The 72,089-nt window shown below is 38.8% G+C and overlaps 2 protein-coding genes across 2 annotated transcripts in view; one reads left to right on the plus strand and one right to left on the minus strand.

Moving 5' to 3' along the window:
- Positions 1-25,877: 25,877 nt before the first annotated feature.
- On the minus strand, positions 25,878-53,088 carry gabrd (gamma-aminobutyric acid type A receptor subunit delta). The gene is made up of 9 exons (XM_020638152.3): positions 52,702-53,088; positions 36,126-36,241; positions 33,367-33,434; positions 32,011-32,231; positions 31,304-31,386; positions 30,324-30,461; positions 29,701-29,856; positions 27,415-27,626; positions 25,878-26,926 (listed from the first exon to the last, which is right to left on the minus strand). The coding sequence occupies exons 1-9, from the start codon at positions 52,767-52,769 to the stop codon at positions 26,603-26,605; spliced, it is 1,386 nt and encodes a 461-aa protein (XP_020493808.1). The 5' UTR covers positions 52,770-53,088; the 3' UTR covers positions 25,878-26,602.
- Positions 53,089-57,839: 4,751 nt separating this feature from the next.
- The window catches only part of cfap74 (cilia and flagella associated protein 74), a 53,108-nt gene continuing 38,858 nt past the window's right edge, over positions 57,840-72,089 (plus strand). The window contains 15 exon segments of the mRNA XM_065961201.1: positions 57,840-57,922; positions 58,496-58,579; positions 58,694-58,775; positions 58,950-59,108; positions 59,439-59,534; positions 59,634-59,738; positions 60,365-60,538; positions 60,803-60,907; positions 62,354-62,456; positions 63,909-64,066; positions 64,234-64,447; positions 64,533-64,688; positions 66,862-67,026; positions 67,434-67,552; positions 71,911-71,977. Of these exon segments, the coding sequence (XP_065817273.1) occupies positions 58,501-58,579; positions 58,694-58,775; positions 58,950-59,108; positions 59,439-59,534; positions 59,634-59,738; positions 60,365-60,538; positions 60,803-60,907; positions 62,354-62,456; positions 63,909-64,066; positions 64,234-64,447; positions 64,533-64,688; positions 66,862-67,026; positions 67,434-67,552; positions 71,911-71,977 (1,782 nt within the window). The 5' untranslated portion in view covers positions 57,840-57,922; positions 58,496-58,500.

Genomic DNA, 72,089 nt, shown 5'->3' on the forward strand with positions numbered 1-72,089 from the left:
TTCATTTTATCAGTCACATTATCTTTGTCGCATTTCCTGAATATATTGAGTGTTAGTCCTGGTTTGAAAGAGATGTAGACTAGCTATAGGTTATACTGATGATATGGTTTTTGTTGTTTTAAGTTAATCAGAGAGCTACTATCTGGTATGACCACAATAACTCCACAAGTGAAGAAGGAATCTCATTTTCTCACAGCAGAGCGACTCAGGGTAAAATGATGTGCAGAGCTGTCAGTCCATGTAAAATTGAAAGCTGCTCAATTAAGATCAAAGTCAATACAGCCCCTCTTACTCGTTCGATAGCTTCAGTGGGTTGGAGGTTGCAAAAGGGCTTATGGGCTTTCTCGACCCTCCAAGCTCCACCAAGAGACCAGTGACACTCAGACGAGGGCTCCTGTGTTTCTATGGAAATAGATGAGGGTGATGGAGAGATGACACATTCATCATTTACTGTGCATGAACAATCATTTATACTCTCTATGCCATGTCATTAAAAACAGTGTTGGACTGAGGACTCATGCTTACTAAATACAGAAGAATTAATGTACTTTAAACTGTACTTTTTATCCACTTTACATATTCATTGAGAATGATCCACATCCCCAAAACTATTTTTTTTAAACTTTTAATTAATAATTTTCAGAAAACTATCAACTAACTCGACAAAGACACTCATAAATGATGTTAAAGGGAGCGTCGATAGTCTAGCGGTTATTTAGCGCGCCTCACGGTGGCTATAGTCCTCGTCGCAGCGGCTGTGAGTTTAAATCTGACCTCTGCACTTTGCTGCATGTCATCTCCCACTCTCCCAAATATAGTAATCTAAACTGCCAGTCATGCATTAATGGATCAGTTTATAGCTGATAAGCTTATAATATTGTCAGTTTGTTGATTGACTATAGTTTGCCTTATCCATGACACTATGGCAGAGAGTGTCAAATGCACATAAAAAAATGCATTAAAAAAAGTATCATGCTTCTGTGGATGATTAAGAACTGAGTTGTGCGTCACCTTAGTACAGTGCTGTGAGAACCAATATAAAAAAAACATGTCTACAATGACTCACCTGTTATGATGATGATTATAATTTGCATCAAACAAACTTAATTTCTGCTTCAAGGACTCAGACAGCGTTTCAGTTATTTCCACTGTCCAGGAAATAAAACAGAAAGCTAGATTGGTTAATAGCGTTTCATTTTTCCCAGCATGCAGTGCGAGACACCCTAGAGTCCTTAGATATATGTTGTCTAATTAGAGCCGGCCAGCTAATGAGCCACATTTGGGCTTGGAAACTAATAAAGGAAATGTAACGCAGAGGTGATGCCCTGTGGCAATTAGATAAGTTACCGGACAAGCACTTTTTTTTTCCCATGGACTTTCGGAGGCACTTCAACATCAGGAAAACATTGTTAAGTGTCTTCATTACTTGAGATGAATTTGTTAGTGACTGTCCTCAATTGATCAAGATTGATTGTTCTAAAAACACTTAATGCAAATACAGCTAATGTGTCTACCACAACAAGAGCAGCCTTGTTAATCGTTAAAATAATGTTTTAAAGTTCTACAACACTTCTTGTGTTGTTACTTTGCGAAGTTTTCACCTCAGTATTTGTATTCTTCTCCAACCGTCACACTTTGGTTTAACTGTTACAGCCCTACTAGTGATCATCTTCTTACTGAAAGTAGAAGGGGACTCCAGATAAACCTTTAGAGGAACAACATCCTCCTTACACTTTCAACAGCCTTTACACCTAATTAAATTGGAATAACACCTGAAATGTCCAGACCACCGCCGTAGTTCACCACAGTTGAAGCGGATGTAAGTAGTATAACCTCTGACTTTTAATTACTCCGACTTTTATTTGCACTGTCTGTTGCTGCTTAAATCACAGTTACCCTCCAGCAGTTGCCTCTCTTTACAGATCCTGTTCTTTTTATTTACTCCTTGTTGAGATGTTTTATCATATTGGCTTCATGTAAATTATATTACATTTTACATGCAAAAAAGGTTAGTGATGATTCATGGACTTTGTGTCCTTTATAAAACTTGTGATTATGGGAGCAGAGGGTGTTTATTTGTAATGTGAGCAATAATTTAACTTCTGTGGCGGCCTGAATGTAAAGACGTTTTACAACATGCCTTTTTATAAAATGCTTTACCCATCATAGGACAATATTTCACAAACCAAAATGACATACCACAACACACAATATCATTTCAATCAGAAAGACTTAAGTAAGAGTTCACAATTATTGATTGAACAGTTCAGGAAAAGATAGATGTGCAATGTCTTTGGTGATAAGACTTACGTCATCAATTATATTTCAGATTTTATAGGGAGCCGGTGCAGAGAAGCCAATACAGGAGTAATGTGGTCCCTTTTCCTAGTTAGTCAGTACACGAGCTTCAGTATTTTGGACTACCTGAACAGTCTTTGTAGACTCACTAGAACAGCCTGATAAAAGAGAATTACAATAATCCAACTTGAAGGTAATGAATGCAGGAACTAGTGTTGTGCATTGTTTTGCAGCAGAATATGCTTGTATTAGAGATATTACAAAAGCGAAAATAGGCTGTCCTTGAATTTTGTTTTAATGTTGGAGTTGTAGGGCATATTTTGATCAAGTACAACTTCAAAACATCCGACATGTTGAACTAAAAAAGATGTGGGTATTTTTTGTGTCCACTGTTTGTTTTGTTTTTTGGTTTGTGGGGCTTGTTTTGAATATTATTTTCCTCAGTACCGTTCAAGATTGTTCCAATAATCCATAGTTTGTAAAATAACAGTACTTACTTGATGCTTTTCTTTTTATTCCTTCACAAATTAGTCTGCTACTTTTATTGCTCACAGTTCCATAAAGAAGGGGCAAAAGCTGACTGGTCTTTTTCTATAATGACACATGGCAGGTAGTCATTGTAATGCATATTTGATCTTTACTTGGGGGAACTTCACACAGCCCATGTGAGCAGCGCATGATGGCTCGTGAACTTCATTTTCATTTTGGCATTCATGTTAACAGATCAGAGCCTTCACACTGCCAGAGTGAGCAGCATGGCTCAGGCTGGCAAGGCTCTCAGCCAAAATAGACAGTTAAAATGAGGAGAGATAAAATGACTGGTATCATCATCATTAACGCCTAAATCTGTACAATATGTCAGAGCCATGAAAAATAAAACACAGTAACACTTTGAGTGTGCTTTACAGCATTGATAGTAAGAAAAACAAATGAATGTGTGTAAACGTGTCATGCACAGTGTTTCTGGAAACATTATTCATGAAATCCAACCCTCTCTCTTATTGTATGATTTGACATTTAACCACATAGTGTCAGTGCTACCCCCATCACTCGACCTGCTCCAGTTTGCTTACCATTCCAATCGCTGTACTGAGGACACCATATCTAGATCTGAGCCTGGAACATCTGAAGGAGCACAATACTAATGTGCAAATGCTGTTCATGGACTTCAGTTCCAATACAACAATCCCCTAAGACTTGGCAGTCAAACTGGATACAGGACTTTCTTCATGTCCCATGACTGATGTGCAACATCTGATACAAATCACATTATAAAGTATGCATACTTTATCTGAAAAAAAAATTAGACAAGGAGTTGAAACATCTGGTGGACTGGCATCACCTTAACAACCTAGACCTGAATGTCTAAAAACTGAAGGAGATCATTGTGGACTATAGGAGGAAACAGCCCACCCACACTCATAGACGATGCTGTGAAGGTCATCTAGACCACAAGTTCCTGGGGGTACACCTAACCAATGACCCGCTCTGGTCCCTGCACAAATCCTCTCTGTCCGAGAGAGCTCACCAGCAGCTCCACTTCATAATGACCAGCTACATTTCCATCCAGCATGAGAACTGTCATACCATGCAGAGAGTGGGGAAGGCCTCCACAAGGATCACTGATACTCCTCTCCCCCCCATTGAAGGTATCGCCCACATACGCTCCCAAAGCCACTGGGATCATAAAAGAATCCAAACCACAGACTGCTAACCCTTCTACTGAACCATATAAAGAAGAACACCCAGGTTCTGCAAAAGCGTCTTTGGCATTGCTCGCTTGCCAGTGTTTTAGTAGTTAGCATGCCGTAAACAGTATTTTCAAGCTAGCCATAAAACCACTCCATACATTAACTTTAATTTCAATACTTTATTAAAGAAACATAGATTCCTTTGGGCCACTCTTTAAGATGCTGTGTGATGTTGATGTGCTATTGGACAGAAATAAATTATTAGCATGGTTACAAAGGCCATATTGGTTAAAATGGAAAAACAGGACATACTTTTAAATGTGTTTGAGTAAGAAAACCCAATGAGCTGTGCATGGTTACAAAGGATATGACAATTTTAAGTCCTGTGTCCAGCAAACATTCCCTTTTTCCAAAGGCCTGTCGAATTTTTAAAATTGCTATTGGAGCACTGTGTATAACACTTGGCTTCGGAAGAGCTCCTGATTTTTTCTTTTTTTAATTTCCTAAGACTAAAATTACATGGAAATGTGGATAAAACTTTCCAGTTTTCAGTTTTACTTTTTAACAAGCTATTAAATAGAAGTAGAGAAGTGTTAGGCCAAGGCCTGAGTAATTTTCACGATCAACAGACTCCTTGAGGGCAATTTAAATATATTTTATAAAGTAGGTTTTCGTTTTCTGCTTATGTCCTGCCTATAAGGCAGAGCCAGCATCCATTATCCACACCAAAACTAGACTAGCCAATTACAAAGATTGCTTAGCCCACCCACTTTCCTCTCCATTCCTGTTACTACTATTAGGCAATCCTGCTCAGAGGATAAAGGATTGTTAATGAAGGAGGTTGAACAGAATTTGGAAAGTGTAGTTTAAGTAGCAATTAGGGAGTAGCATGAAGGCAAACAGAGACTCACATGATGCAAATTAAGTTATGCTGTGCGGTGAAATTTTCTCTTTTTGTGCATCTGATTGATGAGGAAAGCTGTCCTGCTAATGCAGAAGATGCACTCTCATGCTTAGTGCAATATCATCTACATATAGATGATGAGCTGAGATAGATAGGGGTAGCTCTTTTTGTGGTTGTGAAGTCCAGAGATGACTGATTTGATACTATTTTCTGTACAAAGCCCTTTTCTGACTGATTTTTTTGTAAAAGTGCCGTAACTAAACTCAGCTGTCATCAAGTCATTGTACATTCATATTGATTCTGCGATGGCGTAACATTGGTGTCTCAGTCTATGAATTCATCAGGGCACAGGGTGGGAGCTCCTCAAAAACACATAGTCAAACATTAACGCACACATAGTGTTGCACAAACATCACAAGGGTATAAACCCTATCTGCAATTGGGTCCCACTCTTTGTTTTCCATTACTTGACAGAATGAACTGAGCAAAATGGACCCAGTAGATTTTTATGACTTTGAGTCCAACAAATCTTCCTGGATTTGGACTCGACTTTCCTTTTTTTCTGGTTCCCGTGGCAGAAGACGACATGGTCCCCAGGGCAAACATTAAAGGACCAATATGTAAAATATCTACTGCATGAAATCATTAAATTACCTTACTATATCATAAGACATTAAGGAAACATGCTGTTGAAGTGCTGGGTTCTCTCACAACAATGCAGCAGCCATTATGTCCTCCTTTTAACTTTAATCTGGTGCAGAATGTTTTTTGTTTTGTTTTGACTGGAGAATGCGGTTTTAAGGCACCCAACACGACCGTTTTCAACGGACCATGGTTTGCTAGGCAAAAGGCAAACCAACAGGTGTAACAGCAATGGAAGCGGGCAAGAGAACTGGTTCAGATATAACTGATTCTACCCGACCTCAAAGGCTCTATGTGCAGAAATGTGGCGAAACTAGGATAAATATCGGAGAAGCATTTGAAAAATGAAGAAAGAAAAGAACACAGAAAGGTTTCAAGTCCAATGCAGAGCTGGTTAAACGCGGAAGTGTCCCTGTCCTATTGGCAACCTGTGTGCAGAGGAGGGGGCGGGGGGAGACAGAGCTCTTCAATGCTTTGAAGTTTGACTGCAGTACAGATTTTAAACACTAGGTGTCATAGTTACATATTGCTCCTTTAAAGTGATGGGCAGGATATTTGATAATGAGCTAGAAGTCATTATTTATCTGTGTATAGCCAAAGGAAACTGACAATTTGCCTGTATGTCAGTTCCTCACAGCAAATGACCCATTTGTTTCATTTTTAATTGATGTTTTTAAATATTGTATAACAACCGTATTACATTATCTCAGTATTCAACTTTGTATTAATTGGAGTGATCCCCAAGGGCAACTTTATCCCACATTCTTTACGATGTATTTTTTCTTGAGAATAATCTTTGACCCACTTTTAATAAGTTTGGTAAAAAATGGAAAAAACATGAAAACTCACATGAAGGCAACTCCACCACTACAGGGCTGTAGCTTCCATTTCTTTTTAATTCTCCTCGTTCGAGCAGGCATCTGGTGTGCAACAAAGTCAAGGCCAGGGGCCTGTCTTTAACTGTGTAGCAGTCCTGTCACTCACTTTTTGCATCTGTGTGGTTCTCCTTCTTCCATTAGGCTATATAAATGAGGTGCCAATCACACAGTTGGGGGTTGGCTCCATACAGGGCACAAGGAGTGCTTCTGTGTGCTCTCTGGTTATGGTGAAATTGTGTTGTTGGCAGGTAGGGGGGAATTCACTTGACACCTAACACAATGTGGGGAAAACAAACACAGGGACTCAGTTGTCACAGGCAAGGGGTTTGGTGTCTCTGGTTATTTTCCAAGGTGAAAGGGCAAGGGAGGAGGATACAAATGAGAACAGGGAGAGACAATGGTAGTGAAAGCAAAAACCACAGCTTGTACATTTGTTACACAATGCAATCTCCCTCTGCGCAAATAAGTGTACTTGTTTAGTTTTTTCTTTCATCCCTTTAATTATCTATTAATCCAACTTAAGTCTTCTGATTTCAACCAACACATCAATAAACCAATCCATCAATTTGTCAAATAATATCATTAACTAGACGTTTTGATATTTAGGCAATTTATTCAAGCTACAGCATACCACACAGCATCTGGCGTCATGTCATTTCAGAAGCAGCAGTTTACAACTAAGACAATGTGACAGAAGTAGCCTACTTTACGTAGTTTCATTCTTTGCAGATGTCATCCTTAACCCTTCAGTTTAATATACATACACTTAAAAATCACTGACTTGCCCCTGTTTGCATCCACCTGTGAACCTTTGTCCTGTATTATATTAAAATGTCCAGCAAAGTCCCTGCATGTACAATAATAGCTTATATCCTGAGCATTTAAAATGGGGAATTTTAGAAAATTGACGTCAGGCTGCGAGGAACACTTGATAGCAAGGTGACTTTGGGGAAATTCTCTGCAGTTGAAGATCTACTCGCCTGTTGCCATGCTTGAGTCTTAATTCGTGAAAAGCTTCACTGAGCTTTTTCCTTCTGCAAGTGGCTGAGGGGGCTTATGAAGCAAACAAGCAACAATGATTGATGTGGTCATAAAACCAGTCAGCCAATGTTTAAGTGTTACACTAGATCATCCACTGAGGAAGCCCCACCATGTGCACTGGAGTGAAACAAAAGTGGGAGCTGTGACAAGTGCATAGCGAACAAATCTTTCTGCAAAATGTGATGAACCTGGGCATGGCAAAGCCTAAATATTTCTGTCTTCTTACCAAGCTCTGAAAATGTTCATCACCTTTAAAGTGTCTTATTGATGACATTTTTTGCAGTCACTCTACTCTGTAACTGCACTTACTGGTTGGCATAATTGTGTGAACTGGCATTATCATTTTAAAGGAGTGCTAATTTCACTGTCACCTAAAAGAAGAAAGGCATAAAATATAAGTTGTAGATATTTATGATTGTGCATCACTCACTCAAAAATTCTCAGTGGTACTTAACTAAGGGCTGAAATATGTTTATTCAAAAGTCACTTTCTAGCACTGGAGCAGAATTTCTACTCTCAAGAGACGCTTTCTTTTCTTGATTTTAAATGCACAAACTGTCGAAGTGACTTGTTGAACTGATTGATTGTTAAACTTTTAATGTCCACTAGAGGAATGATGTTGGATGTCAGCCATATGTATGTATCTGACAGCTCTGAAACTATAAACATTTCCTGCACTTGACCCTTGCAATTAAGTGAATCAACACATAAATCCAAACTGAATGAAATACAGCAACAACAGGTGATAGTTGCAGCTGGTCATGATATTATCATTAGCTGATGCTGAAGTTCTATTCATAAACATAAGCCTCTGGTAGCAGTAGCAGGCAAACATAGAGAGGGGTGAGGCAGCTGTGTGCAAAGGGACAGGATTATGTGTATGTGTGTAAGTTGCTAAATATGAAGCTTTATGGATTCATCAACTCAGTCCCCTAGGTTTTTATAAGAAGATACAGATTTGACCACATCAACCTGAAACCAAATAGATTGAGTTGCCTTTTCTTTAAGTTTGTAAACAGTTTGCATTCAAGTTACATTTTAACAGACAAAAAGTGTCTTTGACAGTCAAAAGTTTTTTACGTATATAAGTAACGTATATTTACTATGACTTTTTTCACTCTCATTCTGATGAAAAACTGTCTTCACAGCATCCTTGATGACACACATACTCTACCTTTTGCCTGTGATTTCATTTGACAGAGAAATTGCTGAATCATTGGACTATAATTATTTTCAGGGTTTACACCAAGCCTTCTCCTGCTGTCATCATAAAAAGGAAGCCAATTTGCAGTTTCACACTGTAGCAGTCTGCTATCTATTTTTTCAATATTCAAGGATCTGACATAGACGACACAAATTGACAGTCAGGTGAAGAAGGCGATGCAGCACATTTATCCTCTCCAACAGCTGAGGAAGTTCAAATTAATTTTTGTGTATAAGTTAGTAAAAAAGTGGAAAGTGGGAGCGCACAATGGTGTGCTCTTGTTTTGGTACGTCAAGTATGTGTTTCTGTAAATGACCTGGTGTCAAAGTTTTTCTCCAGTGAGATCCAGTTCAAGAATGCAACTCAGATTGATTATATCTCTGTTATCATTTCTAGTCTGGTTTTTGAAATGCAAGTCAGCATCAACATGCCTACCTTTCTGCCTTTGTTGTAAACAAACACTGCTGTCACTGAATGATATATTTCACTTCCACCCCCGCCCCCTTTTATTCTCCCCATCTCTCACATCTCTGACTATTACTTTTTATCTCTTTTTTTTTCAATATCGACCTAAATCATGTACTGCAAACAATATCCTTATTTCCTATTGTTCTCCAAATTAAGCTGCAGAGCTCAGTGGTATATTCTTTTCCTGCAATCAACAAACAGAAGGAGAGTGCTGAAGGGTCTTCAGACATTAGCAGTTAAAGAGAGGAGCAGACATGCTTCGGGGCAGCTGTGGTTCAGGGATAGAGTTGGCCATCTCTCAGTTTGAAGTTTGGGGGTTCATTGCAGTTCCTGCAGCCACATGTCTATGTGTCCTTGGGCACGACACTTAATCCCAAATTTCTCCCACTGCTTCAATAAAGGTATAAAAGTTTATACTGACGGACACTTTACATAGCAGCCTCTGCCACCAGAAGAATGATGCCCAAACTAGGAAGAAACTATCAGACCAAGTGTTCAAACTGGTATTAACCCTAAAAACAAATAGCATGAAGCACTCCTGTCAATTGGAAAGACATTTTTAACTGACTGGGCCAAATTCGACCAGTGTCTATCGATGTAGGTGTTTACATCAAGTATTCTTATTCTGATAAGGCTATCAATCTAATTATAAGTGGTCCATGTAACATAGCAACTTGGGTTGAAGCTAAGCACTGGTCCAACATCTGTGCTATGGCCGCTTCAGCTCAGCCAGGATGGAATGTGAACTCCACAGTCCGTCTAAATACAAGGAGGTCCTTCCTTGTTTACGCTAACCTCACAGTTATGTTTATTGTTGGTCTTTAATATAGAAAAAAATAAAATAAAATAACAACATAAAATACGGAAAATCACACCAACTATGCAACTACAAGGACATGCTGCCACATGGCGCATGCACATTCACCAACCTGTAGACAACAACACAATTTAATTGTGTTGTTTTCAAGCACAACTTAACATGTTTCTTAATCTCAATTACATATAACTATTATAGAGTTATGATTTGTATATGGATAACACACTGGCAATAACCACTGGATGGCAGCATGGCTACATGGTATGTATAGCATTATAAATGTCACTGGAATAATCAGTCATACAGTATCATACAGAGATTTTGGTTTCATCAACTTATTGAGAAACACACAAGCTCACAGGCGATAACTTTGAGATTTGATTCACACGTTTCTCTGTTGACACATGGATAAGAAAAGCAGTCCTCAAGACAACTCTCCTGCATGAGTTATCTGTGTGTGTGTGTGTGTGTGTGTGTGTGTGTGTGTGTGTGTGTGTGTGTGTGTGTGTGTGTGTGTGTGTGTGTGTGTGTGTGTGTGTGTGTGTGTGTGTGTGTGTGTGTGTGTGTGTGTGCGTGTGTGTGTGTGTGTGTGTGTGCGTGTGCATGTGCATGAGAGTGAGTGTGTCAGTGAGATAGAAAAGAGAAAGAGAAGGAGGAGTCCTCAGTCCTTTGCTGTTGTCTACAAGAACTGACCCAGGTTACCATCTGTTTATGCATCCTGCTGTTAATTCTCTCATTGTTGTGCATATGAGAAAAGGGCTTTTAAGGATCTTAAATTGATCTAAGGAGTTCCCTGCTCCGTCTTTTGTCCTTACCAACCAATATTCTAGCATAGTGGTTCTCAACTGGTGGGTCGGGACCCAGAGGTGGGTCGCGGAGCCATTTTCAGTGGGTCGCAAATGTGTGCCTGGAAAAAAACTTGTGTAAAAAAAAGCGTGAAGCGCTTTTTAAACATGTTTAAAGTTAAGTTTCTTACTTCTGTCACATTATTTGTATCAACTGACAAAACTGCACAATTTTCTGAAATAAATAAATCTGATTGGTTGAAAACTATCAGAAATTTGGGTCGCAATATTTCACGGAGGAGTTGGTGGTAGGTCCTGAGGCTAAACCAGTTGAGAAACACTGATCTAACAGACGCATCAGTTCAAAACTCCTGACATTTAATTAAGAAAGACGACTCTACCAGTGCCTGAAGTGAATAAAACATGTTGAAGGTGTTTAACTGCAAGACTGAACTGTTTTATGAAATAGCTCATTCAATAGATTAGCAAAAAATAAAACATGACTAAAAGCTTACAACAATGGATTCTATTTTTCAAGACAAAAAAAACCAACTAAATGTTAGAAACCAATGAATAAAAGTTAGATATATAATTTTATGATTTTCATAAAATCAACCATAAAACTCTGGCCTTACTATTTCCCTAATTAATGCCATTTTATAAAATAGATTCATTTTTTTATACACTTGCTGCAATAATATGCAGGGGCACATGAGCAGTGGAACCTTGACAAGGAAAGTGGTCCAGAACATTAGTGAGTTGGCTTGATATAAATTAAAAAACATCTCTGAAGTATAAAGGGCCAAGGTCATTAAAGCCCTTTTCATATGTTAGGTACACTTCCCTCAGCAGTGAAGAAATGCTTGATTCATTTTCTTTCAGTTTCTATTGTGGATGTGAAATTTCTTATTAGTTGAAGTTAGTAGTCGTTTTAAGTGATTCAGTAAAAAGGGATTTCACAGTAGTCCGTTGAGCCAGTAACAGTGTGAGTGGGCATTCCTGCATAGTTCAGAATTTAAAAAATATTTGTGTCTCAGCCATTTTCCTAAAACTAAATGAAGATGACCTTGATCAAAGGAGAAGTGAGAATTTGAGTCTGAATCAGTAGTTTATACTGGCTGTTTGGGCCCAAAAGAAATGTCCATTTTTAAATTTGTTTCCAGAAGTTTGAACCCATGAATTCATTAGTACTTTTTAGATACATCATGGTACAAAAAAAGTGCACTGAGGTTATTTGGTGTGACAGACATGACCAATTTAGTATGATATTAGAATATTGTTAAATGTTAGATATCTGAGTCTCGGCTGTCAAAATGTCAAAATACCTATGAAAATGATCTGAGAAATAAGCAACATGTTTTTATAAAGTATTCATCCAGATTTATCCAGTTTCCAACCTTTGCCCTGCTTGTGCTAAACCTATGAGTTTATAACTGATCGAATATAAACAATTGGGTCATCTTTAGCTGGTGCAAAAGAGCCAAAGCTCAAATATTTCAGTGTTAATCATAGAAACTGCCTTAATGACTGACTTTTAGAAAAGTAGAAAAAAAATAATTTCCTAATCTTTTATTGACAGAGTTAAGGGGTATTTTATGGGGCTGTCATGGATCGTGGATTATTTCGTCAAAACAAACATAGCTCTGAATAAACCTTGTGATAACTATATTACAGGAGTAAACATACATTAGTCAATGTAATACTTTTTTACAGACTGAGATGTGGCTGATATGATTGATCTAACTATCTGCAGACTAGAGACACCAGAGGCTGCATGGTGCAATAACAAATATCCTAATTTGTGAAATACGTGTTTATTCTCCAAATCTAGCCTCTTCCCTCAACACTAACCCACTTCCTGAAATAGATCTGCTCCATTCACTCTCTGAAGTGTTCCAAAGAGAGAAAGCGCTTCTGGCTGCCCATGTCCTACATAATGTAATTATATAAACCAAAACCAAGAGAAAGAACCCCGGACCACACAACCCACCAAGCAATCAGATGCAGATAATCATGGGGAGAAAGTTTGTTGCAATGAATATGGGGATTTATAGAAGACCATGAGGACTTGTCCCGGCAGCAAAAGCCAGGCTCTCGAGTAGACAGAACTCCCCCAACCTTCAGCGAGGTGATCCGGCACTACTACCATCTGACGTCCAAGACACCTAGATACTACCATCGGACTGTCCCGTCCCAACCACCACCCGACGCTCAGCCACCACCATCGTCCTCATTCATGAAAGGCCTGCCCCGACCTTCACCTCAGCAGCGAGGAAGTGTGGACAACAGGAATGCGAGGAATACAAAGGAGAAATCCTTCCTGCGTATTATCCCATGTGCTTTGTTTTATAGTGTCTCCAGTCCTTGTTGTGAATTGGCGCTATACAGATAATGATTGATTGATTGATTGATTGATTGATTGATTGATTGATTGATTGATTGATTGATATGTCTCCACTGATTCTCCATTTATCTGAGGCCAGGTACTAGAGGTGTCACAAACATGTTGTATAGAAAACATTTTATTTATATAACTATTTAAAAATGGTCTAATTGTGGAAAAGGGATGTGTGAAGCTTAGATACATAAAGAAAAGAAAAGAAGTAAAAATGCTGGAGATGAAGGCTTTCATGTCTTATCTATACTACAGCATGTCTTCAACACAGCTCATTGATCCAGGCATTAAAAAGAACACGCTCTCCATTGACTTTATTGACTTAATTGGGCACATTTGTGCCATTAAAGCGTTGTTCAGTGGTACAACACTCATTTGCCTTCTCTCTCTCGCTCTCCCTTTTGAGAAGTGCTAAGAAACACACACTTGCTACATGAGCTGTGCACACTACAATCTCCAGCTCATAGCCTTGATGCCATCTAAGCTAGGGGCAATACCCTCATGCCTGTCAGGTCAAAAAAGACTCCCATCAAGTTAAGGGAAAGCATTTCCTCACTACTGAGCCCTCCTTTTGACACATTACATGTCACATCACAGATCATGAAGGAGCTTCGCATCCTTTAGAGACACATAATGTGACTGCTTTTTACGCTGATCCACAGTTCCTCTAATGGCTTCTTTTAATTGAGTCCAAGAAAAAGTAACGCATTTAAGTCCTAAATAAAACTGTTTATGGTGACAATCAATAGTAAACAGTCTCAATAAAATCAGTACTGTTGATGAAAGTCTCTTCACTGATTGGTCACATGAGATTAAAGGTCATTTCTGCATCAATATTTAGGTTAGTTTGTACGTTACGCTCTACGAGTTAAGATGAACCTCTTTGCTGACGTTACAAGCTTTCTAGTTTTTTAAAAGTTTTGGTTGGAGGCCTCACTATGGGACATGCTCCTTCCCTGACTCACCTAATCACTTATGCCGAGAGGCTAATTAATTGGACATTTAACAAAAGCAAATCAATTTATTAGACCTGGTGTTACAGATGAACCTTGTCAATAAAATCTCCTTCTCCTTCAGTGCTGCAACAGGGGAAGATGCTTATTAACCCTTGTCCCCTTGGTTACCACCAAGAAAGATAGATATTTTCCCAATAAGACAAACAAGCTAGCAGTGTTAACCAGGCACCAGAGGGAATATCAGGAATGTAGCATTATATTGTTTATGGAGACATGAACAAGCTAACATCAGACACAAACATTGGACTGGTTTGGTTTTAGCTGATGTGAGCAGACAGGACAAAGAAGAGAAGTAAGAGAAAAGGAGAAGGTGTTTGCGACTGATAGACTATGTAACCCTGGTTACATCACTATTAAAGAAAAACTCTGCATTGGCTTGTGATGCCCTCCACTCACTCACAAACAGGCTGCAGGCATAGCACCCGCAAGCCCTTGTCCTTAAGAAGTTAACCATGCCTCTCCTTCTTCCACTCTACCTATTTCACACATCATGTCACCTGCCTCATTAGAGACTCAATCAAATACTGGACTGGCTCTTTGTGTGGCGCAAAGAGGTTGGATATAGGTTTTTTTAGGGGGTTAAACTCAGTTAAACCAATCCTTGTGTCAGCTCTCAGTCTCTTTTAGTAGATTGCACATGCAATTGGCATTTGGCTGGTTTAATGACAGAATCTGTCAACTGGCAAAATGAAAGCATCCCAGCCCGGAGAAAAAAGATCTGTTCGTCCATGAGATCTAGGCGCTCAAACAGGCTATTACAGGAGCTGAAAGGAACCTACCAAAGCTCTTGGAGGTGAAGCAGTCATGGGAGAAAACTAGCCATAAGTTTTTCCTTGTCTTCTGGCATCACCAGAACAGTGACAAAATGCTGAAATAGGTACAAAGATGTCAGGAGACGCTCTTTGCAGTCTGAAAAGATTAGGTGGAACCAGGAGGGAGACCACTGAGCCAGAACACTAATGACGTGATCTCCAATGTGGACATCACTGTCTGAACTCTGTTCTGAGATCATAGATGGATTTGGGGGGCCAGAGGTGGACATACATCAGGGAGTAAGAAGCCAGGATCTAGAGAGGAGGAAGCAACAGAAGTGCTAACGAACAGCATTGCCGGTGTTCATGAAAGAGCTGGGTCTTTAGCTTTTTCTTAAAGGTGGAAAGGAACTTTGCAGCACACTGAAATGAATAGAAGTATAGATATTAACTGTTAGTTGAATCTACTTTCTGGCAGTGTGGAGCTGGCAGAGCTGAGTATACAAGATGGTACACAGCTGGTTCTCCTGCCCCAGCCCTGTGCATCTGCTACTCGTAAAGAAAGGTTCTTTTAATTGTTGGATAAAATCACATACAGTGCATGACATACATACATACATACAGGTATAATGCAGTGTAGGTGGAATATGTTTGAGATTGCTATTGTAAATATAGTGCAAATGCAAGTTTAACGCAATCTAGTGCAAAGTTAGGGGTAGCCAATAGGCTTTTAGTGGTGTGCAGTATGACACTATTGGAATTTCATAAGGCGTATTGCAATAACACAATGATTAAATATAATTTAAAACTATGTTTTCAAGTGATCTCAACTGTCCCAATTATGTCATCCGGTCAGACATTGAACTGTATTGTTCCTCATTAGAGCTGGTGTTTTGAAAATTGAAAATTGATGAAGTGGCAGCTCTCCCAGCTCTGAGAAACTGGTGGATGGCTAAGATGCCAGCCAATTCATATTTCAATGATAAACCCTCTGTTGTCTGCGCTTGTCTTACTAAACTGATAGCTGTTGGAGCAGTTATCTTAAAAAAAAAAAAAAAAAAAAAAAGCAATGTGGATAGGAATTCAGAATGCTTTACTAAGGAATGGATATCAATTGCTTACTTTTGAATTCTGCATGATATTGGTTAAAAAGTAATTAACATACATGAAAAAAATATATATGTACATATACATATATATATATATATATATATATATACTCTATGCATAGGAGTAAACAGGTAAGCATTCCACAAATTTGGTTTTGTTTTTTAAATCAGGAGTTACCTGGAAGTTAAAATCTACAAATTACTCTGACTCTGACTAAACCCTAACATCTGGACAGACATAAATGTATCTCATCAAATATAACTTTTGGCAATAAGCCACCCAGAAACAATGTAATACCATCAGTTTCTTTTGGCTTTCTGTCATAATGCCCTGAAGGCAAAATTCTCCCCCACATTTAGGAAAACTTTGCCTGCAAGCTCCCCCAATAAGCATGAAGACAACACAGTGCAAGTCCTTCTGATGAACTCTAGCTTACAGTTACCCATATTATTTTTTTATGATGTGGCTGTAAGATTCTGGCATCCATGAGGATTCAGTTCCAAGGTTAAAAATAAAAAAGTTAAGCTACATTTAAAGATTTATAAATGTTGCTATATGAGTTAAGAAATGAATAGAATTCAATGAACTGCCTGGTTACACTTTGTACTGATACATCATGTGCAAAACTTCGCTTTAAAGAATTGATCTTATCTGAGGAGGAAGGCAGCACTATTCTCCTAACAGAGATGTTTATCTGAGGGCTTATGTGGCTACATCCATGTGCACTTGAGTTGCAGGATTTTAGTTTGATAGCTCCCTTCGTTTTCTCTATCGACTGTATGTAGGGCAGCCTTTGGATCAGCTGACATCCCCTTCCTCCCACATGCCCACACAATCTTGTTAAAGGATGCATTTAATATGAAGAAGAAGAAAAGGACTCCTTTCACAAACATGCCTCTCTTTCAACACCCTTTTGTATTCGATTGCCCACCACATGTTGTCAGACGAAAAATTGGATTCTCCAAAAATCCAGGTGCAAAGAAGACCATGACGCTCATGTACAGTACTGTAGGCTCTGCATGGTGTCAGTTGTCTGGGAGTGACAGTTGTTGAAGAATTCAAATCTAAATGCAGACCTCTCTTGTTTGATTTAAAAGTTTGCTAAACCATCAATAATGTTGACAAAAGTTCTGCAGCAAAGATGGCACATAGGAAACAAAGTATAGTGTGCTCCATGAAATCCTCTGGAGGTGGTCTCCATTTGTTGTTTCAGGATGTTTGGCTTTGTTATATTTGCACTTTTATAATAAAACACTTAAAAAAGAGGGAGAGAAAAATCCCAAATGCTTTCTCTCTGTCTACCTTGGCTTTGTCTGCTTATCTTTAAACAAGATCTGCTTATCTTTCAGACATAAACGGAAGCACAAAAAAAAAAAAAAAGCCACTCACTGACATTGCTGCTCTTCATTTTCAGCTTCCAGCAGAGGGACATGGACTGAGAGAATCATCCATAGATGAGGAGGGCTGCAGCCCAGTTTGTCTCTCACAGGGGATGTACTATTTGTTACCAGGAGGGAGGGAGGGGTGCTGCAGTGTGTTTTTATCCCTGCCTAAAAACCTTAGACCCTGGGTGCCTGGTGAAACAATCACCTGTCTCTGTAGACTTTCAATGAGTCTTTTCATTTTTGAGGGGCTCTGTAAGAATATCTCACAAACGCATTCCTTCTCTTAAAAAAGGAGAACAGGAAAGCAAATCATGTTAAACCTTAAAACTCCCACATAATAACAAGTGTCCTTATTCAGACAATAAAATGGTTAATTGCGCTCCAGAGGAAAGTGAACATAATGACATGAAGCAAACAGTTCATATATGATGAGGCTCATTCTTTCATTAGCCATACACTCAGTCTGTCAAACATATCAGAAATTTAAGAATTAAACATTTCATACTTTGACGGTGCGTCTGTGTTTTCGTCTGCTCTTTCCTCTGTTTCAAGTTAACACTGTATTCTTGTGGAGCTTTGGCAACACTGCCATCCTATGGTGATCGTCTTAGAGACAGGCACTATGTTTTCTGAAGCATCTTTAAAAAATAAAAACGTGTGTGCATGTTTGTGGGCGTGTGAAGGCATATGTTACGGTTCAATACATGTACTCTGTATTATTTCTTTACCTCTCCTGTGCTACTTCACCATCATAATGAGCACTACCTGATTTTCAAAACTGAAATTCTTTATATCCTACCTTTCCCTCCTACTGTGCTGCTATTGCTAAATCTTTTGTATTTTATCTTTTTTATGATCAGTATTAGCACTGTTCCTGCTTGATTTTATCTACTCCTATTTGATCTGGATTTTTTTAATATTTTAGCCTATTCATGTAGTCTTCCCTGTGTAAAGCACATTGAGATAATGTGCTAAATAAATAAAGTTGCCATGCCTTGCATTTATTGATTGAAATGACAAAATATTGCTCTTTATTAAAGAACACATCATTATCTTTTATAAAACGTTACATGCACAAGATAATGAATTCATATCACTGTATGCTGTTGCTCATTAAAACAAATGGGTTTGTCAGGTAAGTACAAAGCTATGTTTATTTGGTTTTCGCAAAGAGATTGACAGTTTGTGTTAAACTTGTTGAGCAGATGAACCTGAAACCACACTGAAACCTTTATCAAAGGGACTAGAATAAATTAATCTTTGATTTTCTCATTGGGGATTTAGTCTTGGTTCTCTGGAGGTTCAGTGACTAAAAATAGTCCACAACAGAGGAGGATGTCTCTGAAGGAAGGGCTGAGATGCAAGAGATGGTAGGTTCAACTTTGCTCTTGGTGCGTGAACGCCAACCCCAACCAAAGGGCCAAAGTCATGCCTCGCAGCATTCTGAGACTGTCTATCCCTGGACATCTTTTTGATCTCCCTCCCTCTCAGTCCCCCTTCTTGTTCCAGAATTAAAACTTTGCTCGCCTCCATACACCTCTCTACCAGTATCAGAGCTTGGTTTGCCAGCCGCACCAATAAGGATGGAAAAGCACTGTACAGGATCATAAGGGCAGCCGAGAAGATGGAACTGGGACCCATTGCTGCCGGCAATTGAGGACATCTATACCAGGCTCGCTGCCAGAGCCGTGCCTTTAACATTGTCAGTCACCCTGGCCACCACCTCCTCCAACTACTCCCCTCTGGCAGGTGATGCAGGACAGCAGAACTTACATAACACAACACTGAATAACAGCTTTTCCCCCGCAGCTGTCAAACACCTGAACATGAGAAATCAATACGTTTCTCTAGCAAGATTCATATCTGGAATTCATCCAAATTATTCTTTTACAAATTTCCTAAAACTGGCAGTTCAACCATCCCCCTTCTTCGATCTAAATCAAACAGAACTTTGCTGGTTTAATGTGGCTTCATGTCGGTTGCGGCAGGGAGGGAAGTTGTGAAATGGGATCCCTACTGCTGTGATGGGATGTGAGCCAGCAAATGAAGCTCAAGGCATGAAGAATTGTTGACAGGGAGTCTGGACTGCAGCAGGCTCAGCTCCAGAAACCAAATGGACGTGATGACAAGTACCCAGGTAGAGAAAAATCATGGGAGAGAACCTAAAAGAGGACAGTATAGAGAAGGGGTGGGGGGGGGGTATTTTTAGTGAAATTTTTTTTTGCCAACCACTAAAGAAGAAAGGGATCCCTTTTTTCCGAAAGTAGAAATACAATTCAGACAGGCAATTATACCCATCATATATGCAAATCCCTCTTGACAGTGCAAAGCCCTCTCCAAGAGGAGTAAACTTCAAAGTGAGACTCGGTGAGAAAGAGAACGGCCTAAGGAAAGCTTGTGGCTGAAAAATGTTCACTGCATATGTGCTCGACAACTTCAGCTTACGAATGGTGTTGAACAAGGAATGACGCTAAATGATCTTTTTTGAGAACTTGCAATAAATGTTGATATCAGCTTGTTGTTGTTTTTTTTCTCCAGCCATAAAAAAGGTATAGCTAGTCAAAAAACACTTCAACAGACATTTTCTCCCTGACTGAGAAGAAGAGGCAGATGTGACTGAGGTCTCAGAGCATAGGCTGGGAGAGACGGAGCAACAATAAAGCACAGGAATAGACTTGCTTTTGATAGACACTGAAAGAAAGATATAGCTGCAGAGAATATAAGAAAATTTAGTGGCAGTGATTTTTACAGGCCTTTATGCAAAGATGCCTATAATCCCCTCCAGGCAGATGGGTTAGAAAGTGTTAAAACATTTCCAAGTTCAGAAGTTATTTACTTAACTTCATTACTACATCAGTTGGTTTGATATGCAAATTGAGCTGACAAACACATTTTTATTGGTCATAGCTGAGGCAGCCTTTCGCATGAACACAATATGGTGCTATCACCATAAAAAGGCTTCTCAACTACATTACACAGCAACAATGGTTTTACTGGTTGTAGTTGTTGGTGAATCAATCACTGCCACAGTGACGGTCTCTGTTAGGTGGGGGATGTTTCTATAGTAGATGTTCAATGATGAAATCGTGAAACAGACTGTGGATCATCTTAGGATTTATTAAGCTGTGGTCAGACAACACAGAAACAGAACACACACATGGCTGACAAATCACTGACCCATTTGACCAAGTCTTCATCTTCACATTGTTGCTTATATTTTGCTAGAAAGTTCTGCCTACAAATTACTTTCCAATTTGGGTTCATCACTATAAGGCAATAAAGATGGCATGACCATGATTTGTAATAGACAGTAATGTAATAGACAGATGTAATAGACACACACTCCAGTCTAGCAAACAGTTGTTTCCTGTCTGGTTCACAACATACACTTGGCTCCAATCCAAATATATCTCTGCTGCTGTGAGGTGTCTTACACATATGTATTACAGCTTCACAAAAATAAAAGAAGAATTACCCTTAGATGGTTGAGAAAAGTAAATGAGATATCCACAAAATTATCAAGATGAATGAGTACATGAAAATATGTACTAACAGTCTTTGAATGTCAAGCTTCTAGCAGCAGTGGATGTGCCTCAGTGGTAGTGTTTGTCGTCTCTCAACCTGAAGGACAGGGGTTCGATCCCCAGCTCCTGCAGTCAAATATCAAAGTGTCCAAGGGCAAGACACTGAACCCCAAAATGCTTCTGAGCTGTACAGCCAGCAGTGTGTGAATGTGTATGCATGATTAGTTAATACTGATGGGCACTAATAGCAGCCTCTGGCATCAGTGTGTCAATGCGCTGTGGTAAAAAAAGCAGCTTCGGGTATAAGTCAAGAAGACAATTAAACCGCTATCCAAGCTAATTTACCTTTTACAGACAGTGCTGCTTCAGCTGGCAGGGCTAATTTAAGCTCTTATGTCAGTTCATTAACAGAGCTACAGGAAGGTTAGACACCTGTCTTATGATGTGGCAGGCAGTGTACAGTGTGTGGTTTGTAAACCTGCCGAGGAACTGCAGATGTAAACTAACTCTGTTACAATGCATGAAATCGCAACACGTATTTTTTATATCACACATGGTCCCCTTTACGAATAAAAAAGTGAATAAATAAAATATTTGAGTGACATCATTGCATTACACTGTCTGGTTTTTCTTCAATGCTCTTTTCATAGTCTGGTGAATTTACTGTCATGTGCGTGTGCAGAGCTCTATTCGTATTTAGGTAAAGTTGTTATATGTGTATGTTCATATTTTGATGAAATTTCTTTAAAATGCGCTGTGGCAAAGCAACCCTCTTTTCATGTTCTAGTCATGAAATTTCGAAATGCTCTATGGCTTTTTGCAGTGCTTATGTGTCACATTTTTGTAGTTATTATTGTGTCATCTTTTGGTGAGGCAATTTTTTTATGAAGTGCACCTTAATTCCAAGCTTATGATGAAGCATATTCTGGAGCAATTAGCTGTATTTGATTGTCTTCAATTGTTCATACAAAGTTACCTCCATGTCAGAAACTGGATCCCTCTTCATAGAGCATCCCTGCTCTGTTTCAAACCATTTCTACCTTGATCTGCTCTCGCTGATAACAGCCTTGCACCCTGAACTCTGCACACACAAAAACATGGAGGAACAAGAGGGAATAGAGATGCTAATGGCCTCCTGAGCAACCACAACAAGCTGTCTTTCACAGGTATCCAGCTATTATAGTATCAGAACGAGGACACTGCAATGGCAGATGCTTTTCAGGGACAAGGTGAAATAAGGACAGGTGACTGACAAGGGTTCTATGATGTGAGTTACTTGTACAGGTTGGTTAGTCATGTGATCATATTTTTAACTCCATACCGGTAAAGCCTTAAACCTGCATGTACTTTTTTTGTTTTATTTTAGCTACCTTGAGCTGCAGAAACAAGCTTCAAATGCATAGAAAATTACTCATCCAGTAGACACGGAGCAACATTTGCATATATTTGACAAGTATTCTTGTTAAGCTGATGAATAGAAGTCCAATTTTCATTATCATTTAAGCCGAGCTTTATTCTTTGCCTTGAAGCCCCTTGGGAAAGTATCTGGCCTTTCAAGTATGACATTATCTGTCAGCTGTCATGGTTTGTGTCTGATATTCTAGTGAAACAGTGGTCATCTTCAGGCCAGATTTCCTCTATTTCTTATGATAAGAATATTCAGTGTTATATCCTCAAGATTTCTAATTGGGTGCTTAAGCAGTGATGCCAACGAACATTGGACTTCTGTAAATATTGTGGCGAAAAAATTATTAGTGCAGGTTGGGTCGATGAACAAGCATTATGTGCAACATGCAGGTAACAAGGGTTTGTGAAGCATTGAGTATTTGTCATACTTTACTTCTTAATGAAATTGATATTTGAGAGTACAAGAATTTGAAGCTATTTATTTGCAGATATTCTGTTCATTACCAATACCTATCATTAACTTTAGAGTGGTTTTGTGGAATAAATTACCCACTGACCTGAGGTCTGTAGAAACTTTAAGTTCTTTTAAGAGTGGCCTTAAAACATTGCTTTTCTCTCATGCCTTTGGTTGCTAGTTTATCTTTGTGTGTGTGTGTGTGTGTGTGTGTGTGTGTGTGTGTGTGTGTGTGTGTGTGTGTGTGTGTGTGTGTGTGTGTGTGTGTGTGTGTGTGTGTGTGTGTGTGTGTGTGTTGTATGGGATGGTAAATGCTCCTTTTACAAATATGTTTTTGTTTAAAGTGAGCTCTTGAATCCACTTGTTCATTTATTATTATTATAATTTTTATATATATTTTTTGTATTGTGTTTGTTTATGTCTTCTGTAAAGCACATTGAGTTATTTAGATGTATTTATCTTGTTTAAGTTCTCATTCTTCCCTGGTGTTGTTTCCCTTGTGTGTTTTCTAGTTTAGTCTTTAGTGTTTCATGTGTTATTTTGTAACCTCGTATCCTAGTGTTTCTTTATGTTCTAGTGTGTTTTGTTACATTCTTGAGTTCTGTGTGTCTTTAGTGTTTCATGATTTAGTTTGTTGTTCTCCTCAGTGTTTCATGTGTTTATTCCTGCCTCTGTGTGTTTCCCTGCAGTGTTGATTGCCCTGATTGTCTTCACCTGTGTCATTAGTCTCACCTGTGTTTAGATTACCCCTGTGTCTATTTAGTCTCTGTGTTTCTTCCCTTCTGTGTCAGAATATTGTCCAATCTTAAGTGTCAGTCTATGTTGGATGTTGGATGTTGGATGTTGGATGTTGGATGTTGGATGTTGGATGTTGGATGTTGGATGTTGGATGTTGGATGTTGGATGTTGGATGTTGGATGTTGGATGTCAGTCTTTGTCAGTTTGTCCCCCGGAGTCAGATCTTCCCTGTGGATTGTGGGTTTTTTTCAGTTTGGACTTTTTGTTAAGACAGTAAGTTTTTGTTTAGAAATAAATAGTTTCTCTGGAGTTCTGCACTTGGGTCCACCTTCTTTGTATTTTCAATGTACCGTGACAGGTGATTGATATAGGCTTGAACAAAATATATGCTGATAAAATGTTACAATTTTATAATTGGACACTGAACTTATTATGGCCTTCGTGTGGATACTCTTCTATTGGCCAAATTGTTTCTAAATGACCTTAGATGCATGTTTGGCATTTCTCTTTGGCCTCTTTTATAATCTGCTGATAAGTCTGACTCCTGACATCCATTCTTGACCATTAATTATCCAAATGGTATAAATACTAATATAGTGTTAATCCCTGATTTTTATTTTCTATTGTCCAACTTTCAGGATATAAAACAAGTGAAAATCAATACAGACTCTTTATAAATTCCTTTAGAACCTTGCTCATGTGAGTCATTATCTTATTACGCTCTCTCCATGCCAACATCATACCATAGATTGCCCATCCAAAACACCTAATTAATATATATTATGCATGTAAATGAGTTTGCTGATTAATAGATCCTTAGAACGCAAACTGACAGAATATTATTCCAATAAAACAGCTTTTGAATGGAAAGTAAACATTAGATATGATTAATAGGTCTTATATGTCATTATGTCATATGTATTATAATGGTAAATGCTAATCTTAGCTGCTCGACTCTGTAATTATCATTATCAGTCCTCCCTATATTATCACCATTATAGTTGTTAATGCTAATATTTGACCAATGACTTAAACTGTTACAATCATTATTATCAGTCCTTTATCTTTACCTTACTCTTAAACACATACTTTGATATTCTGGGTGGCTGTGGCTCAGTGGTAGAGTCAATCGTCTTTCAATCGGAAGAACAGGGATGCCATCCCCAGCTCCTGCAGCCTCATGTCTTCAGTGTCCTTGGGAAAGACAATGGACTCTATAATTGCTTCAACTGCATAGCTGCGAGCATGTGGATGTCTTTGAATGGAATATCAGTGATGAATAGTTGGGCTTTTTACGTAGCAGCCTCTGCAATCAGTGTGTGAGTGTTGTGTGAATGGGTGACATGTGACATGAAGCGCTTTGAGAAGTCAGACAACTTGATAGTCTCAAAATGTGTTCAACCATTTGTTATCTCCTGTTGTTGCTCTGTTTGTCCCTCTCTCTCTCTTTCTCAGCCCAGGACAGTCTTGGCAGGCAGATGTTCATCATGAGCCTGGCTCAGCTCAGGAATTCCTGTGAAAAGATAGTTCTTTTCTTGTCACTGTATAGTGCTGCTCCCAAACGTATGTGTGCACATCTCTTTTAAATACAGGAAATGAGTTTCAGGAAAACTCGAGCAGACCTGGCTCAGGCAGGGCCAATCACAGCCCTTTGAATTATAGGGGTTTGATATGATAACAGGCATTTTTAAGAAACAAAAAAGATGACTGCCATTGATGTGAATTATTCTGCTGAGGCTATTATGGCATGAATAGTCAACAAACTGGACGGTAGTGGGTTTATCCAATTGGGTGCACAGCTGCAACCCTTGAAAACAACACAACTGGAGAGCACTACCTTGTATAGGTGTAATTATTTCCAGTCCTTCATAGAACTGTATCTGTATTACTTGAAGGTTTTCATTATTCAAATTCTCTGTCTCTCTTTCTCTATCTTGTTTTTCTTGAGATCGTTCATCAGCTCACTGTAGTGGTGTTTTTTCTCGCTTTTGGTTAACCCATTTTCCCACAAACTCAGTTAGCACATAATTTCATAACTGTTCAATTTGAAACTGTTCCTCTCTGCTGTTGTCATTTCAGCAAAGTGAGAGAATCCCCACTCACCCCCTGTCTTCCTGTCATTCAGCGCCTGGGGGTCCTTCATCCTTTTCCAGATTTTCACCCATGCTCTCGACCCCCCTCAGCACAACTGCCAGTGTCTAGACTCCATCAGGGGGATTTTCAGCCTTTCTTGTTGATATCATACTGCCTGCAGCTAATCGTTTAGCTTCAGGAGCTCATGCATTGACAAAGTTGCATCTGTCAAAGAGGATTCTAATTTACTTTTATTTCATTCATGAAATAATAAGCCAGGCAAGAGACACTTACAGGTAGTGGAAGAAGTCTTTTAATGGTGAGGAAACAGGCAGAACTAGCAGACAGAGATAAAACACTCCAGGTGTGAGTACTTAACAAAAAAATAAATTGAAAGAAAACAGATGGAGGACAGACAGACAGAGAGAAAGAGATAAGTTGCAATGGCAGGGGAAGCAGACGAGATTTGAGCCATGCTAGTGGCTCTTCATGCTAATGAGTAGTTAGTACACCTCATCATGTTCTCCTCTAGTCTGGCTTGGTGCTTTGGGATACAGGTAATAGAGATAATAACACTGTTTCACTCCAGACTTTTTTTTTTTTTAAGTGAGTTCAGCAACTACATGAACTCGTGATCGTCTTTTGAAGATGTCAGCTTGTGGGCGGAACTTTAGGCAGGATTATTTGCCGTATACGTCCATTGTAAAGCTTCTATAACTTCACTGTATATGTGAACTTTTAACAGGCAACATAGTTCTGTGACTTCATACAAAACGTTTCTGTATCTGTATTTAAATAAATGAAGTCCTTTTTACACTTTGTATACTCATTACTCCTTCCATTAATCATAGATATCCATATTCAAAGGCTTAACACTTCTTCTTACATTTTGATTTCTAACTGAGGCCTAGAGTTTACTTCAGCTGCATCATTCTGCCCGCTTTGTAGCTGCACAGCTCCAGCAGTGTCTTATATACAGCTCGAGATGGCAGCCATTCTCACAGCCCGGCTGCCTCTTCTTCACATGGTGTAAGCCACCCAGTAGATCACATTCACCACAGCGAAAGTGAAGGGGAAAACGGCCCTGGCATAGATGTCGATCGTGTCGGCATCAATGGGCTTGCAGACGCACTTGGAACAGCACTTCTTTTCCTCCTTTGTCTCCTCTGCCTGCTTGGACCTTCTCCTCCTCGGCTCAGTCTCCTCGCTGCCGCCCTCTCCGGGGATTTCACTGCTCGAGCGCTGGGCCCGCCCATGGCGGTTAGCAATCATCACGCTCTGGTTCATGCCGGTAACCGAGAGGGAAAACAGAACCATAGCCTGTTTTCCATTCTTCACAATTGACTGTAGGGAGGCACAGAGAAGAATGTAAAAAAGAATGTTTAATCTCTCAGCATTGAGTAGCATATTTGACCGGCAGTAAGCCCTTCTGCTGCCTTCTAAATATCTAAAGTAGAGAAAAGGGGAACATAATAGCTTTGCATGCTTTGGGATGCAAAAGGCACACTTTTCCCTGTTTCCCATTTCATATGCATGAGATATTTCTATAATGCCAGATTTCAGTCATGATCTGCAGAGAGCTTTACATGTAGTTTTCAAGTCTTGATATTTTAAGAAACACCAAAAGCATAACGCTTTTTTTCTCTTGTATTTTGTATTTTATCTTGTAGTTCATATTTCTCGAAGTCAGTAAAATGTTAATGCTTTGGTTTGAATGCCTTGGCCATGGTCTTTATTTAAGAGGCATGATAACGTTTTACAGTCCCCTCACCCCATCCTCAAAATATGTATATATACTGATGTAAGCACATGATGGGGAATGATTTCCTCACCTCCGAGCTGAGCTTGTTGGCCTTCACCTTGGCCTTCTCTTTAAGTCTGTAGTCGGCGTTGTAGTGTGCAAAGGCATACTCAATGAGTGCAGCGAACACAAACACGTAACAGATCCAGAAGTAGACGTCTAATGCCTTAATGGCTGATGCTCGAGGCAGGGAGGAGCGGGCGCTTACCATCAATGTGGTCATAGTGAGAACAGTTGTGATCCCTGTGGTGAGGACACAGACACAAAGTATATATGAGGGTTCAGAGACTTTAAAGACATGCTGGAGGCATCGCCATATAGCCGGCAATGTCAGTCACTTGTCACTTGGCAAAAAGGAGTAACTAGAGGCTTAACGATGGCAGTCCTCTAGTTAACTGTTCATGCTACTTTGGCTATGTACCTAAAAGAACAACTTCAGTAGGGAAAATATAAAGAGGAATGAACTGCATGTTACAATGGACATTTTAATTGTCTGATAGGGAATGTAATTGCTGTGGAGGCTGGGACCAATACAATAAACTTTTGCACACTGAAAAACATTTTCCAATCTCTAAAATCCAATCTATAAAATTTGTATTTTCCTATATATTCATGACATATATATGTTATGTTACCTGCAGCAGGCAAAGTATTCACACTGTAAACGATACAATAATTATTGAATAGAAGAAGACATCAGAGGATGCCCAAATGGAATGTAAACATTATCTTCACTTTCAAATTTAATTTGTTTTCTTAGCTGCTTAATTGATCAAAAACATTATTTAAATCCTCATAATCAAAAAACAAATGGCTCATAACAATCTGATATCAATTTTATGACTTTAATCCTGCCGAAGAGATTCTTTCTGTCTGAATACTACAACAAAAAAATGTAGCCTCCAATCTTTTTGAACTACAACTGGTCTTGTTAAAATGACTTCTAAGATGATCAAGCACTGTTTAATAGTGCAGTTGATGTATTTCATCTGTTGGTCACTAGATGGCGGTCTTGTCAATGGTAGGACCTCCATTTTAGTCTGTGTTTATATCATTCTGATTAGATTGTAAACTATACACAAGTCACATTGGAGAGTTTGTCAAGACAGTATATCCTGGTTAATACTTGCAGGATTACTTACTGATTGGAAAATGAGTGCATCTTGATGTAGACTGTCACTAACGAAACTTGTGTGTGTGTGTGTGTGTGTGTGTGTGTGTGTGTGTGTGTGTGCATGCGTGCATGTGTGTGTGTGAGAAGGAGTGCAAGAGACAGAGAAAGACAGAGATAAATATGCAAGCACTGACCCAGTTGTTAAGTATAAATACTCCTAAGGTTATTGCTTGACATCTTTAAAGGTTAAGAAATATTATAATACATTATAATATTAACATTTGGCTTATGTTGTGTTAATCCTTATCACAACTTTATGCAACTGTCCTGTATGCTTAATGACTCTTTTATAATTTTTACATTTATGTTGAGTAGCTGAGGAGTATGACATTGAAACATAAAAAGCATGTCTTGTTGCTTTAAAGACAATGTAGACAACTGAGCGTCTTAACCCCCATACCCAGTGCCTCGTTATGTCACCCATGGTTGGAGCCGCTGGCAATGTGACCCTTATTTTTTAATTTTGAAGGTAATATGTTGTACACACTACTCTACCATCAGCTTTTCATTTCTTTGTGGATGTTAATTCTTATATGCTCAACATGCAGTGATTCTTTATGTACTGTCTGTAGTTATAAACTACCAAAGCCAAATAATACAAGAGTAATAAGACCCTAGTTTTTCTGTCTCTTCTGTCCTTCTGAGTGAGACTCAATTCTTATTTTATGTACCAAAGGTTACTTTTGACAGGATGATTAACGACAGTATCTTCATTATACCAGATGGGATTTGAACCTGGGCTGCCCGCTTGGACTACTATAGCCTCCATACATGGATCACTGCTCCACCAGCGCATCAAGAAAAGATACCTTTTACATTTTGAACTTTTAATGATCTCTTGCACAGAACTCAGAAAAAAAATGTAACTTCTTAATATTAGTTAAAGCATTCGAACTGCTTATAATATACAAGAAACAGCTGACTTGTCAATGCAGATCACAGACAGACGTCAGGAAATTCAGACTAAAAGTCTGGTTGCTGGCAGTTCAATGTATGACTAAGCAACCTGCAACATCTGACAAAAACAAAAGGTTACACTCGTGCTAAATGGTTAAACATTCTACAGATTCATCAACATTTTCACTAATTAAAGTGACACTTTTTAGATATTATTTTAGAAGGTAAAAAGTAACCAATACTGACCTAAGGATACACGGGCAGGGACTGCTGATTGGCTGATCCAAAAGGATACCCAAGACATGGCAACCAGTAGAATGGAAGGCATATATGACTGTATGATGTAGACGCCTCGGTTACGTCTCAGCTCGAAGCGAAGGCTGAGTCTTGGGAATCTCCCCGCTGGGAAGCAGAGGACAGACACTGAGTTAACACTGCTTCTCTGGAGAAGCTAATTATCAGTTAGAAAAGGTCCAGCTGTTCTACACAGATACTGATACTATAGTCCGACTGACCATGTTTCTTTTCCATGGTAGCAAGGCTTCTACAAGATATAGGAGCATTAAAACTACACTTGCAGTGGCAGCTCCTCTCATCTCCTAAACCTCCTGCCTGGCTCAGCAGTGAGCCTGACTTCATCCATTCCCTCTTTGCATAGAATATAACCACAGAAGTGCTTGATGTTTAAAAATAATAATAATAATAAGCATCAAAAAGAATTTCAGGCTTCACTGTAAGAGGCAAACCAAGTCCAAAATCTCACAACAGTAGATAATGCATGAAAAAAAACAAGAGACATGCTAGGGGCTTTTAAACTGAACAAACTTGACAACTGGAGACAAACAGAAGAAACTGAGATGAACTCTCACCAGATTTAAAGTTCATCATTTCTGTGACAAACCGATAGTCTGTGATGGTAAACTGGGAGAGCTCCAGTTTGTCCAGGCCATGGATGTGTCTCTGACTCTCAGACCAGTGATACACTATGTCCTCTGAGGAGTAACCATCTAGCAGGGGAAAAAGATCAATCCAGATTAGAAAGATGCAGTAGTTATAGGGTTGCTCACCACTTAAGATGTTTTATCATAGCACTGAAGTTCACAGGAAGCTTGTAAATGTGTATTCACAAGCATGTCTCAAATGTTATGTCCAATGTGAATGTGTTAATGTTTCATATTAGATTGCCAACATCTCAGGGTAGGGACTTGGGTTTGGTACGGACCAAATTTTGTAATTTGTCTCGTAGCTGGAGAGGTGCCTGTTCAATTCCTGAGCACTGCAGAGAGGCCCTACAAGGTACCAGCACCAGCACCCCCCCTCCCCCCCAGCTCAGGAGCGCTCGCTGAGGGCAACTCTGACATCTCTCAATTAGTGCATGTCCATAGGATCCTGTTTGTACATGTATGTGTATATTTCAGCCTATGCGTGTGTAGTTTGTTCACATCACAGTGTAAAATTAGATATCCCCTCGATGAATTCTTCTTCTACTATGTTACAAATCCAGGCAAAATAAATAAACTCTTCTCTGAATTAGTAGTTAGGTGTACTAGATGCAAACATTAAATTGATTTGGCAAAATGAGTAAACATCGGCTACTGACATCGGTTCATGTTCCATTATTTGCCAATGTCTGTCAACAGGGACGATATTGGCCGATACCAATGTTGATCAGATGCATCTGTGCATTCCTAATTCTGAGCAAAGCTGATTGAAAGCATGAAATTAAATAAAATGTATAAAACAAAACCAAAACAAAGTAGACTCCTCTAGATGTCCCTTTAATTTAGTAAGGACTGTTGTGTTGTGTTGATTGTGTGTGAAATAAGTCAGTGTGTGAACCCCAACTTACAGCTCTCCAGGTCTAGCATACATTCCTGTTCATCCATGGGATACTTGGTCAGGTCCATATCACATGCCACTGTTGAAGTGATTCTGAAAAAATAAAAATACAATTATGAACACTAAAACAGTTGGCATTTTGCTGTTATTAGTCAGTGGAAACTTGGACAAGAAGACCACTAAGAAGTAGTAGACCCCTGTCGACAGCTACAACACATTCCATGATCAAAACTCATTCATGATTTTTTGGTAACATTTGAAATGTGTAATATGCAACTTTCAAACCTGTAGAAGTCACATTTCAGCACAAGTCTCTGAGATAAAAAAAAAAAACAACCTCAGCGCAGCACCTCCCTCCCTCCTGCTCCCGTCCATTAGTGTGCCAATGGAGTGCAGCTGTTGAAAGACTAATCTCCATACGGACATAAAGCCCAAAGATGATTTGGTTCTTATTACTTCGTATAATAGGAGACCAAAAACTTTTTTTTTTTTTGGTTTGGAAAGTCTGATGGTTCTCCTGCAATTATGTGACCATCCGAGATTATGCGTCTAAAAACACAGTGCACATATTGAATATTGTGATATTGAGGTCCTGGTTGTCTTTGGTGAAAATTTGGCTATAGCATACAAGTTAAACATCAAAGTAATACAAACTGTGGAGGTTAAGAGGTTTAGAACCAGTTTAAATGCTAAAGACAGTATTCTGTGTACTCATACCGGCTGCTGTATAGGATGACTCCATTGGGCTGCAAGCGGATCAACTTGTTCTCCACGGTGACATCGTGGAACCAAGCAGATTTGGCATTAACAATGAAAGTGTCAGGGAGCCACAGCTTGTCCACAAAACGACTATCTAACCCCAATGTCTTGTTGGTGTGATTGTAGGACAGGCGGTCATCGTGCCAGCTCTGCCGCAAGAACACAGTCATTGTATAGTCCTGCCAGGAACAACAAGCACACAGGAATTTACTTGGCATGTGATAAAATATGTTACAATTTGTTACAATGTTACAATTCACTTAGCAGACGCTTTTATCCAAAGCGACGTACACCAGAGAGTAAGTACAACACTAATCCATTCAAACACCGCCAACGAAGCAGCGGGAGCAATGCGTGGTTAAGTGTCTTGCCCAAGGACACGTCGGACATGTTGCTTAGCTGGGGATCGAAGTTTGTGAAGTTTCTTGTTATAAATCCATTCCGATCCTGTATTTCATCATGCCTATAAATCTCTCTATTTCAGCCCTGCTCAGAACAGGCTGTTTCTGTGTCTGTAGCTTTAAATATGTAAATGAGCTGTGTCTGACCACGCCCCCTCTCTGGAAGGGCTCGGGTGGCTTTCCTACACCAGGCTGGATTTTTTACTGTGAGTAGGCAGACTAATAGGGCAGAACAAACGCCTAGCTGTGGGGGAGTCACCCACCTGGGGGAGGTCTTACTGCCCTTTGTGATGTCACAAAGGGAACATCTCTAAATGGCCTGCTTGAGCACACATTTTCTGAAAAGTGGAGCAGGCAAAAGACAGAGAGAATGGACTTTTTTCATAGGGGATTTGTAGACAGACTAGTGAAACATATAAGTGTTAGAAAAACATGGTAAAGTGTATTTTGTATCGTATGTAACCTTTAATTGACCAATGTCTACCAATCTTTCAAAGTAGACCCAAATTGTTGCCCAATTATACATATTTTTAGATAAATATTTTGTCATTATATCTCAAGGCGAATCAGAAAACAAACAGGATGTTCCAAGGGACTTTAACCATGCAACTTATTCAAACTTTTTCTGTTGAAGCAAGGGAAATAAGTCTTTGTAAAATAATCAGGGCTGCGTTCACAATGAGAGCTACTCAGTAGATTTCATTCTAACCATACCATATCCATGGAAGTATCAAATTATCTTTAAACTCAAAGCCAATGTGTCAAACATGTTCACACTGAGTACTTACAAACACTCCAGGATAAATCAGGATTATGCAAATAGCAAATATTTGATCTTTGCCGCTATAGTGAAGTTGAGGGAAGACAGAGAATGTCACTGTAGAAGGGTTGAGAAAGGGAATGTATACTTTACCATGTTGGCTTCAGAAATGTGGTCAATGCTGGCCACTTCGATAGCCATGGCCACATTCACTGGTGGACCTGCGGAGGGAGAAGTGAGAAAAAGAAAACACACCTAACCCCTTCATGATTGAACACACACCCACACGGAGCTTCCCTGCTCATTTTGGATCCATCAGTATCTCTCATCCTCACTCCAAGAGCCATCTGTTTCCCTCCCACCCACCATCCTCCCACGTCTCCTACACTCCTACAGTGCATAGAGATGAAGCATTATTCAGCTTAACCAAGCTAAGTGGCACATCAAACTGTGGGCATTCAAAACTGCACTGAGCTTTTACAGACTGGCACAGTGTGAGCTCCTGCCAACACTGACACGCTCACACACACACACACACACACACACACATGCACACACTGATGTATTTTTTTAATTCAACAGTTTGTCATATAATTAGAATGGACTGTGTCTTCTGTTATTGGATGCGAGAGGGCAGAGACTACAGGGGAGTTCACTTATGCAGAATGAAAGGCTATTTATACTGAACATTAAGGAATCATATATCAGAATTTTCCCCCATTCAACAACATCCCCAAAAACTTTTTCTAGCAAATAAAAATCTACTGGCTCTGCATTAGATGTTAAGTGTTACATATTTTTTAAAAAGTGTATTTTGCAAATAATGTCCATGAAATATGTTTTGCCCTCTTACTTTGTCTGTCTCCTGACTGAATGTGGTAGAGAAGCCACACAGGTTTGATTTAAACCCAGGTCGCCTGCTTGGAGAACTACAGTCTCTGTACATGGAGCGCGGCCTAACTGCTAGACCATCTGTTCCCCATAGATTTGTATGGCTGCTGGTTATTGATAGTAATATAGTCTACATCTGTAAATCAAAGACATTTTGATAAAAACATGTCGAAATAATGTTTTTATTATTATTTCCCTACAACCTTGTATTATTTACACTGAGAGATGTGACAGATATATGGAATTCACATCGCTGGATGAAGATTGTGAAATGCATAATATTCCAATCCTGTGGATTTCTGCACAGTTACCAAAACGGAAGGTAAGCCTTATAATAAACATGCAGTGTCCATCTCCGCAGAAGGACATTGTAGAAAAGGGGGGAGGAAAGACAAACAGCAAGGAGGGACCCACACTGCCGAACTGTGTATCATAAAAAACAACGCAATAAAAAAATGAACACAGAAAAAGAGAGTCGTCTTTTCTCCATATGTATTATTATTGGCATTATAATCTCTTCTCCTTTTATGAGTCACAGTGACTTTGATAACTATTCACTGACTATAGACTGACATATCATATTTGAATATGTCTGATCAATGCTCTCTACATTTAGAAAACTGTACATCCATCTGTAAGCATGCTGTTGTCCATTTATTTATATTTACTTTCAGCATACTAAATGCCCAGTTCAATGTAAAATTCAATGAGCTGATCTATATTTTACTGTGTTGCATTGGGAGCAGGCAGGCGGAAAAAGTCTAATCACTCAGTAGAAGAGGGAGAAGAAGAAAGTATTGTGAGGGGAATACAGAAGCATTTAGAGGAATGCAAAAGTAGGCCTTGAAGAAGTTCTGTTCATGACCTCTTAGGGTTCTGTACAAAAACATGTCCAAACAGACTATAATGATAAGGTGTTTACTTTTGCAAAGAACCATGGGATTCTGAAATTATTTGTTTGCACAGTGCAAACGCATGAGTCGGTTTAAAAATGAGGATTTGTATTTACACAGGTCAAATAGGATGCATATGGATTTATTAAATACATCACTACTTTATGTTCCCTACATGAAAAAACATACTGTCTGTACTTCTAAGTATTTTGTTAAAAACTTAAACCCACTTATCGTGGGGAGCCAGGTAGCCTCGTGATTAGTGCATGTGCCTCATGTACGGAGGCTATAGTCCAAGTGGACAACCTAGGTTCAATTCCAACCTGTGGCTATTTTCCCACTTGTTATCCTTTACTTTCTCTCTCTATCTACTGTCATATCTCTAATTTAAACTGTTATTGTAGTTGTGCATTACCTTACCAATGTGGATTCTCTTTAAAACATATATAAATACTGGAAATGTCTTTAAAAGTCATATTTGTGATTGTAAATTCATTTTTATCAATCCTTCTCTAATCGTGTAAACTTCACGACACAAACACAAATTTATGACTAATGCTACATGATGTGAGTTGAATGATGGGAATGACTCCAAATAAAATGGCATGATTCCTCAGTGGTCAATATAATGTAACATCGATAGAAATGAAGTCACCACGTGATGTTGTGATAGTAATGGTTTTGTTGCACATCTGGAGTGCACAGAGCCATAATGTGGTGACAGCGATGCTGTCGCTCCTCGTTTTCACCTTTTCTCAGCTGAGTTAAGCTGTGAGATTGAGAAATCTATCGCTGTGGTCGTTGGATTCTTCACATCTTAAAGCCATTCTTAGCAGATTCTCCAGAGGCATGGTTATCGTTTTCACCCTCCCTCATAGCCTCAATGGGAATTTTACTTTGAAATGGTTTTTCCTTACTAAAAAGTCAAAGCTGATTTTCATATATGGACAATACAGATGTGGTTTATTGTCATACAGGAAAACAAAGACACTTCTGGAGACGATGGGAATTGGAAAAGGAAATGTTACGTTCCTTTGATGTTGTAACTTTTCGGTGCTAAGGATGGCTGTAAATGTGACGGGATGAAATGCAAACCCAAACACCACAAGCCGTAGATCTCATACTCACCTCCTATCCCAGGGCGAAAATTTCTGGCATAGCCCTTCATTAATTCATCCAGATTAGGTAACCAGGATATTTCAATGTCGGAACCTACATAGTCCCCAATGTCACTCAGCATGGCCCTAAAGGAGAGAACAGCAGACACAGCATCCTTCAGCAGTCATCCATGAAACCATTTGTTATCAGGAACGCTCGGAAACAGATACAGTCAGGAACATACAAAGAAAAAAAAAACAAAGCTCTGAATGTCAGAAAGTTTAGCTGTTGGACTGATATGAGGGTAAGACTGATAGCTGTATAGGTAAAAAGATTGCCCAACCCTCTTGTGCTGCATGTTCTTACCTTTATGTGAAATAACAATCCTGGACCCATAGTCTTCAAATTATTAAGTACAGTAAGTTGTGTGTTGTGAACAATTGAGGAACAAATACAATTGAATGTGAACAATCAGCTGTTAACACAACAATGACATAATAACAGGTTGCTGGTTTAGCTAAGTCAGTAGAGGCGTCCCATGTAAAGTGGCAATGCTTGTGCTTTTTCCTCCATCACTTCCATCCAGAAGGCAATATGTTGAAGGATTAAACTATTAAACTATTGACTTGGTTAAAAGTACTACTCCACTGTCGCTGCAGCCCAGGGGGGACTGCCCTGAGCAAATACTGTCAGCCACTACCTCCACGCAGGATGAAGAAAGAATAGCACAGCTCAGACACCAGGGGGCAGATTTGCATTACAAAACAGGGAGCTTGATACAATGCAGCTCACAGAAACCACTAAGACAAATACAACAGTGTGGATTATTGTGGTGGGTTTATTATTGTTAAATAACATGACAGACAGATCATATCATGAGATCAGCATGAATACACATAAAAACACAGAGAGTTGTGGGTTTTATATTCAGTCAAACTAATTAACCTTTTAATGAAATAAAACTTTGATTAATACTCATTTTAAAGACTTTTCATGCAAATTGAGTTAAAGTATCCAAGAACATAAGATAAAATGTATTTCAAACAGCTAACTTATTAAAAATAAATTCTCTATCAAGTACAGAGGCTTAAGTAAGAACAAATAAAAGTAAGCCTCTTATATATCCTTACCTGTTATGTAATGTGTTTATACAAATAATAAAATTAAACCTGATATATCTGTATATATGTATTGTATGTAGTACCTATACCTACTTTTGTAAGATATATAGTATATTAATGTATTATGTATAATATCTTTTTTCATAAGAAATGCATTGGTAACACTAATGGTTGGACTATAAGTATAAGTTCTTATATTTGTGTACCCCCCACTCTGAGTCTAAGTGCAGATATTAAAGATAACTTTACAGTTTATAAAATTACTGATAGGTCTTTGACTATGTTTATTTGTATCAGATGTTCAAATGAAATGAACACCATGATGCATCTGCATCTGTTTCTGGCAGTTTAACAGTCAACATTATGTTTTTCTCAACATTTCCCTTTAATGTCACTTGTAACATGTTAGATGGATGTCACTACCACACCACATGCAGAACACTTGAAATTATGTGTTTCCATATGTAAGTGCATCAATAAAGCTTGTATTAAAGGAGCTATTGTTCACCTCTCCTCTTGACAACTGAGCATGCAGTGCATGTATTGTTCTTCTTTCATCATGCTCATTTAAGTTAAACTGCTCTTGCTTCATCAACAGGTCTGCTCAACTAATATGATAATAATAATATATTAAGAGGCTAACAACTCTGTCAAGTGCAGTAGTATCTGCAGCAGTAGTAGTATCTGCATAGTTTAGGTGACACTGGATAAGTATCATTATTTAAGCACAGAATCAGCTCATACTCAATACTTGTATCAGTATTGGTACAGTATGTATTTACATGTACTTTAAATAATTATACTACCTTATTCCATCCTCTTTTTCAAAAGGATATTGAGAGAGAATTACTGCTTTGTAATCCTTTTTTGTCCCATAAGCCTCGAAAGTGTCTCCCTGTAGTCACAGTGAAGTAAAAGAATGACACTGCAGCGCCTTTAGTGGCTCATTTCACTTATAAAAAAAAACTCCTAGGCAGCTCAGTTGACGAGTCAAAGTAATATTCACCTCATGACATTAGACATTTTACTTTTTCATATGGTTCATTTTAGCTGTTTTCGTTCCATTTTTGATCGATTAGAGTTTCATCTTTAATTCAATTGCAAAACCTTCAATGTACCAGAAGGGCTTACTTTATTCCAAAATAAAAGCAGGGTTGAATTCAAACACTTAGAGAAAGACAGTAGAAAAATTCAAAATAAAAGCCTTACAATTGTATTTGTTAATGTGAAATAATGGAATTTAAAACATGTGATTAAAAATGAGATTAATCCCAATTAACTATTTAAATTAAGGGATTAATCACAATTACATTTTTAAACCATTTGACCGGACTAGTCTTAGTAAATGTAAAACCAAATTGTGTATCACATTTTTTATTATGACTCATATTTGCCCTGTCTTAGTGCCCACATTGTGCAAATGAACTTGCACTCCCCCCCCCCCCACACACACACACACACACATAATGAAACGCTCAGCGGTTCATCATATTCTCACGCTACTTGTAACTGTATGTTACATCTAAGAGGTAGCTGTTAAACGACTGCTACTGCTCAGGGAAAATCATTCTTGAGTTGCACAGGGCCAAAAACTCCAGCTTAGGGACCGGCATATGCTATCCATCACTCGCGCTTGTTCCAATGCACATTCTGTCTTATAAACGCAGAAATACACACAGAAGCATAAACTCACATGTTCTTAAGTGTCTGATTTATAAGAATTCTTAATATATATATAGAACTTTGAATTTCAATCGAGCCCAGAGATATAGATGGAGACTGTCCAGTGTCCATGAGGTACACTTTGAAGAATATAGCCAAACATTACAGCGGAGAAATTATATCAATGTTTACATCCTACCTTTACTTGATTTTGAGTACACACAACATCAATGAACATGGCATGTCTGGAGATTTCAGTGATTAATGAAGTTATGCCTTTTGGCCTCACAAAGTTTACCCTTCTGATAGTTTCTAATGCCTCAAGAAAATTAATAATTTCAGTCTGCCATTAACAAACTTCAAACGGTTTCCTGTGTGTTCACACAGTTTGGCACAATGAGAGGAGAGAAGATAAATGAGCTGACCGGAATTTGGTCTATTTAAGAATAGATACTAAAACCCGTTGCCAGCCTACAGGTGCACCTGTCTCTTAAAGGGCTGATTGTTTCAATTCATGTTATGCCCAAAAACACACCTAAAATCAAGCATCTTAGTCCAGCCCCTTTTTGTTGAACTGCACTCCATGCATTTAGCACCTAGATTGTGCATAACTAGCAAAATTGGACAGGTCCCAAATCCCTTTGTGCCTTGCATTGCCTTGTTAATGTGTTTAAGACTGTCAAACTAGGCCCTGTGGTGTTGTTCTGAACAGGTGCACAGCTGGGACGTTCCTGTCTTGAGGAAGGAGAAAGCGACCGTGCCATAGACCAACAAGAACACAGTTTTGAACCCCTTTTAGAGCAATCTAAATCAGATCAGAATCAGAAATACTTTTTTAAGCCTCAGGGGGAAATTTGGAAGTACACAGTCTGTAGGGCATAACAATAAGATAATGGTGTGTCTGACTACATTTTGCTGTTCAGCAGCTCACAAACTGTGGGCAAAGAGACTATCATGTGACTTCTCTCCTTGCATTGTGCCTGAATATTACAGAGCATTCACAGGCTGGAGTATGAATTATGATTATGATGTTCGGATTAAAGTCATATTCACAGAATCATTTCCACAACATTGGACAAATCAGTGCCTTTCAAAATAAAGAGGGATGCTGTGTACATTCATTACATATTAAAAACCTCCAGACACGCCAACCATTTGGACGGGATGTTTTGTCAACTGGAATTCTCTGAGCCTAATGTATATATTTATAGGTGAAAAAAACTGCTCTGTTTTTCTAAGTTAACAAGTTAATTATCCTGAAATTATTTTATGTAAAATTAACAAAAACATTTAAGTGGCAAACATTCACAGACTGTTTCATTTGACTTAGTTTTATTTTAGTTTTGGTTTCACACGAGGGAGATTCTTGTGTCTTTAGGTAACAAGATAATGTTGTTATTAGTTTGTAGATGTTTACAGTTCAGACACAAACCCCACTCTGATCTGTCAGGATCAGCTATGCCTTTAAGACATGCTTCCCTGATATAACATGATGCATCTGAAATGCATAATGATTGGTTATGTGGTGACTCAAGAAACAACAAGGCAATTGCTGCAAATACTGGATCTCCATGAAGGTCAACTGAGACACCGGTGTGGTGACCAGAAACATGCACCTCGTCTAAATAGTCGTAACTCAGATAATTATCTCGTTAATTCATAAAATCAAAGCAAATCTTCCTTTTCTCATTTGAATGCAATACACTTCCATCTATATGCAACATTTTCATGGTACCAAAAGCAAATACTTCCTTTACATCATTCTCAAACAACAAAAACCTGTCCATTCCGACTGTGCACGACTGTATAAGCCAAAATGTGTCCATTCATATTCAGGTTTACTTAATGTTTTTTTTGTCTGTACACAAATGGTAAATAGTAAAGGGACTTGAGCTTGTACAGCGCTCTTATTAGTATTTTGACTTCTCAAAACGCTTTTGCATCGCAGGTCACACCTACACATTCACACCCTGAGGGCATATAGGTTTCTATGTAAAGCGACCATCAGAAGTAACTAATCCCATTCGTACACATTCATACGCAACTTGGGGTTAAGTGTCTTTCCCAAAGACACATTGGACATGTTGCTGCAGGAGCTGTGAATCAATCCCCTGACACCCCACAGCCACCACACAACCAGCAATGTACTGGCTCAACAGGGAACTGGACAGTTCATTAACCAATTAACTGCACTGGACCCTTCAGTAATCACAAGGTGATTCTAGATAGTAAAACAAACCAAATCTTAATTGAACAAAAATATTTTAAAATATCCCTCTACTTTAATCTCAGGCATTATTGATTCACTAACAGGGTTAGCACTGTAGAAGGATAAAGACACACCTTTCTTTTAAATTCAACTCAATGAACCAAACATAATGAAATCTGGCATCAAAAAAGTCACTCAAAAAACAATGATGGCTGTTAACAGTAGGCTATAATGCTAATAATAACAATGAACACACTACTACTTATTGTTAAAGCCCTTCATGAACAAATATGCAGCTTTACAAATTCAGGAAAAAACAAGGGAAAGTTGGGTTTTTTTAGGGACACAAATTCTTTCCAACGTATTGATCAATAATTACTTAGATTCTCAAACTGGTTGTAACTGTACATTCCGCTATACTTTATTGAAGACATCAGCTCAGCTGTGATGCAGAGCTCCAGGATTGTTCAATGGAAGTTATGGCAAGTCTTGTACTTTGCCTTTTTTTTAATAACATTTTCAAGAACTTGGTTTAGGCATCATTGTAGCAGTCATGATTTCTAAGCTAAATAGCCAGCTAGCTAGCTTGGCAGCCCACCCCTGTCTGTCTTTCTGTCTGACACCTATGAGGAAAACATCCTCATGCAGCTCCATGGGAAACTGACCTCCAAAAAAATTATAACACAGAATATCAGTTAAAACAAAAACATGATGTTATCATTTCCTTTGTTAACAATCTCATTTGACTTTTTCATAATTTCTACCTAGCATGTTTTGTTTTGGTGCATAAACTGATATTAATGACGATGCAACTTTGCCTTGGAGGATGATGTCAACAAAAAACTGCCATTTTATTTTTGCATTGCTCTAATTTAAGGAGGGAATAGATGAGGATTAAAAAAAGGTGTAATTGTAGACCCTTGGAAACATCTCCAACTGTTGTTAATCTTCTGTGTTGTGTTACCATGGCGATAAGAGTTCTAAATGATGAGTTCTATGTTGTTGAGTTGTAGAATGTTGTTGATGACATCACAGCATCTCATAAGATCTGTTCCGAAGACTGGAGCTTCATCTCTTTTGGTCTACTTTTGAGTTTGTGGGTTTGAGATAGGCGAGAGAGATAGTTGTGAAAGAGAGTGGTTAGAGAAATAGTTGTACTCAAAGCGTTCGAAAGTTATTTGGTCTTGTTTGTTTGTTGTTTTGTCTGTGTTGTTCTGTGTTATCCTCTTCTGTATTTTAATACAGAAACAGGTTTATCATGGACTTCATGGAGGGAAGTAGAAGAGTCTACAAGTCGATCAGGGTGCTGTTTGACACGTCGATTTATGAACATGCCAAACAGATCTGTTGGCACATTCAATCCTTTAAAGTGAAGGTTGCAGTGGTGGCTGAACTGTTAAACCTTCAACAGAAGAAACAGCTTCCATCTGAGCTTACTGTTGAAGACATGACTGACCTGCTGCTGGAAGAGAGTAAAAAGTCCCTGAGGGTGCAGCTCTGGGAGTTTGAGATGGATGATTTTGACGAAGAGGAGGTGAAGCCTCTTCTCAAGCTGGTGTGGGAGGTTAACACCAGCATGCAGAGGAGAGATGTCGGGTTTCAAGCAAAAAGACTGCTTGACTCTCCAGAGGACATTACTCCCTCCTATAAACATGAGAAGATCCTCATCCAGGCACACAAATACACCAGAATCCTGGTGGAGCAGCAACAGGATCCTCCCATCTCCAAACTGTTGAGCCCACAGGAGGTGGTGCTGGATTTGGTTCCAAGAGTCCTGCAGGGCCTCTGGGTGCCTAAAAAAACCACATCCAGCGACATGCCCTCCCAGAAGCTCTCTGAAATGGCTGTAAGCATCACCAAAGCTGTTCTGGATGGAGTCTCCACCACCTTAATGTCTACCACACACCATCAGGTCACCTATTCCCGATCAGAAAGAGAAGATATAGTCCTCTGTATTGAGGGAAGGGTCAGAAAGATGTATCCTCCAGATAATCTGAGGAGGAAGTTGAACAGCTTTGAAGTAGAAGTGTTGAAAGGCATCACAAGTGTTGCAGTGGAACACATCTGTGTGCTATTTGAGCCTCAGACTCACTCTGACATACCTGCTGACGAACTTGCAGCCATCACTGCTGTCCAGGGGTCATTGAATAGAAGCCAGGCTACACAAAGCCCAGCTCTGCCTGTAACCCTGCTTTCTGTAGCTCAGTCACAGCTTCAGTCTTGGATGGTAAGGTAATGGATGTGAAACCTCTCCAAGAACTAGACTCTGCAAACATTGCCCTTCCATCCTCTTTTTTGACTCCTCGGGATAAAACTGCTTTCCCTCTGAGCAATGCTGAACTTCCTGGCATCATCAGCATGGATGAACAAACACAACAGACAATGCCTTGTCCTGAACCAGAGCCTGCAAAGGTGCAACCTCAATCACTTCATGTTACCATGCCCCCTGAAGTATTTGTTAATGCTTCAGTCCTGGGTAGTGAGGTTGTTGATGAGCAGCCCAACCAAGAACCAAATATGACTCTCTTCTCTGGTTCTCTACCACTTCCTTCAGCCAAAGCAGATTAACCTTCTGCATTCAGTCAGGCCTTTGAAGAAGAGCCTCGACTAGGCCAGGAATCAAACTCTGCTGAGACACTGTTGCCACTACCTCCTTATACCCTGCTAGCTGAACCTCCAGTTATGATTTCAGTCCTGGGGTGTGAGGTTAATGACAAGCAGCCCAGCCAAGATCAAGAACCTGCTGTGGTGCAAGCTCCAGCACTTATTGTAGATGATACTGATGAACTCTGCGTAATTGCTAAGGCAAAACTACAAGATCCTTTACCAGACAAGGAACCATACTGTGCTGCTGGGATATGGTCGCAACTACCTCCTCCTGATACCCAACCAGATGAACCCCCAGTCCAGGTTTCGGTGCTGTGGGTTCAGGTTTGGAAAAAGCAGCCTATCCAAGAAGCCGCCAGTTTGCCTGCCCTGCCACCTATTGTAACCGATGCTGATGCTGACAAAACCTCTGCTGTCACCCAGACTACACAAGAAGAGCCTCCACCAGAGTCTGCTGAGGTACAAACTCAATCACGGCATGTAACCCCACCAGATGAACCTCCAGTATATATGGTGTCAGTCCTGGGGGGTGAGGTGATAAATAAGCAGCCCAGCAGAAGACCAGCTCTTACAATCTCCAATGATGTGGTGCAGGAGGAGATCCCAGAGTCTGGAATTCAAAGCTGGTTCGGATGGTTTGGAAAAGCTTTCTACTGCTGCATCAAGCCTGAAAAATAAGACTTAGAATTCTTCTGTTTGACACTTACTGTCGTTATATCTCAATAAATGTCACAATAATCAATGTATGGTTCTATTGCAGTCAATTAGCATCAACAGGTCTCATTTGAAGTTATCATGATGTTGCTTAGACAAAGTGTTAAGAGTAGATGATTATTATAGAACATTAATCGACAGCTAATGTCTAATGTCAGGTTTGGTAAAGTTACCTTTTATTTAATTTACAATAATTTTGTGTTATTTATATAATGTTTTGTAAAAAGAAATTGCATAATTTACATTTGATCCTTCACATAAGACCACGTTTAAAAAAAATGTCATACAAAATGTCGCTTTGTATAAGATGACACAGATACGCAGATATTTGGTCAGTAAATGTCAGGGACACATTTGCTGTAAATGAGGTTCAGCAGGTGGGAGAGCATAGTTATTTTTGATTTACCCTATTCTGCCTTTTCAATGTTGATTAATTCAAATGTATATCTTCTATTCTTTCTATATGGTTTTAGGCGGGTAAGCTTTCTTTCCTCCTTGGCTCAAGCGTTATAAACAATAGTTGCTAGGTAACGGCGATTCGCACCTTCAAGAGTGGGAAAAAGTAGCAAATACTGAAATGATACACTGGCTATAATGCATGCAGTCAATATGACCGCTATGGACTTTCAAGGTAGAAATACTCAAAACTCTTTTGTGTTTTGTGTTTTTGATAAAATAACAATTCTAGAATAAAATATAGACACATTTAGGAAAAGTCATGGTCCTGTAGTTACATAGGTTTTATTTTCAGTAAGTTATTACATTGCAAAATTAAAAAACAGTCAAAATGATTGCCTTGGTCGTTCTAGTGTTAATTCATTACATAGTGGGAGGTGTAAGCTATTTTTAGTCTGACAGTCACTGTGTTCTGTGACTTAAAAGGGAGCACTGAGAGGATTAATTAATCACTATGTGACTCCTGGATTCCCTCACTAATTGGTGGTTGCTATTTATGGAAAAGAAAAGCATTTGCTTCAACAAATCTATCAACACCCAGAGCTCAAGAAGGACTTCTCGAGTGGAGGGATGAGAGACAGTGTGACAAAGTGAGTGGACGTGTTCATTTATTTTTTTCTAGGAACACATCATATGTGGCTATCAGATTTCTGGGATCTTGATGCATACTTTGTGTTTCAATCCCAAACCTTTCCTTTCAATTGTCAAGAACTATTCTATTTTGTTAAATGAGCTGTATTTGTAGTTTTAATACCCGTAATCATGTTTTCTTTTGAGTTTTTTTAAACACATCAGATCGGTGTCAATATAAGTGCAGATTCAAAGCAGGAGATGGCGAACACCCAAACCCCACCTTCAATCACCTGACAAGCCTACTTATACCGAGCCATCAGATCTTTGACCAGATCTTTGACCCACCCTCCCTTCCCTCCATCTCATCCAGTCACCCTCATCCTCATCCCTTCATCTCGTTTGTCTTATTCTAGGCACAGGCCGGGCCGTGATCAGCTCGGGGCATAATTACGCCTGGGACAGAACCCCCATCCTGAGTCTCCCTCTGCCCTGCAGTCAGTCCATCCTCCCAGATGAGCCAACTGACAACATCCTCTTCTATCATCATCATTACCTTAACATACATTCATCTGTCTCATCATTCATATTATCAATCATTAAATATCAGTGTTGTGTTTCCCCTACCATTATATTAGGGGGCCCCCAAACCCCTAGGGGTTACACTGAATATCTAAAACAAATAATGTTGTGGCGAGGTCCTTGCTAGTAAAGAGTTGTTTAATCTTAAACACAAAGTCAACTCATGCTGAAAATGTGCAAGCTTGCATTTCATGTCTTCATCTCTTAGCTCTGAGTATTTAATCAATCATGTTGTCAAGCTGCTTATGGATGGAAATGTATTAAAAACATCACAGACCGACTCTTTAAATAGATATTTTGCAAATAACATAAAAGCTTTTATTTCTGGATATCTTGAACTCATTTAGCAGTCTTTGAAAACAAAGAGTGACAGAATCCCATGCAGCCCTGGAAGAGGAACAGAGACTGTATACTATTAAAAGACATGTAGGGGGTTGAACATTTCATTACTCTTGATGAAGATTCACCACACATGTGTGCCTCTTTCTATTTTCTCATGTCTCCATCTGTGACTAGCAGTTGTCAGTGTATTTCCAGATCCCCCCTTTCTCCCTTTGTGTTTCACTTCGATTGTAAGACTCGACTGAAACCTGGATTTGCACCCGTCTGTTTGTGAGCTCTCATCAAACAGATTGGGAGAGGATACGTGCAGAAGAAAGACAAAGAGCAGCAGCCTCGCTCGACTTTATGGCCTCTTTTTATGAACATCATGTCAGGCACACAATTAAAAGCCTGATTAGTTTTATATACCAATGCTGCTTGTTACCTGTAGCCTAATAAAGGGCCAGTCCCTTGATCCTTACTCTGGGATATCCATCTTTTTTAAGCCTCCCTTTGAGATGATTGCAAAATGAACAAAAACAATAAAAATAACTAAACTTAACTATATGTTAACCTAACATATCAAATAATCATAAAGATATAAGAAAGAAATGTGTAAAATATGCCATAAATACAAATCAAATATATCTTACAATATATAAAGGAATACGAATAAACTAAGAAACATAACAACAGATATGTCCATAAAATAATAGATTTAATCCTGAGAATTGGGATCAGTGAAGTGATCTAAATATAAATGCTAGAGTTTTATAAATATGCTTTAATCATTTTGTTAAGTAATGATAAACAGGCAGCAGCCACATTGTGTATGTCCCATGTTAGTTACCCAACAGACATTGATAATCGATATTCAGACTTAAATCTGAGGTCCCATAAGGCTGGAGGTATACTTGCTGTTTAACACTGTTTTCTGTACACAACCAGCTTCATCATGAACATGATTGTTAACTGTACTACTTGACTAAGTGTCACACTAGTTACTGGAGGGTACCTCTAGAGGGCAGGCCAGAGAGCTCAGGCCAGATGCAACTAGGGATGTAAACAACAGACACAGTGACACTCAAGGAGGTCACTATAATGTTCATTCTGAGATCAGAATCAATAATGAATAGTAGCATCAGATCAGCTCAGGCGACTGATCACCATTGAACAGAACACGGCTTCGGCAACGCCCATTGGTTTCTCCAACATTGTCCTTGGTGCATGGATGTAATGGTCCTGGTGTTACAGATTAACAAAGGACCCTGTTAATGAGACACTTTAATCCGAATGCGACTGTAGATGTCATGGTCACAGCAGCTATTGGAAACTGAAAGATTCCTCCTTGCAATTTTCAGCGTAATGTAAAAATACAATCATCAGATATGTATTTAATCAACAACTAAACAAATAAGAATGCCACTGAAGTAAAAGGCTGAAAGCCACCAGTTTACAGGGTTTCTTGAACTAAAACACCAGACTTTTAGTTTTGTAGTTTACCATCTCAATTTCTAAAATGGAATTTATTTGTCGCCAGTAAGTTGGACAGACATGTTTGTCTCTGTGAGTGACAATGACACATCATGCGAATCTGAATAACTACCGGCTTGGTTGGCGTGTTTGTTGGGGCGGTGTGTTGTGTTTATTTTTGGGCTTCATATGCCTTCATTTAGAGCCAGGACAGTGGATAGAGTCAGAAATTGGGGAGGGAGAGAGAGCAGGGAATGACATGCGGGAAAGGAGCCACACGTCGGACTCGAATCCGCACCACCTGCCCCGGAGGCTCACCATCTCCGTACATGGGGTGCTCGCAACCACTGTGCTACTGGAGCCCCGTTTATTGGGTATTTGAGGATAATCCACCGTAAAACAAATATAAAATAACATCTTATTTACGTCAACGATTTCTTTTTTTTCACTTTTCTTCTCACTCAATGACAGCTGCTTTATTTTATGCTCACAGCAGCTTTAAGCTTTAGGAGCCAGCCTACTAGTCAAACAGGGAAATCTGCTGTACAGGTGCAGAGATCATTGTCATGACAGAAATAAAAGGAAAATAAAAAACAAAACTAAACATTCCTAATCCATTTAATGAATCAACGTGAGGGTGGGGAAATGGATATTGTAGTTTGAAAACAAATAACGGGATACTTTACTGTATTGATTTTTTTAACACAGCCCTACGTATCTGTAACACAGATGCAAATAAAAAAGAGTGTCCATGTGAGTATCTGTGTTCATGGCAGGCCCAGAAACACAATTCTCTCCCGATACTCAGACTATATAGGTGTAGGAATCCAGGTCATCTTAAGGTTTTTGTACCGTACCATTACAGTCGAGTAAAAATAGACATGGACAACATGGTAAAACCATAAAAGAGACATTCATAATAAAGAAACATCATCTCATCCCATTATCTAGAGAATTTAATATCAGACATGCACACAGAGTTGTAATGGACCGTTTAAAATATTCTGTTCACCAATTACTGAACACTACCACCAGATAGTCTTTATAGAACCAGCAAATGTTATAACAACATGTTTAATTTATCTTCTCTTCCAATTTGTAGGCTACAACATAACTAATGCTTTATCAAATATAGCCTTAAGCTGCTTTTATTGGACAGAGCATTGGAGTCTCAATGAGTGCATAAAGGAGAGGTTGGTGTTGGTCGCCATCCCCCATCCCTCTGTCCCATTAAAAACTCAATATGAATTTATCAGCAAAAGCACGGATATCAAACTGTGGAGTGGATGTGCTGTTGTGCATTCTGTGTTTGCAACAAGCTCAGAGGAAGTGTGTTGTGAATAGCAGGAACATGCGCCATAGACTTATGACTTTACACCAGGTTTAAGGTGGTCAGTTAATTTGCTATTCAAACAATATGAGTGCTGTGTGTAAAAATGACACTTGCGCTGCGCACCAAGACACTCTGACAAGCAAGTAGGGCCTATGAAGTAGAAGTTTCACAATACCATCTCTCTTTCCACATGTCTCTTCTACACGCAACACACAGCTGTTAAATTATTGGATGCACTCTGAAAAGTCAGCCACAACAACTAAGGTCAGTGTTGAAATAATTCAACTCTGAGTCCAGGGCTTGGTGGAACTGGCTGACCAGAATTAGAATAAAACAATGACACAGTCAGTGCCTTGCTGACAAAGTCTTTAACACACTGAAAACTGCAAAAAATAAAATCCATTGAATGCTGCTCCTAATTTCAATGTGTGCTATACACTTCCTGTAAGCATTAAGCCATTCAGATAACATTTAAAGGCTAATGAAATGCCCTACATGGGTCATCACCATCAAACACACACACACACACACACACACACACACACACACACACACACACACACACACACACACACACACACACACACACAAATACACACACATTCACACACTGAAGGTTACTTTAATGCTTTAATGAGCAAATGGGGTTCAGTGTCTCCCCAAAAATAGTTGGAACTATTAAGAAGGAGCTTTTTAGATGATATTTGACTTCAATAGCCAGTATTATGAGATTACAATCTGTTCAATAACATTGTTATTCATACAAAGTAAAAAACTACTGAAATGTGGTAGTAGGATTGGGGACAGTTATAATCAGGTTGTGCAACCTTTGTTAAAATCCTAAAATGCATTTTAGATTTATCTACTCTCTTATTGTAACCCTTAGCCAAGAGATACCCTCCGGTTCCCAATCCAAGTCCTTATAGACTGAGCTAATGTCGCACAAGGATGTATTACATCCTGTGATGTTTATCCCCTCCAACTGTCACAGGTGTGACGACAGGGAGTATTTACAGAGGCTCCAAAAGGATCTGACTTCAACCTCAACTGAATTTGTCCCAGAAGGGCGATTATTTTTGCAGCAAGGCCAAACCTGCGGTGTTACTGTAGAATATCACACGAAAACTACCTTGCGACAGTTCCCCCCTGTCATCAAACTGGCCTACTTTATTATTATCAATGAAATATCTAAATGAACTTAAAAGCAAGACAGTTTATTTATTGACTACTGTCATTGATTAAATGTTATGACTTAGAGTCTCAGTGATATCCACAGATAAATGTCAGTTTATGATACCTTTGCTTTTGTGACACTCTGGGTCTGATTCACTGAGAATGGATTGAAAACGCTAATAGCTCCAAAAATTCTTCATGACTTTCTCCCCTATTCGCTCCATCGCAAAAACCGATCCAAAAAGTACACAGCAATGATGATATTCAGCCTCAAACACACCCAAAACGTTCTCCTACTCTGTGTAGTTTTCCTTTGTATTGCGTCTTAATGCGGTGAGAAGCTATCTACACCTTTACTCTGCTGCGAGTACTGCTACACTGAAGAAGCTCAATTCTGACCACTCATGATGATCAATGAAGTTATTTGTGAGTCGTAAATGTGATATGAGTTTAACCTTTAAACACAAAGCTGTCTCCCTTATTGGATCAAGAAGGGCAACTTGAAGAACAAAACAACACTCATGTCCTTGTCATTCATAACAGCTTTACACATTTGGAGGAAGTGTAGAGTAACTTATAGCCTACAGGACTGAAGTTACCCCTGATATATTTTTTAAAGTAATGTCAAACTAATTATAATCGAATTTATTTCTGGTATTTATCATATACATACATTAATCAATTGTTGTCCTGATCAATTGAAAAATCGATGTCACTACTAACTCTAAGTAGGTAATTATTTCACTCTAACTGAGATTGGCAATTAGCAGCACTCTTTGTGAATTAGGTTGGGGGGGTAGCAATGAAGCTGCTTGCCGTAAAAGTGTTTTTTTTTTAAAAATACTGCATAATGGCTAATGTAAATATGCACAGATGCACTGTGTGTTCTGCAGCACAGTTAGTGGCGCATTTAACCCTTTGTGTGAGTGTTTTGTGCTTTAGATGGTGTCTTTTTGACTCATTTGCACAGGTTTAACGAGAGCAAAAGCCAGGCAATTTGTTGTTTCAATCTCAGTCGAATATGACATCGAATATGACATCATCTGTTAAATGACAGCAGTTTTTTGGAAATTTTAAGTGAAACCGTAGCTGGAAAAAAAGGCTATATAAATGAGCACATAACCAGAATCGGAGTAATGCTGATTAGAAGGGGGAGTGAAGAAATGAACATTTCTTGAACATAACACAACAATGAAATGATGCATGCATGACAGAGTGCATGCAAGATATGGAGAATATGCAAGATGCATGAAAGCCTACACTATCTATTGTACTGCGTACAAATAATAATAGCAGCAGCAGTGAGTAGAGGGAGGGAAATCCAATTACAAACGATTACTGCCTCTGCTGGTGAAAAGCCATGAGGGACAATTTTACTGAAGCTGCTTCACTCTTTGCCCTTTTCAGTGGGGGCACTTGCCATTATTAAGGCTTTGGGGAAACTGGGGCTCAGAAGTAGTTGATAATTATACAAATGGGCAGCTTGTGAAAGCTCAAGAACAAGAGCATAGGGATGTTTTGACTGCACAGAGATAAATGCACTTTAGAACCCTATTATGTTTGTTGTTGGCACCCAAGAGATCTGTGCAAGTTCATCTATTCTGTATATTTATCTATCTAGACAACAAACTGCATAGTTTAATTTGCAATGGTAACATAACAGGACTGGCTTTCATTTGCATGATTGTTTTTTTTATCACTAGAGCACATTTTTTTCCATAACTAACTAAATATTATGTCACTTAAGTCCTACAGTAAGTTGAACACTATTAAATACCAATTTTAGCACACACTAAACAGCACCAAACAAGAGATGTTACAGCCTAGGCAGAAATCAGTAGTCTATATTTTACTGAAATTCTTCCATCTGTAAGCTCTGAAAGCTGAACATTTTCCTCTCTAGTATGCATCAAATTTGCAGTTTTTCAGTTTTTTGCATGAGATTGTTCTAAACCAAGTGCATCATGTCACCATCTGATATTTGACTTTGATCAAACAGACCTGGGGGAGGGTGGCATAATTCTGCTAAATGCAGCATTCACCCCACTCTGCATTTATCTCCATAGAAAATGTAACCTCGTGCTATGTATTTGCATCATGCAGATATTGTTGTCAGGTCCATCTGTCCAGAGGTAACGCTTTGGCTTTGTGGATAGTAGACTATATTGTAGCAAACATATTGGTTGTTGATTATAGATGGTATATCTGTTCTACTAGGGTAGCCAAGAAGGTGTTCTAAATATGTTATATTTAAGGTTAACTGTTTTATGTTTATTTTTTTCACTTTTCTTAAAAATCAAAGTCAATGGTATCCAAAATCTCGGACGCAACTCAGGGCGTTATAATATGTACACACCTGAAGGTAAATAGCAAGGTATATCTCACCTGGTGAAAATATCCCCTCCAAGGAATAACAAAAAAAGACTCGCCAGCAGGGAAGTTGGGATCTCCATTTTTCACGCTTTTTTATAATTGATTAAAAAAGGAAAAATGTTAAAAAGTTTCCCCGAGTGGTGATCGACGAATAGCCAGAGTTTTATTTTAGTGCGCTGTCGTCGTGATCCGGCGCTGCCGTTAAGAAAGTAAAGTGTGGTGCTGATGCGGCTGAAGATGCTGAGGATCGTGGTGACGATGACCCCATGATCAGATGGCAAATTCCTCCGTGACGGGAGCGCACCGAGGAAAAAATCCCTGTCCGACCGCGAACCACCAAACCGATCCACCGCAGCAGCTCCGCCGAAGCCAGTCCTCCGGAGTCAGAGCGAGATAGAGGGAGAGGAGAGGAGAGATGATAGAGGATGGGAGGGGAAGGGAGGGGAGGGGAGGGAGGGGGGTCGCTAATCTGTCGATCACTCCCATGCTTGGCCTCTAAACGTCAGATTCAATCTGGCCTCAGAAGGCGGGGGTTGGTGGTGGTGGTGGGGGGGGGGGGGGGGGCAGAGAGTCATGTCACGAACATACCCTTCATTATATTATGTAATTGTTGACACATTTGTATCCTCTCTTTCAGGTTATCACAGAGAGATATCTCAAATATAGCCCAGTTGTTCATCACCAAACAGCAGAGGCTAACATCTTAATATGAGGGACCAACAAAAATGAGTGACCTACATTAGTTTAAAGGGGTCCTTTAGCCTATACTTCTCTATCCGATAGCCTTGGCTTGTTCAATAAAAAGATTCATGTTTAATGTTTATTCAACAGTTGCTCATATAGGCTAGGACTCTATCACAACAAAAGAAAGCCCCAGCCCTGTTGTACTGTAGAACTTCATATGTCGCCCTGAACAGTGGTTCTCAACTTGTCTGCCCTCAGGAGGACCCACCACCAACTCTTTAATTGCATCTGGGAAAACAGACTGTATGAAACAAACTATACGGAACAAGAAAACTGGGGAAAAACTTGTTTTAAAAGAGTTATAGGGTCTTTTTGACAAGTTTTTATTTCTGGCCCACTTTTGGGTCCATTTGAGAACCAATGCTCTAGAATTTTGAATATTTCCCATGACAGGATGATTGCATTCCTGTGTCAGGCAGGGAGGAGACCAAGTCATTACAGGAACGCAGTTGTGATTTAATTTTGTGTAATACAGATTAGACACAATAAAACCACTTCTTAAAGGGATACTTCACCCATTGAAACATGAATCTGTATTGACATTGGGTCATACAGTAGAAATGTGAAATACATTTTGAAGTTGGTGCCTTCTTGGCCGAGCAAAGGCAGAAAGTGTCTTTTTGGCTCATGTGGATGAAAGACACCAAATCCCAGAATGAACAGCACCACAGGCCACTCCCACTAAGGTCAGGTTTACAGACATATTTACTTAACACATAAGGCCGTTTCCTCAACTGATTCACAGATTTCTTCCAGAATTGATCTTGTAAATTCCTGTCATAAAGCAGACTCTATGTCTGTGTCCATAGGCAAACAGTGAGAGCACCAACACTACCAGTCCGCCCCAGCTCAAGCCGGCCCGGGCTCCTCGTCCTCACTGCCGCAGACAGGCAGGCCTTATGTCGCAGCTGCTGAGTTGGCAGCGGCCGGCAGTGTCCAGAAGTATAGCAATATAGCCCTGAGACGGTCCCAGGTGAGCGGTGGCCCCTGAGGCGAGCGGTGGCCCCTGAGGCGAGCGGTGGCCCCTGTGGCCAGAGGCGGCAGCAGCCAAGACACAAGACCGGCCTGTCACCAGCAGCCGCCTCACCGCTATGTATATATTTTTTCGCCATATTTTTTCCAAGCAATATGGCGGACGTTAAGTTTTGATTCTGGGAGTGAGTTCCAACCCATTGATCTGTGATTGGTCTGCAGCTTTGGTGGTCGAAAATATGAGGAACTAGAGTTGTAGTTTCAACCCGCTAACCGCAACAGCTTCCAGTGACACAGAAATCGTCATTTTGCGTCATCGGAAGCTCCTTTTCAAACTTAGAAATACAAAGATTTTCCATCTCAGGGGAAAGTGAGGGCGGGATGCATGACCATTTAAAAATACTACCAGGTTTCTAATGATACAAAGCTTAATGCAAATGAGTGAAGTATACTTTTAAGTCATATTCAAGCATGGGGACCTTAGTTGCATTACATTCTACATATCTTTCTTGTCATTTCTGTGCATTCAACCCTTGAATAAAAGTGTACGGAAGCAACTGTATTAAAGAAAAGTAATGATGAAAACTAGCAAAGCAATACTGTGAATTTGATAATCATTCAACCAAACTCAAACCACATCCGTGGAACATAAAACATCACATCTGTAATTCTGTGATGAACAACACTGACATAATCCATGTATTATTGGAGTATTAAAGCTTATAACAAAATTAAAAGAGAATAGGGGATTTAACATGTTTAGTGCCACCCATGCCTTTAGCGGGTCAATCAGTTAATAGTGAATAAAAAGGAAGTCGAGCAGTAAGCTTATTTAATGACTATCTTATACCATTATCCACCTTTGGCATGTTTACTATTAATACATTTATTTTTAGGACCTTTTTCATACATAAGCTACATAAATTGTGTATGTATATGCAATATAAATTAGATGTAAATTATAAATTAAATGAAACAAAACAAATTAAAGGTCAAATTAAAAAAAAAACGCATGAGGAATTATTCTTTGTTTTTGAAGGAATTTATATCATCATTTAAATATGTTTTGATAGGATTTAGCATTTGAATCCCCTCTGTGTTGTGATTTTATGAGTCACATCAGCAAGCTCCATCCTCTATTATTTAAAAATTGTGCAGGCTTGTATTTGTCCCTCATCAAATATAAAGTCTTCTTTGTGCTTTTGGAGAGTTTAGTTTGTGGTTGCAGCTGTGCACCTGCCCTTTTGCTGCCTTGACCGAAGGGGCAGAGAAATGCATGGAGTTGGTGACTGTGATTCAGATAATGTCCCCCACTCCTACTGGACCTTCCATTTGGAATACACTGCAAGTTGTATTTATATAAAGGTACCAGTCTTTGTGTTGCCAGTAGTAATTACACCTTCATCCTGCCCACCATCATCCATCACACACACACACACACACACACACACACACACACACACACACACACACACACACACACACACACACACACACACACACACACACACACACACAATCACGAACATGCACATTCATCGCCTTCTGTCTATTTATTCCATCTCCCATGGTGATAAGAACTATTCCTGTATCACACCTCTGTGGGGCAAACACTTCTTTCCTAGTCCACTTCTGAAGTCCTCTTTAACATTATGAAGAATTAAAAGAAAGCTTTATTGCATCCAATAAGAGAATCTTTACAGTAAATGTTCATTCTGCCTGTGCAATACCGATCACCTCAAATGTCTTGTTCCAGTGTAAATCAGATAGCGCCATACAGCATCTTGCATGCCTGACAAAAGATTGTGCATAACTCACAGATTTATCATTCCCCTGAACCAAATTAGGTATTTTCTGCTGAGCGTGGTTTGCCTGATATCCATCCAGAGAGATAATTCAGGTATGGAATGTTGCTATTTTGACTTAAATGACATCAGGCATCTACAAGAACATTAGAACAACACTTTAAATTTTTGTCTTTAGGGAATTAATGGAGTAATATTTTTAGAAAGTGGTACTAGAAATAACAAGACCATATGTTTTACCAACCAAAAGAAGGGTTTTTTTCAGAGCAACATTTGGTTGGCAATTTACTTTTGGATAGTTTTACCATGTTCCAAATGATGTGCTGTAAGCTGTTGGAAATGGACCATTCATCGACCAATCTGCATCAAGCAAAACAGGTTTCAAAAGTGTCTAGTCCTGAGGTTATCTTCTTGGTGTTGAGTCATATAGTCATATAGTCTTAGCCATAGCGCCACCAACTAGAAGCAAGGGGAAGCCCAGCTTATAAATGAGAAGTCATATGTGACACACATTGTCCTCATGCACATGGTAAACAACCATGTGCATGTGGACAGACTATTTAACTGTGCATGTTGATTTGTTGAGGCTGTCCTCATAAGACGCTCTTAGACTTTTAAGCCTTCATGTCTTTACTAGGTTCAAAGCAGATCTCACACAAAAATCACATGGCCAAAGTTCTTAAAAAGGATTTCGAGGAACATTATTTTAAGAATGCTCAAATTAGAAATATTTTAACTTCTTTAAAGTCAATTTACAAGCTTCCTTTGTTGTTGGGAAATGATTTAGGCCTATCCTAATGGTAACAATGTCTTCACTGAATTTAAAAAAGGTATGTCCCAAATACCTTTTTAACATTAAAAGTTTACAAGTATGTAGACTTGTAATTCATGCCTATAATTCATTACAGGCATTACTATACCTGTTATGAATTATTTCAGAATTTCAAATCTGGTGTCTCCCTTTATTTTCCTTTTGCAAAGAGGATGTTTAATCCATGTCTCATTTATTTTATGTATGTACTCACTCAAGCCACTTTTAGACTCAAATAAAGTATGTAAAATAAAAATCTATGTATTAATCTAGAAGACTTATAAGGTCCTTGTCCCTATTACATAAGGTATGGTATTACTTTTGAATGTAGAGTCTCACAACATTGAAGTTAATAGTGTGATAAAGTTTCGTCTTTTGGGTAAGCATCATATTCATAAAGCCAGTTTTCTCCGAACAAATTCTTATTTTTTCATGAACTTTAAATATTCCATGAATCTGCCATTTAAGTGTTGAGAAACAAGAAAGCTTTAAAGACATCAATTTTTTAACATAATTTTCTGGTAATGTATCTGATGTAAACCTATAGCCTACTACTTTCTTTTAAATTGATTTTTATTAGGCTATTTGTTAATGTTCTGTTTTATCTGTGTTAATATGTTTTTGTTGTAGGCTATTTGTATTTCTGTTTATTTATGTGGGCATTATTTATGTGTCTCTGTTTAGTCATTTGATGTATTTACTGAAGGCCTACCTTAATATTTACAGTCTATGAGGCCTTTTTGTAATTTGTTAATAAAGTTTGCGTCGTCAAGGCCTTGCCCATTGCGTCTCGTCTCCTTGGCAACAACATCAAACATGGTGGTGGATTGACTTTCGGTGTGAACAAAAGTAGTTTTTGAGAAGAGCTAGCCTATTGTCAAGACAGAAACTAAAGCTCAAGGTAACGGCTTGATTTTTGTAACACGAAGTTTTGACTTTAAATGTGAGGCAGCATATCTTGAACTGTTAATGTGCTTTTGTTCCTGAGCTGTCAAGCTTCCCATGCTTAGCTAATGTTAGCCCCTATCAAGTAGCCTATAGCCTTTGAAATGGCACGTCAAACACGAGTCAAAACAAAACTCCAAAATCTTATTCCACAATTTCTTCAATTAAGGAAGACCCAATCTTTTAATCGGCATGTATGGAAGTTACTAGACAATTATTTTAAATGGTATTTCGACATTTTTTATACTTTTCCAGGGACGCGAATGTGACGACAAACAACTATGAGCATACTATTTATTTGTGTGCGAAAATATAAAACAAAAGTTATTTGTTACCCAAAATATAAAACAAAAATCTCCTGAATGAAACTGTTTAGAGTCAGAGTCAGAGTCTGTGATCTACATCATCAAACAAGCAGATTATGAAAGAATATGCCTTAAGCCGATTGACAGGTATAAGCGATGTTGAACATATTGCCAGTGTCTACGTTTCTCTTTGATTATATACACCTGTGTTATTCATGGATAAGGTGAAATGGACAATGAAGAAAAGGAAAATGCCCTTGATGTGGCATCAGACAGGGGTGGACTTCACACTGACGAGGAAAGTGATTGTGAGTGAGAGTGTCTGTTGTTGTTGGTTATTCGGCTTATTTTCTCTATTTCTGGTCTGTTTAAACAAACATCTATCTTTAATTTAAAAGTGAGATAATGTGGATCCATTTCAGATGATGGTCCAGGCCCGGAACCCTTTGAAGATGAAAAACCAACCTTTCCTCCTGATTTGGAGTGGTTAGAAGAGTTGTATGAGTGAGTTTCTTGTTGAATCTTATCATATTTGGACAGAGGAATACAGATAACCGTGCAATATTGCAATTTCATACAAGATGCAAATAATTAATCCTTATTTTTGTTTGTTTTTCTATGGTCCGATTTTGAATAAAACCTACTACTTTTCCTAAATATTCTTACATTTGCCCAAAGAGAGGAAAATGCTGCTGATGACGATGACCTTCCAGTTGTAGCTGACAGAAGTGGGAAGATGATTCATGCCAAAACAGCACGGATGTTCAAACTGAGAAGGAACCTGGACCAGCTGGACACTTTGCACCAACAGAAAGAACAAAATGTGATTAATGCCAGGTATTAATATGGCAACCTATTGTGATCTAGAGCAACATAAGCTATACTTAACATAAATATAAATATGTGTGTGAATGTGTGAGTATGTGTGAGTGTGTTTGTCCTGTCTGCCCTCTGCCATCACAGTTTTCCATTTCTGTGTGTGTGTGTGTGTGTGTGTGTGTGTGTGTGTGTGTGTGTGTGTGTGTGTGTGTCCACTCTTAGCTTTTCCAAAATCTTCGATAGATTACCCTGTAAGCCAGCATTCAGTATTTGTTCTGAACATCTTGCACTTAAACAGCTCTTAAAATGTTCTAATTGTCTTTGTTATCTTGTATCTCTTTTTTCCAGAGAGGAGCTTAAACTCTGTCGTCAGAACATTCAAAGTTTGATGGAGCAGAGGGATTGCTTGGAGAGAGAGATCGAGCAACAGAAAGGAGATAACAGGTTGGTTTAAATGAACTAACAGTGACTGCCTTACATTCAAATGCTGATTCTCTACATTTTCCTACTCAGAGGTTCTCTTGTTTTTATTTGATTCATCAGCGTGGCGGTGTTTCGTTTGCGAGCCCAGCATAAACATTTGTGTCAAACGCTGCAGAGTGAGGAGGAACTGGAGGGCAACATCGACAGAGTGCTGAAGCAACAAGAGTGAGTCAGGCTGGGAGACTGTTTGTCTTTAAGATCATGTGAGAATTTGTTATTTCAGCATCTCAGATGTACCTGCAACAATCGGACTGCACCAACTTTGTCTTTTTTTCAAACACAGTGCTCTTTTTAGTAAGGAGGTAAACAATGGTTCTTATTAGAATGTTTTTATTCCCAAGCAAACAATCATAGCGTGTTAATGTCCTTTTTATTACTTTATTTGAGATTCACATCCAAGAAAAAACTTTTCCTGTTAAGTTGCACGGAATATCAGTTCATAAAACAGTGATTTAGTTTAGCAAAGTGTGGTCTATTATAAAACCCAAAAGGGGTCTTCCTTTAAATTCTATCCAAGGCTCAGAATGCTGTTTTCTGTTTGTTTTTTTGTTTACAATTACCCGTTCAATTTTTGCCTTTTTGGCCAATTGATTCGGTTTATTGACCAATTCCTTAAAATAAAAACCTGAAAGCAAAATCAAAATATCAATGTCCTTTCAAAAACACATGTCATGTTTGCTTCTCATCTCTTCTGTGACCATGAGTGCTGGTAGAAAACATATACCAAAAGATGGAATCTTAAGCATCTTGTTCCATTTATAGTTTTTTGAATTCTCCATCCTTTTCCTCAGATTGGAGTTGACAGAGATAGAAGTGGAGCTCGGCAGGGTCTCTCCACTCCGGGAGGAGTTGAAGGAGGAGGAGCAGGTCTTCCAGGTCCTTAAGGGCCAGAAGGCAGCAACGCGATTGCAGCATGAGAAGCAAGCCAGGAAGAACTTGCAGCTCAAGTCGCAGCTTCTCAGGGAGTAGGGAAAACAAGCATTTTGAGTTGTTCTTCTCTGCAATGCATAAACAATTTTTGTTTATTTTTTACATCAACAAGTAACTAGAAGGTGAAGCATATGATTTAAGTGACTTATACTTTCTTTCTAAGGTGAGACACGTGATGCCTTGATCTGTATTTTTCCCTACAGGACAATTTTTTTTTAAGCCAGTGATTGGATACATATCTTTTCCATATAAAGACAGCTAAACTAGAGGCATATGTATCCGTCATTTTGTTTTTATAGTAAACAGGCAGAAAGGGGAGAGGGCACTGAATGTCAGAAGAAAATTGAAGAGGTCCAGGCTAGCCACAAGGTAGCATCAAAGCACTTGAAGAAGACCATCGAAAGGTAAAGAGCTAATTTAATGAATGGAGGTTGGACTTCAATGAGAATGTGATGTGATTCAGAGGATTTGTTTTAGACTGACATATAATGGGTTATGTAGTTGACATGCACCGATGCTGAAAAAGTATTTCTTCAAAAAATACTTGGAAAGTGGAAATGTACACAGAGAAGTTCTAGATGAAAGTAAATAACAGATTATATTGTAAATGTTATTAAAGTTATTTATGACATCTCCCAACAATACAAACTACTGACAAACTCATACACCCATTATACAAGGGTCCGTGTTGCAAATTGCAGCTAGAGTTTTAAAACCCTATAATAGTCTTGATACGCCCACCTAAAAACATTAAAGGTAAATGCTGGCTGTGTTATATTTCAAAACACTAAAACCAGCAATGACCGGTCCTGAGAAGCCAAAGCTGGTGATTCTGCTGTCCATTTCTCTGAGGCATAGAAGGCCACAGTTGTCCAAATCTATAGCTGACATATAACAAAAAAAACATGCATCACAGGACAACACAATTGCAGTGGACGTTGTACATGTGGACATCTTTGTTCAATGCCATGAACAACCTCAGTAGATTTTTGTCTAGCCTACATTTACTGAATTTCCCTCTGGGATTAATAAAGTATTTCTGATTCTGATTCTGATTCACTGTTGTAAATTCACCACATTTTGAATCTGCAGCAGAAAAGTCAGCATCCAATCAATACCAATACTAAGATACTGTTTTAAATATTTACTTAAATAACTTTAAACACAGTTCCCACTGTTTATTAAAATTACAATATATTTGTAGAATAAATTACCAGTTGTGTGAAGAATCGCCTTGAGACCACAGACAGAAAATAACATAATCAAGCAGAGCATGGTGACTCCAAGGCCAAACCACTATGAGAGGTTAATAGTCACAAAAATATCAGCCAATCAGAGAACAACAGATATAGACTCTGTCCTTTCATAAGACAAAGGTCCCTATCGTTTATCTGCCAACTTTGTTGATTTTAGTTTTTTATGAATTTCACAAATATTTTCCACTAGTTTTTTAAGTTTCTGCTATATCTAATTACTTCATTCTTCAGTAAATGTCCCCTTCTTCAGAAATCATCATTTTAAGTTCAAATCTGTGATGTATGATGATGAAGAAGAAACTCCAACAGCCACAAATTAATAACATGATTATTATCTCCCGTACACATGTGGGAAGTGAGGACACACTGCATTTCCTACATCCCAAAACAGTGAATAAAAGGGAGGATATGTTCTTGTTACTCTTGATCCACGATCAAATGTTTTTTTATATAAGCTCATACTGTGGTGGCTAAATTAAAATGATTTTGAGTTAGTTGTGTTTTTTAACCTCAGTACTGAACACTGAATCTTCAATCTCAGCAGCAATTTCATATTTATTTATTTATTTTCTGTTTATTTAACTTTTTTTGCAGGATGCAGCAGCAAAAGGCTGAGAAGGATCAACAGATGAAGGAGATACAGGAAAAGAGAACACAGGCTGTCAATTCCCTGAAGTTAAACATAGCAGCCGCCCAAGTACAATAATCCACTAATAATGTGCTTTATTTGTTTTGTTTGAAATATATTTGATTCATTTTCAAAGTGCATAACAACAACAAGAAACCCACACGAAAAAAGATAAAACAAGAAAATTACGACAAGACAGCAGCTAGATGAAGACTCACAGCCATGGAACAACATTTATTAAATGTTATCAAACTACTGTAACACCTAAAAAAGGAGATTAACAGCATTCAGAGACAATGCCACTATTTTAGTTTTCATAAAAGACACTAAAAGGTAATCCACCTCTCTGTAGTAAATCTGTCATTTCATATGGTTGAATAATGAGATTTAATAGCTATACCCACAGTGCAATATAAAGCCGTTCCTAAATATATGAATAATTTAATGTTGAGTACAAACCAAAGTCCGTGATATTGCATCCCAGTGATAGAACTTAACCCAGTTTGACTTGTGAAAAGATATAGATTAAAGTACATGCATACATCCTACTGTAATGTTCAGCACATGTTTTACATTGTCTAATAATCACAGCTGCTTGCAGTCTTGCAGACAAACAACAAAAAAATCTCAACAAGTATCAAACAGCAAAACACAATCTAAAGTTATACAACTGTATTTTTAAACGCATAGTACTTGCACTGTACCCATTTCACAAACCACAAAATCCCCACAACGGTCAATAAATTCATATGGAAAAAGGCTTATTAATAATTATGCAATATTTCTGAAAAATGTACTGTCAAGAGAATCACTATAAAGTAGGAAATAATAATCTATGAAAAGTTTCTTCTCATGGAGGCGGAAAGTCTCACAGAGGTTGAAACTGGCTAGATTCAGTGTTGTCTGAGAGTCTTTGGACAGAACTATCTGCCATTAAGACTGTACATCTTTATGAGTATAAGGAGTATGTTTGTATTCATCATTTGTTTTTGTCATCATAACAGCTTCAGTATGTATTTTAAACAAAACCACACCAGTAAAAGTAGTTATTACTAATCATTAAATACTCATTAACCATCAACATCAGGGAATATGAAACAGCCTTTCTTAGTTTCAAAAGCTATTAGTACAAGTATTTCAATGTACTGATTGCCTTTAAAAAATAAAGCTTCTGGAGCCTGGCAGGTGTGAAGGAATTAACAGAGAAACTTCTGTGCTGAAATTACACATTCACTTTGTCCAAATGAAAACAAATTTGATCTAAATTGAAAAATTCATGAAGCCTGTATTTTGCATGTTGCATGTTCTACTAAAGTACATCAACAAGAGAACACGCTTTGACTTGGACAAATAGTGTGAATGCCCCTTAATTTTTATGCTGATATTTAATTCAATATTTGGATAATAAGGCAAAGCAGAAACAACATCTAACCTGTACAACAACCTAATTCTTATGATAAACTCTTCAAAGGGCTTCATAGGGTAAAAATGAGTGTCATTAATCTGCTCTGATTTCTTAAGGAGAGCTTACAAGTCCAACAAAGCGGAGCCAGAGCAAATGCCCCGAGAAAGGAGTATCAACACAGACAACTGACAAAATCCCTGCAGACCCAAGGCACCAACAGTAGCAAGCATATGTACCAACAGAAACAACTAGAGGAGAGAAAACGAAAACAAGAGTACGTCCTCATCTCTCGTTCTCTCCTCTCCTCTCCCACATGCATGTCCTCCACTCCCACTCATTGCAGCAGTGTGTGGGTGTGTTTTTTTTTTTCCTCGCTCCGAGCTGAGGAATACATGACTGCATTTCAGTAAAAAGCAGTGCTGTTTATTTTGCCCTTTTCAGGGAAGTTGAGGAGAGGCAGAAGTCAAAGAGAGTGGAGATTGTGGCCAAAATACTTCAGGAGGAACAGCTGGTAAAGAGCAGAAAGAGGCATCAAGCACTTGTGCCTAAACCCTCTACCACTGACAAGCGCTCATCCCAGGGAGGGGCAACAGAAGAGCTCCTGCTCTACCTGGATGATAGGTCCTCATCTGCCAGGGAGGAGGGAGCCACAGTTGTAAGTGTTCACAACATTTAAAGTTATGTTTGTGAAAAGACTGTGCTGAGATATCAAGTGCATATGTGTGTATCTATTTGTACAGCAGTCAAGAGATTTCAGTGACATCAGCAGCTCATCATCAGCTTCCTCTGACATTGAGGACCTGGAGGACACCATGCACCAGGAGGAGGATCTTCAAAGCCACGTTGACAGTTTGATCAAGCCTGAGTTCTCTGGACTGTGGGACCAGAACTACAAGGTGCACTCAAACAACCACTGCTAACCAAACTCCAACAAGTTGCTATTTTAAAACACTCCCTTTCCATTCACAGCAGGCACAGGATTTTCCCTAGTACACATCTTCAACAAATAAATGACATCTTGCACACAGAAGAACACAAACTAAAAATACATTCTGAAAGGAGAGATACCATATAAGTAAAAAAAAAAAAGTTGCTTATAAGGTTCAATACACACAGCAAAGCTGTCAACTAATTTAATGTGCATGGATTAAGACTGATTGGGTCTTGAGGTAGTAATTCCCAGCAGCTGTCCCCCAGACCTGTGTGTTCCACCGTCCCTACCCTACAAACTACTGCTAGTTCTTTTGGGCACTGACATTTAGTGGTTGAGATCTGAAAATGTAACCTACACATCCTCCCTGCAAATGTTGACTCTGAAATGAAAAGAGAAACCATGACATCACAGTTGTTGCAGGATCCTACAAGTCCAACAATCAGGTTGCAGTACATATGTTTTTATTTTATTTAGGTGCTTTTGATGTCTTTATTTAGAGATAGGACAGTCAGAAATTGTGGAGGGGGAGAGTTGGGAATGACATGCCGGAAAGGAGCCATAGGTCTGATATGAACTAGAGCATCATCATATGCTATCATTGCCCCATTGGCCGCAGTACATAGGGAATTAGGAGGCACAAGAGCAAACCTAGTTGGGCTTAAACTAATATTTTTAGTTGAAAGTGTTTAGGTTTGCCAACGACTGATGCAAGCATTTCAGAGAGAATGTGGGATTCTAGTGTGTAGAGTTGTAACAATTAATCAATTTGCTTATCATTCAATAATCAGATGATTTCTTAACATCAATCTGCAAGAAATGTCTTCTGCTAAGAGGTAATTTATAAAGCAAAATAGTTGATATAGTGCATTCACCAGTTCTAGCTTCTATACTTTGAGAAGCTGTCACTGTTTGTTAAATATCTCAAGCTTTCTGACTGTTTGTCAAGCAAAACAAGACATCTTAATACGGCCCTTCGGAAACTCAGAATTTTGTTTTTTAAGTGCAAATGGATAAAATTTCACAGGAACATATTCATGATAATTATTCAAATCTAGTCAAAGGGTGACAGGGAGTTATGGTCAAGTAAGTTTAGTTTTATACTTAGTTTAGTTATTCCAAGTATCTCTCTGATATCCGTGTCCTGAGTAAAAATGTAACACAACACATTAGCATACAGTGCACTGTCTACCTGTAGGCCATTAGCCCTGGCCCACATGTGTTGAATAGTTGTGTATCAGTTATTTATTTTCTGAAAACTTAACACAACTCAAGTGTATTGATATTGATTTGCAGCACAGTATAATTTGTTTTACTTTTCTTTAAACTATTAATGAGGTGCCTTGCTTTCTATACCATCTACATACCAGTGGTATGTAGAAGCACACACACACACTTGAGATGTTGGGCAACAGGCATCTCTTCTCGTTTGGCTGGTGTGGTTGAGAACTCCAAGCCCATGCAATAAATAGCTCAGAGCTCTGTGTGAGAGGGAAACCCAATGAAGTGGCAGTGATCTCTGCTCTGTGCATACAGATCAGATTCATGTCCTCATTAAGGGCCCTTCTCAGCCCAGTAATGGCTACTGTGGTGAGGAGCATAGCAATGTTATCATGAAACTTAACACAACTCAAGTGTATTGATATTGATTTGCAGCACAGTATAATTTGTTTTACTTTTCTTTAAACTATTAATGAGGTGCCTTGCTTTCTATACCATCTACATACCAGTGGTATGTGGTATGTACATAACAGTGGTATGTAGAAGCACACACACACACATACATACACACACACACACACACTTGAGATGTTGGGCAACAGGCATCTCTTCTCGTTTGGCTGGTGTGGTTGAGAGCACCCAACAATTCTAGATTGGCAGGTATTGAATTTAAAGCAAAAACATACATAGAATCAACATGTTTGATAAAGCCTTACATTTGTTTTTTTGATAACATTTCAAATCAGTCACACTGAAATGTAGAAACAAGAGTTGGTTTCTTTGAGTCACCAAGCAAACATTTCATGCCTTTACCATTCTTTACATTTTCTTCACAGAGACTATTGTATATCATTGTTTTTATAATGAGAGAATTCATAAAGAAACTAACCAATTGTTGCTTCTCTGTGTGGTTCTAGAAATTCCTGAATGAGAAACCTACATCAGTACAGACAGAGGTAAAGCAGGAAGAACCCGCAATGGCCAGTCCAAAGCTCAACATGCCAAAAAGTGCTACAAAAGTCCATGGAAAACAGTTCAAAGGGACTTCATTTAGCAGCAAACCTGACATCATCTTCTTCAAGGTACCACACTATTAATTCTTTTAAAACATTAACCCCGAAAAGTCTGCCCAATCCCAGTTCCACCTACTCGGCCTTTTCCCTTGTTTTGGAGCGTCCTCGCTGGGCAGCAGACCTTCAAGGGAATGGATTAATACCTGTTCTAAGATATCACTCACTGATTTTTTATTAAAGTTTAACACATATCATGAAAAGAGACCAACACACCTTGATCCTTAAAAGAGTAGGGGTAGGGCCAAATGGTAGAGTGGCCAAGTGCTTAAGATCAAATGCCAATGAACTTGGATTTGATGTGCATTTTGTTAATGTCCACATGTAATTTCACCGAACTGTTGCTCCTTGATAATTGAGTTATGCTCATGAATTGAAATACCAACGGACTAACAAAACATTTAAATGATTTGTTTTAGGACTTTGAAGTGGGGAAAAAGTACAAGAAGAAAATCGTCCTGACAAATGTCAGCTACATGAACAGCCACTGCAGGCTTCTCGGGGTCTCTGCCAATCTGAAGAATTGTATCACTATCAAGTAAGATTTTGATATTGTCTTAGTCCTTGAACATACAGTAGAACAGCCATGATGTTGTTCATGTGGGACAAAAACCAATAATTAAATCAAGGCTATCAAAGGTGACATGCATTCTACTCCAGCACACTTAAAGTATACAGTATACCATACTGAAGATATGCAACATATGGTAAGTCCAAGAAATACTGCATCGAAGTTGTTTCTGAGAATCAATTAATTAGTCACAAATTAGTCATCTCCATCCATGACAAAAATGAAACAATAGAATTCAATGGCCTGATTGCTGTAAATGCTGTATTTTTAATAAATATTGATATTGAAGATACACACCACAAATTATTTATATCTGCATACAGACTATGGTCTCATCTCTCATGCCTTTAATCATCATAAGGAAAATATAACTACTTGAAAAGTCCTTGACTCTCTATTAAAACAGCTAAAAGATTTTGATAGTAATACCAACCAATATGATATATATATATACTATAATATATTTGTTCACGTCATTCACTTTCCTGTTGTCTGGACCAAAGAACAGTCAAACGTTGCTTCCTGCTTGCCAAAGCTTTGCATGATTGCTACATAAAGTCCAGTATTGCTTACATTGCTTAATTGTGGAATACAATGTGTCCACTCTGCAGTGCATAATAATTTACTCATCATTTGACAGTTTTCACTATAAAGTGCACTATGTAGTGAGTATTGGGTCATTTTGAACATAGCCATTTCAGCTACATAATAATGGAAATTCAGGTTTGGTAGGCTAATAGCTGCCAGCCTCAAACAGAAAAATCTAATCAATTCAGCCTTGAGTTTACTGGACCCAAGATGACCTGCATTTAGTATCCCCACAGCTGCCTATAGGCAACTCCATAAAGAGTTCAGGCATCCTCTCCAGGAGTTTGGTGGAGGTGAGCCAAACCATATCTAGCTGGGAAGGCTCTGGTTCCATAACCATCAGAGAGTTATACCCCCAGGATCTGGGCCCCAGAGAGGTGCCCTGGTGTCCCTCTTTTGGGAGAGAGGATCATCTTCCCTTTCACAGTGTTCTGTTTAACCGCTCTTAGTCTGGACCCTCCCCTGGGAACAATTAATACTACCAGCGGAAGTTGAACAACACAGCTTCTAGGTACACAGGAACATGTATAATATGTAATGATATATAATACTATATAAGATAAAATATAGTTATTGATATCTACGTTTCAAAAACAGAATTTCGGTATTGTAGCAAAGTTAGAGCAAGAGGCTTCACTGAATTTACTTCATATTGCACAACTCAAATTTTCACATTCAAAAACATCTGCTGATGTATCACCAATGAGGAGTTAAACACATCTTCTTGTCATTTTAAAAGATGATGGAGTGCATGTAAAAGCAAAGGCTGTCCTCCCACATATGGATCACCACGCTCACAGCTCCTCATATGAGCCTCAGTGAGTCATTCTATGTCTCTCCTATCTCCTCTCTCCAAGCCTGTCAGCAGCCCACAGGCTGAGCAAAATGTATTGTTATCCAGGTCACTCACTGTGAATCTCTTAACCATCAGCTCCCCTAACTTGATGTTTCTTTGCCTCTCTTCTTTCTGCCTGACTGAGAAGCACAGTCAGATGGAAGCTACTAAGGCGGTTCTTGAGCCTTCATGCTGAAACACTTGTCTGACCGTATCACCTCCTAGTTATCTGATCTTAACTAACATAGCGAACTACACTTTCTAACAAAACCATTGCATGCACACATGTAGTACCAATTCAGAGCCATCAGTTCCATTTCATGTTACTGGAACAAGAAAGTGAAGTCATTATCTTCAGATTATTAAGAGATTTAAACAGTTTGCATGCACGTTTGCATTTTTATATCCACAACAAAAAAACAAAAAAAAAGCGGATCAAATAAGTGCTGCATACTTCAGTCTTTAACATAAAATAAATTACGTTTGATGCTTGGTCTGATAGTTTCACCTTAATTATAATTCTTCTAGGTTATTTTTTCAGGAAACATGCCATACATGTAGATTTAGCTTTTTATGCAGAAGACCAACAAATATCAATAAAACAATCAGTGTAATAAACTTGAACCACGCCTTAAAAACATAAAGACCTTGATATCGAGCAATCACCTGTACTGAACTCATGCACTATAATATATACCTACCCTAGATTGCATTGCCCTGGCCTCCTTATAAAACATTAGTTGGGAGTTGGGAGTTATTCTTGATTAGGACATTTCTTAATACTTCCACATAATACAAATTCTAACTTTTCAATCACACCAAAAGAATAGGTGCATCCTTTTCCAAACAAGGCCTCTCTACTAGTCAGGACTCATTTTTATATGACTCTTTCAACTTACATAAATAATAATTTAAAAAAAGGCTCTGTATGGTTTATGCTATTAACTGGTCGCCCAGAGATCTGGGCTCATGCTGCTTTGGTGACTTGAATTGTAGTATTGTATTTGTACAAAAGGCTCTCTCTGTGATGACGCCATAGGCCCGCCCCTTCGAATGTGAGAAGTTCTACTCACCTCATGTAATTCAGTTGAACAGTGACAAGTTGTGTTAAGAGTTAACTGTTCATTGTTAACTGCTCTGCCTGAATCACCAGCACTCAACACACAACTGTTCGTACCACATACAAACAGCTACACATGCAGCATGCACAGATACTAAACTCACTTGGCTGTATTTCAAGCAAACTGGAAATAAAGGAGGCAAATCAAGACGGAAAAATGCTTCACTGGTGTTCTTACCGACATCACCTGAACAACACTCCCCATCCATATCCAGCGTTACAGTCCCAACCTGGTCCTCAACTACAGTATTAATAGTCTTTGAATTACAGTTAATAACAGATATATTGTGCTTCCCAAATCTTGCTTGTTAGCTTGTTCAGTGTTTATCATACACATTACTATCAGTCATAACCACTACACAGCATTTCTACTGTACGTCCCCTAGCTCAAAAAAAGTAACACAACAGGAGAGAGAAAACGGGATCTAGGAACAAATTGAGGCTTTTCCTAATTGGCTCATTGAATGCTGTACACCCTGAATTTCTAAAAATGGCTTCCCATCCCCACCCACCCTCTGCCAAGTTGCTCTGCTCTGCTATGTTGTGCCAAAACGGGCTGTGCAGTATTTCTTTCTCTACTGAAACAAAAGCCATAACAAGCTAGGCTTTCCACACTTGCTGAAAGCTTGGCTGAGAGGAAGACATCCCTCTGTGGTGTCCGTACTCCTTAGCTGAGTTGGGAGATAAGGGTTGTTACAGACCTATGCAGAGAGGGAAGCTATTTGTAATAATAAACTACGTACAAGTCCAAGTACAAGCAGCAACAACACATCACTTAGGTTGGAAGGGGGGGGGGGATTTTAGGGTGAATACTTGTAATTACACCCATTAAAAGAATGGAGATACATAAATGATACATTGGACTGTAGGTAACATATTTGATACAACACTTTATAGGACTTTTTTCCATGGTAGTGTTTGATAGACAATTGAATAGGGTTGCTAGGAGACACACTGATCATTTCTGTTATGCACTTCTCACTACTGGAGCATGTCATTGCCCGTTGCCACTCTGATTACATGCTGGTAATTTAAACCACAGTTCAAAATAGAATATGTCATTTGTGCTAAGATCAAGATATCTTCTCTTTAAATCAATTGACCTGTCTTTCACTGTGTGGAATAAACACAGTCTGAATCATGTTTATCCTTTGAATTTTGTTTCTCTGGAAGTGCAGGAAGGTTTATGTTTCCTTTTGACAGCACTATAGTTGATGTAAACATGCTGTGTGAGCTACACATGTTGCTTAAACATTAGCATTATGGTGTTACTATTACATGATTTGAATGTGAAATCAGTTCCAACCATTCCAAATTGGAAAATAAAAACATTTTCTTTCACTTTTTATCTGGTGTGCAAACTGAGCATTAGGTTGACCTATGACCTTTGCTCTTTTTTTTCTGCATATCTACTCCACTCACAGGAGATTCTTCAGCAGTTCCTCTGAAGCTTTGAATAACGGTGCTTCTCACAGAACATATTGTACTGGATTTAAAAAAAACAAAGTGTTTCCTTTGAGTCTTGTTTTGTGTTTTTGCTTCACACATACTGTTAATGTGAGGCCATATGCAGAGGCTGAAAAAAACTCAGGGCTTCAATATAGGGTTGATAAAATATTAAACTGTAAGTTATATTACCTTTGCTGAACTATGTAACATCCACTGAAGCGTCTGCACCATTGGAGAATCATTTTCTGCACTGTATACACAAATTCAAAGTATTTAAAACTGTATCAATATGTGCTTAAGTCTTATTCTAACTGATTGTGATTTGTGTTTCAGCCTTGATTCTCCTGATTTGTTGCCTACTGGTATGTCCTGTGACGTTCATGCTGTTTTTCAACCGATGGTTAGTGACACCACACATCTCCTAATGACCTAGTGTATCTCTTTTCTATGTTACAGCTTTGACTTAGATTAGCCAAAAAATAAATCATATTTTATCTGCTTTTAAGTCAGCT

The sequence above is a fragment of the Labrus bergylta genome, chromosome 12 (genome assembly GCF_963930695.1).
Source record: "Labrus bergylta chromosome 12, fLabBer1.1, whole genome shotgun sequence".
NCBI lineage: Eukaryota > Metazoa > Chordata > Actinopteri > Labriformes > Labridae > Labrus > Labrus bergylta.

What these genes read in the sequence shown, in the direction of transcription:
- gabrd (XM_020638152.3), bottom strand. Translation starts at nt 52,769, where the DNA reads ATGGAGATCCCAACTTCCCTGCTGGCGAGTCTTTTTTTGTTATTCCTT. An exon ending in TTTTCGCCCTGGGATAGGAG is followed by an intron (nt 33,435 to 36,125) that starts GTGAGTATGAGA and finishes CTCCCTCCGCAG; the next exon opens with GTCCACCAGTGAATGTGGCC. An exon ending in CCCTGCCCGTGTATCCTTAG is followed by an intron (nt 27,627 to 29,700) that starts GTCAGTATTGGT and finishes TCCTCACCACAG; the next exon opens with GGATCACAACTGTTCTCACT.